Genomic DNA, 60,948 nt, shown 5'->3' with positions numbered 1-60,948 from the left:
AGACCTACTAGCTGTCACTCTCTTCAAATTACCAATATTGATCACATACGGTGGTTGATACTTTCCTACTCTTCATATTTTTCTTCAGTCTTGTTCATCTCATGTTTAGGCCCAAACTTCTGCTTTTCTTACATTTAGTTGTGCAACCTGTTTTTTAGCTGTCCTATCAAAGCTCTATGCAACATTAAGCTTTTCTCCTTTTCTCTCCTAATTGTGTCTATAGGAGCCAATTTTTTATCTTTTCATACGTCAATGGCATATCTGAGCTACAGTGATAAGATTTTCATTCTCATTCTCATTTAAGAAGACAACTTAAATTTCTTTATTGATTTCCACCACAACTTCAACCATCATCTATCCATGTCCCTAGAAAACTCCCAAACCAGCATCAACTTCCTAGATGCCATGATCTGCTTCAGCAGTGAAAACCTACAGACAATTATGTACAAGAAACTCAAATGACCAGACTTATCTCCACAGATACAGTAACCACACCGTAATAGGCTGTTACTCACCACCATGGCACCTCCAGCTGGCTGTCCTAGGAATTAGCTCTGGTTCATTGGTGTGCCTTCATCTAGTGGCTTCATTTTGCTATCATCATTTCTGTCATCGGGACTCATGTTAATCTCAGGACTGCAGTGTCCTCTTCTGGAAACAGCCTTCTGGCTGTACCTCGTTCCATTCTCTCCCCCCTTCTGGAGTGCTGGCATGCCTCTGGCCAGCTAGTTGCCTGAGTATCAGGCTGCAGTTCAGTGTCTAGCCATTCCCCTCAGTGGCAAGTGAGGACAAAAGGGGGAGGAGAGAACTGGGTCCTGGCCCAGAGACCATCTAGCTTGCAGCCACACTCAGCATCACCTACCACTCTCACTGTCTGCTTCTTTGGGCCATTTCTCTGCGGCTCTAGCACCTTCTCTGCCCTTATATTGGGGCCTTAGTCTGGCAGCAGTCAGCGGGGAGGTCACTCATGTGCCTGTTACCTGATCCAGCACTATTCTGTCTATGGGGCTGTTTCTTCTCCCTCCTTAAGGGCAGCCAGTTCTCTCTCCTCAAACTCAAGGGAGTGACTAAAGCTGCTCTGCTCAGAACCCTTTCTTATATAGAACACTAGAACTGGAAGGCACCTTGAGAGGTCATCAAGTCCAGTCTCCTGCCTCATGGCAGGACCAAGCACTGTCTAGATTATCCCTGACAGTTGTCTGTCTAACCTGCTCTTAAATATCTTCAGTGATGGAGATTCCACAACCTCCTTAGGCAATTTATTCTAGTGTTTAACCACCCTGACACTTAGGAAGTTTTTCCTAATGTCCCAACCTGGCCCTGACTGTTTGTCTCTCTAAACTGTTTCCTCATTGGCTGTCTCTACAAGCCCTTTCCTAATTGGCTGGCTCCCACACAGCCTCTCCAGTATTGTTATAATCCTTCTGCCAGGGTGTGACAGACACTGCACAATGCACACGAAACATACCAAGAAATCTGTTATCTACAGCCAGGCAAGAAGGTACCACAAACTATGCTCTGAAGAAAGAGTCTGAGAGACACACCTGAACACACACAAAATTGCCTTCATTAGATTGCATCGTTGAATGGGCCACCTAAATACAGCAAGAGGACCTGCTTCCATACAAAAATACCACCTGTCACGGGGCAGGCTCACCGCCACGGTGCCTCCTGCGGTAGCCCGGGGAATTAGCTTTTGTTTGCTCGCTAAATGCATCCCTCTGGGTGGTGTCTCTCCATATCCTCACTTCAGTCTCCAGTCTGAACCTGCATCACTCTTGGACTGCGGTGTCTTCTTCAGGACACTGCCCTCCGGCAGTGCCCACTCCAGTGTCTCTCGACCCCCTTCTAAGTATGTGTATTTATCAGTCTCTGTACTCCAGGATCCTCCCATCTCAGGGAACACCCTGTTCTCCTCCCAGGTAACACCTAGCTCCCCTCTAGGGAACCCCCAATCTCCCATATCCTCCTTGCCTCAGTGATCCACTGCCAGATTTTCATCTAGCCCCTTACCTCAGGGGCGAACTGCAGTCTGAAATTGACAAGGGGATGTGGAGCAGCTGCCTTTGCCTACTCTGGATGCCTCTCTAAAGCCTTAGTAGCCTCAGGTCTTGCTTCAGGCCCTGCAGCCTGGGAGCTTGCCTGGCAAGAGGTTCCCCAGTACTGCCTTGCTTCCCCAGCACTGCTCCTACTCCACGAAACCTCCTGCTTCCCAGGCAGCCAGCTCACTTTGGCTCTCCAGCCAGAGTAAGTCTTCCTATATCCCTCCAGGAGCCCTTCTTTATATAGCCCCCAGCTGGGCCCTAATTAGCAATACCTGCCTCAGAAGGGGCTTTGTTTTCAGCCCTCACTCAGGGCTGTGTTTTGCCCTAAAAGAGGCAATGCAGGGCAGACGCCTTGTCACACCACCCTTCTGATGACAGAGGCCTAATTGTCACCCCACATTATAACCCGTACAAGAGAGTTTTGGCCAATTACAACCCATGTTTGATGGGGGAACTGGGAAAGATGTTATTCCAGGATGTGGTCTCCTTATGATCTTCAAACAACAGCCCAGGCCTTCCAAGTGCATGATCAGAAGCAAATGTAATGCTAGTAGATGGAACTAAACCTGGGACATCTGGAGCTTAGTGGATGAACCTCTATAGCTTGAGCTAAAAGCCAGCTGAGTCTGTAGAGCAGACTTATTCTTTCTCTCTATATGTGATCTAAATGCCATTAGAAGGGACAATACACCACATCCAGCAAGTGTGTGGTTTACACAAGCACCTCACAGACCAGGACACACTAACTCATAGTAGCACCAGACCCTGTCAGAACAACACATGCAAAACCAGTAGACATATTTTCTTTATTACAATGATCTATACCCCTACAACAAACATTGAATATCCATGGGGCTTACACATTCCTATCACATGTGATGTACTTCACCCAGTCCAACAAATGTCACAACAACTTCTATCTACATGGGTGAAATCAGACAATCACTATGCACTCCAATGAACTCACATAAAAATGATAAAAAGAAAAAAAAAACTATCACCCATGATGAACACTTTTTACCTATCAGTCTTTGTTCTCATAGGAAATTGGTACAACTCCTTCAAAGACAAACAAGATCACTTAAATTCATACGTCTGCTAAACACTAGGGGTATGTCTACATTACCACCCTAGTTCGAACTAGGGTGGTAATGTAGACAACCGGAGTTGCAAATTAAGCCCGGGATTTGAATTTCCCGGGCTTCATTTGCATCTCGCCGGGCGCCGCCATTTTTAAATGTCCACTAGTGCGGACTCCGTGCCGCGCGGCTACACGCGGCACGGACTAGGTAGTTTGGACTAGGCTTTCTAGTCCGAACTACCGTTACTCCTCGTTTCACAGAGTCCGAACTAGTCCGAACTACCTAGTCCGTGCCGCGTGTAGCCGTGCGGCACGGAGTCCGCACTAGCAGACATTTAAAAATGGCGGCGCCCGGCGAGATGCAAATGAAGCCCGGGAAATTCAAATCCCGGGCTTCATTTGCAACTCCGGTTGCCTACATTACCACCCTAGTTCGAACTAGGGTGGTAGTGTAGACATACCCTAGGAGGCTTGTCTACAATACAGGATAAAGTCAATTTAAGATACACAACTTCAGCTATGTTACTTGCATAGCTGAAGTCGAAGTACCTTAACTTGACTTTTGTCGCCGTTCAGGCTGTGGGTCGTCAAAGGGAGCACACTCTCCCTTTAATTTCCCTTACTCCTCATGGAAGCAGTGTTACTGGCATCAACTGGAGTGCCCCTCTCAGTTCAAATTAGCATGTCTTCACTAAACCACTAATTCAAACCCTGGAAGATCAACAGTAGCATCTTCAATCTTCTCTATAATGTAGACATACCCTAGGAGTCATGAGACATTGGTTCTATGACTCATTATAGCAATTTGTAACATACTAAGCATCTTTTGTTCTGTCACTGCAAAGAGGCCACGTCCTTTTAAGTTGTTTTTTGAAACATATATTAATGCCTCATGCTTCGCAATCTGTCCCATCTTCTATTTAGCTGTGACAAACTAGTTACCTTTCCCAGAACTGAAGAAGAGCTCTGTGAAGGTTGAAAACTTGTCTTTATTATCTGCAGAAATTGGTCCAATAAAAAATGCCACCTCAGCCACCTTGTCTCTCTTGTCTCTAAACAGTTGGCAAAACTTTAATATACTACCAAACGCCCAATGCCTTTATTGGGGTTAAATTCTATGTGATCTATTATAGACGATAAAGATGATGGGTATGGGTTTCACTTTCTAAATAAATTGTCCCAAGTTTCTATTATTGCTTTCATAAGCAACAACAGATAGGTCCATTGATTTTGGCCTATAGGATTTATTTTATCCTGGGATCATGTGGAGTTTATTAGAAGAAGCCCACAGATGTGCAGTCTTCACCTAGTGATGATTAGGTTTTGATGTACAAGCCATGGCACAAGGTACAAGCAGTACAAGTTTCTGAATTGACTAGCTGTATAATAGTGCTTAATATTTGGTAAAGTAAATCCTCCATTTTGCCATAGCTTTGTAATATAGATTGCTTAACCCTCCCCGAGTTTCTTATTTTCCCAAGTGAATCTGTTTGTCATGGACTTCCTAGGACTAGAATTGAGAGTGTTTGGAAAAGGAAATAATTTTGTGACAATTTCCTCAGCTATCTTGAGCTTTTTCTGGTCATATTGAAAGGGGATGTTTAATTTTTTAGTTTTAGGTGTGTCTCCCAAGTTTCAGGTAAGAAGGATACTGGTGCATGATCTCACAACGAGATGCAGCCATGCTAACCTGACATTGCTATATTAAGCAAAGATTTGGACATTAGAATCATATTAATCCTTGGCTGTGTCTAGACTGCATCCCTTTTACGAAAAAGGGATGCAGTCTAGACACAGCCCTTGTATATATTCTATGGGGGAATTGAAAAGAAGTAGTCTTTTTTCTTTTAGAGTAGAACACCTTCAAGAGTCTCTGAAAACATGCCTGTTCATTAGGGAGATTAATTCTGTGCCTGATTTTCTAATCTTTATTATTCTGCTGCTTGACTTATCCAACCTCTGGTCTAGAACACAGTTATAATTGCCTCCAATGATATTTCCTTCTCTAAAATCTTCTAATATCTGAGAGAATTTTCTAAAAAAAGGCACTTGACCTTGATTAGGGACATAAACATTTCCTAACATTATTATTAAAGGTACAATTGGTGATAGATTGCTAGACATTTGCATTCATTATCTATAGGTTTATCTTTTAATGAGAAAGGTACATGTTTGGGAATAAAACTGCTACTCCTCTTTTATCAGATGCTCCAGCTAGAGAAATGTAAGGGCTGTGTCTAGACTGGCAAGTTTTTCCACAAAAGCAGTTGCTTTTGCGGAAAAACTTGTTAGCTGTCTACACTGGCCACTTGAATTTCCGCAAGAACACTGACGATCTCATGTAAGAAATCAGTGCTTCTTGCAGAAATACTATGCTGCTCCCGTTCGGGCAAAAGTCCTTTTGTGCAAAAGCTTTTGCGCAAAAGGGCCAGTGTAGACAGCTCAGATTTGTTTTGCGCAAAAAAGCCCCAATCGTGAAAATAGAGATCGGAGCTTTTTTGCGCAAAAGCGCGTCTAGATTGGCACGGACGCTTTTCCGCAAAAGCACTTTTTGCAGAAAAGTGTCCGTGCCAATCTAGACACTCTTTTCTGCAAATGCTTTTAATGGAAAACTTTTCCGTTAAAAGCATTTGCGGAAAATCATGCCAGTCTAGATGTAGCCAAGGAGTGTGGAATCAGTTACCATTGATGCATTAATCATGGTCCTTCTTAAGATGCATTGTAGGAAGTATAAAACTGAGGTTTCTATTTGGACAGTATAAAAAGCTTTTTTTTTTTTCTTTTTAAACTACTGTTAAGGCCATTGATATTTGAGGTATAGAATTAAACAGTATTAGCCACAATCAAAGAGATGTAAATTGTTTCCTGGTTGATATGTCTGCCTTTAATGTTTCTTTATACAAATTTCTAAAGCACTAATTTTAATTACTGGATTCTTTTAACTGTCTGATTTTTTAGAGTTATTTTTTTAATTGAAAGTGCATTTATGCCATTGGTAGGAACTCCACTCACTTAAAGCTAAAGTATTTTTCATCATGAAATATCCATTTGCGTTCTGTAAACTAAAAGTGTATTTGGCTCTGGAATGGGGTAACGCTTATCTCTCATGAGTGTTTGTCCTCTCCTTCCCCACCCACTTTGCTTTGCAGTAAGCTTTCTTGCGAATCACAATGCTCAGTATGTGAATCAGCAAACAGATAAATCTTCCAAGGTGCAAGTCTAATAGCGGACCTATCCTAGTACACCTGGGTTGGTCAATGTCTTCCCGTAGTCCTCCCCAGGCTCATTCATTAAATAGTCCCACAACCTTTTCTGAGCTAGCGTTCAAGTAGTCCTTCAGTTTTCATCCAGTCTTAGCCATTGGGGTGTGGGGCCATGACCTGAGGTCTCTTTCCTTAGCAGAGATGAAAGTAAGCTGGTATAGTGTACCATTAAGAAAGTGGCCAAAGCAGTGTAAGTAAACTGATCCACTCCAATAAGCCATACCAGTAAAATATTTATAGATCTCCTAACAGTCTTCAGGTATGTTAAGACCTGTTATCAAGAGGAGTGTGATCTCTTTGTCTACTGAAGGTAAGAGAAGAAATAATGGTCTTAATTTGCAGCAAGAGAGATTTAGGTTAGTGTGGACGAGTCGTGGGGTGCGATCGCCCCCTGCCGACCGGGCAGGGGAGTTCAGCGAACTCCTTCGTCTGTCAGTCTGACCCCGGGCGGAATTCCCGACCCGTGGGGCCAGTAGGTTGGGTGCAATCACCCCCTCTCCGCCAAGCAGGGGGGATTCAGAGGACCTGCCGTCTATACCCCGGCTTGGGGTGTGGGCCTTAGGCTCCAGGTTTGGCCCCTCCATGGGGGCTAATCCCGCTGGCTTGTGCCTGGTTGGCCCACTGGCACAGGTGCGCGTTTGCATAGTTGGCTGAGTTGCGGGGGTTGTGGGGAAGAGGAATAGGGAGAGGGGAACCCGGGCCCGCCCTCTCCACCGGGTCCCAGCCCGGGGCCCTAAGTGCAGGGGCTCGCTGTCACCCCTGCAGGACAGACGGGGGTTTACTCCCAAAACGCGTCTGTCCACGGCTACCAGAAGGGTCCCGCCCCGGCCTGCTTCCTCCCCTCCCCCCTGGGTCCCTGGGGCCTGCCCTCTGGCCCCCCTGTGCCTACCGGGGTTCCGAGGTTCTGCGTTGGCACCAGTCCATGGTTGTGCTGTCCCGGGGTCCACTCCTCCCAAGTCGTTCCTCGAGGTGCCTGTCCCGTCGTTGGGGCCGGGGCCGCTCTGGCTCGGTGCCTGAGCCTGGGCTCGCCATCAGCCATCTGCGAAGGCTGTCTGCGGCCAGCTGGGGGCGGTGCCCAGCTGTCGGCGGGTCGTGGGGGCTGCACCGGTTCGCACTAGGGCCAGTGCTCCTTGACCAGCGGCAGCAGAGGTTGCCCCCGACCTCGCTGCCAGTGGGCGCTTTTGAATCGGCCCACCGGTTGTGACAGGGCTCGGAGCCCCCGCCCCCCTCATGATGTGGTGGTTTCTCCCGCCTTGCCCGGGCCATCACTCCCAGCACCCGCCTCCCATGGCTGCATGCCGGAGGTGGAGCCGGCCATTTGCTGGCCATGCAGGCGCGGGGACAGGTTCCGGCTCTGCCGACCTGATGCAGTGCTGCTGGGCTGTCCGTGCTCTCTGCCCGCGGCCCCGTTCTCCTCCCACCTCCCTCTGTGGTACGGAGTGTGGGCTGCTAGCGGCCCGTCACAGTTAGATATTAGAAATAACTTTCTAGCTGTATAGATACTTTAAGTTCTGGAACAGGCTTCCAAGGGAGGTGGTAAAATCCCCATCATTGGCAGTTTTAAAGAACAGATTGAAGAAAGAGTTGTCAGTAATGATCAGGTATCCTAGTTTTCCATGATAATCCCCTCCCTCAATTCTTTGATTAAAAACAAATCTGATTAAAATGAAATTCTGAACTTTAGTTTCCCAGCCACAATATATAGGTACCAGTTGAACATAATGTTTTGTTGCTATATTTACAATTTTAAAGCAAGTTTGAAGTCTACCAGTACCACAAGTGTTATAATAAAATAAAATGAATAGAAGGATCCAATCACAGTGCATTATTTTTTTACTGTTGTAGATGGCCCTGCTGTATCAGTCTCTTGTTTTTTGTTTCTTTTCATTCAGTTTATATTTAGCAATTTGCATGTGGTCTACAATTGTCTGTCTTTTGAATATAATCTGCAGCCTTTCTCCATATGCTACAGACAGCACATTATGATCAACGTGTTCTTGCCAAATTCAGTGACGTGGTCCTTAGGGGTGATTTTTAAAGATTTTGGCATCTTTTTATAACTTTAATTACACGTCTGGAGGATGATGTGAAATTTGAAATGCATTAAAACATGAACCCCTACGTGCTATGGAATAACTTCTATAAGCTGGAAGCAGTTGACTGGAGTATGTTTAGCTACATAAATTTAAAATACATTCAAAATCAACCACAACAGAGTGAAGCTGTGGACACTGAATAAGTAACACTCATAATTTCACTAACATGTAGTTAATCTACTATATAGCTCAGAGAATTTGTGAATCTGTTGGTCTATGTGTCTGTCCATCCATCTGTGTGTCTGTTTGTTCAAGAACTCCTCCTAAATGTTAAGAGCTAGGACCACCAAATTTTGATATGCAGCTTCCTCTTATCATAACTTAAAGCAAGGTCAGGGGTTGGTTGTGCCAGGACAATGGAATGTGATTGTTTCCCTTCAAACAGAGAGGGAGGGGTGTGATAGCAGGGACAGTTATACTCATGAATGACCACAGGGGAGCAGCAAGTGCCCCAGCCTCATAGAACAGACATCGGCTAGCAGCACAGTCCTTACCACACTGACCTGCCTCAGGTCACAGCTGCTGGTGGCCACATAGCCCAGGTGGGTGCCCGCCTCTTGCGGTCCCGGGCAAGCTCCCGGGAGCCGCCAGCCTGGTCCCGGGAAGAGGGGGAGGGCTGGGGGACATCGGGTGGCTGGCTCGAGCCGTGCCAGGTGCAGGGTCTGCTGGTTGGGTGCTGGCAGGCTTGCACCTGGCACGGGCACCTTTAAGGGGTCCGGGGCCAGGAGGGGGGCAATAGAGTTTCCCTGGTGTTGGCCAGAGTGGCCACCAGGGAAACCTGGGGAGGGCTAGCCTCCCACTAGTTCGAATTAAGGGGCTACACACCCCTTAATTCGAACTAGCTAGTTCGAACTAGGCTTAATCCTCGTAAAATGAGGTTTTCCTAGTTCGAACTAAGCGCTCCGCTAGTTCGAATTAAGTTCGAACTAGCGGAGCGCTAGTGTAGCGCCTATCAAAGTTAGTTCGAACTAACGTCCGTTAGTTTGAACTAACTCTGTAGTGTAGACATACCCAAAGGGAGGAAGAGTTGTACTGTAGAACGACCACGGGAGAAGGGAGGGAAGGGGCCAGAGATGGGGACTGGGACAGTTATAACCCAATTGGGACAGTGGGGGATAGGGACGGAGAAAGGGACAGGTATTTATTATATATTTGAAAGAGTTTTTGTTTGTGTGTCTGTCTGTCTGTCTCTCCCCCAGCTGGGGGACATGCACCCTCCCCCAGGTGCTTCTCACCTGCCCCAGCCTGCTGCAGTGAGAGGTTGTCCTCTCTCCCTGGGGCAGCCTGCATACTGAACCCCTCATTACCTGCCCTATGCCAGTACAATGCTTTAAATGAAGAGAAACAAGAATTATTTCAGTTAAGGATCCGAGCAATGCCAGGTAAATCCTCTAGTACAGTGTTTCTCAAAGTGGTCTGTGAAACCACTTTGAGAAACCTGTTAACTGGCTAAGTCAGTTTGTTTATTAACCAGCGCCATGGCCAAGGAGGCTCGTAGCTCCTATTGGCTCCGTTTTGCCATTTGCAGCAAAGGGGAACCATGGGAAGTGGTGTCCTGATCCACGCCCCTTCCTGCAGCTCCTCTTGGCTGCAAACAGTAAAACTGAGCTAACAGGAGCTGCAGAGCTGGTAAATAAACAAACCGGTGCGGCCAGTTAACAGGTTTCTCAAAGTGGTTTCCCTGACCACTTTGAGAAACAGAGCTTTAGTAGTTAATATATTTTTATTTTTATTACAAAATGTAAAAACTAAAGATTCTCTGAAAAATGCAAATTCTGCATTTTTCCATGGCAAACAGATTTTGAGGCTCCCTAGGTTTACTTAATTTTGCTTCATTACAAAGGGCTGGACTTGATGGTCTCTCGAGGTTCCTTCCAGCCCTTCATTTCTATGAGAATCTGGACTCCCTTTTATTAGGTTTAATCTTTTAAGGTTCCTAATCCTCTCTTTTTTCTCTTGTATCATATCTGTCCCCTGTGGATGAACAGATGCTTAAAAGTGAAATCCCATCTATATCTTATCTTATCTTAGACCTTAGTCCGTCCTATGCTTTGCTGCACATTAGGCTACCCATATTTACCATCCTTGCCTGCTAACTGCCCTTCTCTCCAAATCTTCTTATTTCATGCTGAGGTGCTTGCTGGCAGCCACAACGGTTAATTCACAGTCTTCCTCTTTTCTTTTTTCTGGCTTCCTTTCAAGGGCGGTATGTAAGCATTCTTTTTCCATTCTCAACACATGCCCCAGTAACCAATGTCTTCTTTTGTCAATTATTTGTGAGAGAATGCCTTGCTAAGTAATTTTGCTAACTTCTTCATTTGTTTTCCTATCTCTATAAAATATTCCCAATATTCTTCTCAGACATTTGTGATGAAATGTATCCAGCTTTTGTGTATCTTTTTTGTGTGTAAGTTGCCATGTCTCACTGCTATATGCCTTTCAAATTCTTCTTATTTCCTTGGAATTGGTATTGTCTTGACTAATGGTACTTCCAGTATATGTAAAGTTGTTCATCTTCTCCCATTTCTCTTCTTCAATTTTGATTTCTGTCCCTATAATCCCTATTAGCATGGCTTTACGTTTTTTGCATTGAATCTCAGACATATCTTCTCCATTATTTCTTTTTCTTGATTTGCGCATTTTTATAGTCCATTGGCATCTTCAATTATAGGAATGTTCAGATTGCCATAAGGCAGTGGATAATCAAATTCATTGGGAAATGCCCACTTGATTCAAATTCTGATGTCTAAAAAAGTATATCCATAGCTACCTGGAATGTACCTTATTTGATCTTCCCTTAATGTGGCTCTAATTTCAGCTAGCTGTTTTCTTTTGGTGGCTTCCATTTTCTGGAAGATCAATTTTTTTATGCTCCCCAATCCAGTGGTACTACGGGGTGCTCTATTTCTCTTCTTCAGATTTGCTCTTTTTGCACAGAATGGTGAAGTTTTGAAATCACATCTCTTGAAATTTAAGGGAGGGAGCACACTCTGTGAGTTCTGTCTATTTCTATTGTTTGGTCTGCTTCTAGATCCAGGAAGGTATAAATAGTCTGCTTTAGAAATGACATTAGATCCTCTCTCTGCATTTGTTCAGAAAGATTTCTGATCCTCAGGTTATTTATTCTCTCACCATTCTCCACATCTACCACCTTCTCTCTGCCTGGTCTCTTTTTTCCCCTACATTTCATGTCTATCCTGTAGCACAACTTTTGTCTCTATTCTCTCCCTCGGGCCAGTTTCCAGACTAGCAACTCTCACTTCCATTCCACTGAGATTAGCCTTGATTTATTTTGTCCAATTAATTTGGACTATATTAGGAAACATTCCCACTGGCAGTGCCAAGTGGTTAAGTCATGGTGTTTAATTAGGTGCTAAATAGATATATAATTCTAAGGAATGTTTCTTTAACACAGAGGGACCTAAATATAGGCTTAAAAGAAGATTAAGTAAAAATGATATACAGTGAATAACATTTTTACTTCTGTACTTTCATTCAATACCATATATAATTTCTTATAAATTTTTCAGACAAGTTTTTATGACATGTTTTTTAAAAGCTTGATCCATTGCCCAAGAATTCCCATAGATCCATTGGAATTTGCATCAACCCTTCCTGCCAATGAATAGGTTGTTTACTGGGCTGTTCCAGTTGATAGATTCTACAGTGTGTCTGTTCCTTCCAAACGGAAACAAATACTAAAATAACAGTTTATAATCATAGGGTATGTCTACACTACTACACTAAGATAATTCGAATTAACGCGTCTACACACAAAATGTAGTTCGAATTAGCTTTTTGCTAATTAAAAATACTGCATCCACACTGACTGGACACAGAATCAGATTTAAGGCCAGCCAGAACCAGGTCAGGTAGGGCATCAGGTCAGGAGTGTCTGTGTGTGGCTGCTGCCTGAGGCTATCTGACGCCTGTGCTTAAAGGGACACCCCCCCACACCTCCCAGGCAGCCAGTTCTCAGGTGTCCCTGCTTGCTTGCCTGCCTCAATGAGGGATAGCAAAGCTTTTGTGTCTCTGCGTGCTCAGTTGCCCTCACTTGGGACACCAAAGTGCTCTGCAACACAGAGCCGGAGCTGCCTCTAGGCACTCTGGTGCTTCTCATGGATGCGTTGCTGCGAGTCTGCTTGCATTTTCTGCAGGCTGCCATCCCAGAGGTTCATCGGGGGGCTGTCAGTGTCCAGGAGGCCCTGCGGGAGAGCTTCCACCCTGAGGAGCACTAAGAGTCTCCCTGGTGTGCCCCACTGGGGGCTTGTGCCTCATTCCTCCCTCCTTCTACTTACCCCTCCCTAACCCCCCTTCCTGATGTCAAATAAAAACACATTTCTTGCCAAAAACAAACTCTCTTTATTGACTGAAACTGGGGAGGGAATGAGGGTGGGAGAGGGGAGGGGGAAACCTGGGAGGAAGGAGCTTGAAGGGGGAGGCAAGGGGAGGAAGGGGGAGGAGAAACTCAGGGTTGGGGGTCTTGCCGGACCAACTTGATTTTCATGCAAACCTGCTCCTGGGTTCGCATGTGGCCTTTGGTGGACAAGCTGGCAGCTTTCCTGCTATAGACAGCTGTGTTCCTCTGTCTAGTGTGGAGATCATGGACGTTGGGGGCCTGAGTATGGTCCACCCTGATCTCAGCTCTGGACTAGGAAGGCGCCTGCCTTCTCTGGGCCCTGGTAGGCTCCTGGGAGCTGGCAGACTGCTCCTGGGGGTGCAGTAGAGGGCTGGCTGCCGGGGGCTTGTTTTGGGGCCACTGGGTCAGGGGCCCTGGTGGCCACTTCTGGCTTTGGGCTGGCAGGCTTGGAGCTGGCACAGGCACTGTGGCCAGAGTCTGCCCCTTTAAGGGCTCCAGGGCTGAGGGGAAGGAGAAGAGTTTTCCTGGTTTGGCCCAGAGTGGCCACCAGGGGAAACTGGGAAGGTTGGAGGCCCCCTATTTCAGAATAAGCATCTACGCTTATTCCGAATAGCTAATTTGAGTTAGGCATTATTCCTCGTAGAATGAGGTTTAACTAACTCGAATTAAGCACCCCACTATTTCGAATTTAATTCAAAATAGCGGTTTGCTTGTGTAGACGCTATGGAAGTTAATTTGGAATAACAGCTGTTATTCCGAATTAAATTTGATGTGTAGACATACCCATATAGAATAAAATACCATGAAATCTGAATACCGGGTTCACATAGAACAAATCCTGTTAGATACTTGACTTCTTTTTAGCACTTTTTTACCACTAGTAAGTCATGTGGCTATCCCAAACTCATGCCAAAGACATGTTTATGCCACCCCACAATAGCCTGTTGCCTATGTGTAATGTGTATGTAATTTTATGTACAAGAGTCACAAATACATACACACATGGATCTGCATGTGGGAACTTCCTAGAGATGGGGCTATACACCATGAGGAGTGTCACATGGTAGCTGTCTATTAGACATTGCGGAATAGGAATTTATGGGATCTTAGGCACAAGAAAGAGTAACTGATGACAGACCTTCAGTTCACCCAGCAAGACAGAAGGGCTGCTGTCTACACTGACCGCTTGAATTTCCGCAAGAACACTGACGATCTCATGTAAGATTGTCAGTGTTCTTGCGGAAATACTATGCTGCTCCCATTTGGGCAAAAGCCCTCTTGCACAAATGCTTTTGCGCAAGAGGGCCAGTGTAGACAACGCGGTATTGTTTTGTGCAAAAAAGCCCCGATGGCAAAAATGGCAATCGGGGCTTTCTTGCGCAAAACCGCATCTAGATTGGCATGGACGCTTTTCCGCAAAAGGTGCTTTTGCGGAAAAGCGTCCGTGCCAATCTAGACGCTCTTTTCCGCAAATGCTTTTAACGGAAAAACTTTTCCGTTAAAAGCATTTGTGGAAAATCATGCCAGTCTAGATGTAGCCAAGATGTTTAATCTTCATGGTGAATGATTTTGAGACTGATTTAGGTGGAGAGAATGAAAAGCCTTGAGATGCAGGCACCCAGAAATCTCAGCAGAAAAGATGAAATTGTAAACTGACTGTTCCCAGTGTGTGACGCTGACCCCACTGCATAGGACTCAGAAGGACTGGATTTAGGGGTTTGTTCACTGTGCTTTGTGTTATGTTGCAGTCCTAAGACCCAATGTAAAATGTTTTATGGAATACTCATGCTATGTTAAATGAATGCAAGGAATATTTTGGTTGGATTGGGAAAATGTGGGGGTCTGCCCCTGGAGTATTTATATGGCTTGTTTGTGAAAAATGTATGTGGGAAATGGATTTTTCCATGGCAGCAGATGAGAAGACTTGGAAGTGTCCTTCAGGTTAAAAGGGGCAAAAAAAATTAAGATTTTGCCTTAAAAAGGATGAGGTATGTCATAGGGTAGCTGTCCGTATGAGTAGATGAGGCCCAGTCCCTCTAGATCAGAGCAGGTGAGCCTAATTGAGCCAAATTAAAGGGGTCAAGGATACAAATGGGACCCTAAAGTGGCTAACTCCTGTGGTAGAGCCCTGGAATGAGAAACAGGGTGCATGGGAAGGTAGCACTGGGGCTTGTGTGCCAGAAGGAGACGGGAGCTGGTTGAGAAGGGTGAGCTGAGGAACCGTCTGTTGTTGGAAACCTATTAGACGACTTGGGGGTGGGGTGTGTTTGGAAGCTGGGGAGAGCCCTTCCGAGTGACAAGGAATCTTCGCAGTGGATGAAAATTGATGTAAAAAAGCTGATTCCTCCCTTCATCCTCCCCTTATTGGTACCAATGGATTCTCTAGTATACAAAGCAGGCAGGAAGATTTGCATGAATTTCTAAAGCTTTATGAGCCCTGATCATCACCCAGTTTTCTGGGTCTGGTCTGTTTAATCTATTGTTATACTTTTTATTATGGAGTGCTTTACATAAAACAAGCGATCACCCACTGCTAGGAGTAATTTAAATGGAAATGGACTCTTGTGTGCAATCAGGCTAAACTGTATTGAAAGAATTCAAGCAAATCTGTTGTACAAGAAATTTCTATTATGAATATATGCTACCTGATGCTGCTCCATATTTCCAATACCTTTGGCATCTCTGCTTTCTTCTTCCCCGGGGCTTTTCCCTGGCTCTGTTGACCTGCTCATGGAAATTAGAAATGAAAGAGAGCATTATGAGGTTATACACTCCTGTCAATGTATGCCACAGCTTATGACAGTCTGGCGTCTAGTGCGTCCTCCATATCTGTGAATAATTCCCATGCTCTATTAGACACTAGAAATCTATAGGTGGAAAGTGTTACATAAGTGTTCCCTAAATAGAAGAACTAGAGGACACCAAATGAAATTAATGGCCAGCAGGTTTAAAACTAATAAAAGAAAGTTCTTCTTCACCCAGCGTGTAGTAAATCTGTGGAACTCCTTGCCAGAGGAGGCTGTGAAGACTAAGACTATAACAGAGTTTAAAGAGAAGCTAGATAATGTCATGGAGGTTACATCCATAAAAGGCTATTAGCCAGGGGATAAAATGGTGTCCTTGGCCTTTGATTTTCAGAGGCTGGAGAGGGATGGCAGGAGACAAATCGCTTGATCATTGTCTTCGGTACACCCTCTCTGGGGCACCTGGTGCTGGCCACTGTTGGCAGACAGGCTACTGCACTAGATGGACCTTTGGTCTGACCCAGTACGGCCGTTCTTATGTTCTTATGTTCTTAAGTACTAAGCATTGTCATTGTTACCTTATAATGGCCACAATACCAGCTAAGGAATGGAAGGGTTACCCTTCAGAAATCATCAGTTCCATGCCATCATTTGCCAGAGACCATGCTATTAACAAGGTGAAGGAGAGGTTCTTGTCATACTTCAGACTTGCACAATCTCTCACCTGCTGCCTTGTGGAGGCTGCACATTCTAATGAATATAAGAACATAAGAATGGCCATACTGCGTCAGACAAAAGGTCCGGCTAACCTAGTGGTTCTCAAACTTTTTGGCCTGTGGACCACCTGGCTTAATGTAAACCTTTCCGTGTACCACCAGTTGCTAATGGAAACTCATAGTTAATTAAATAATTATGCCCAAGCCATTTTCCTAGTGCTGCAGCTAGGGAGAATGGTTTAATTTAAACAGATTAAGTGTTTTAACTTTCTCATGTTAGTTTATCAAACTTCATTTTAAAGAAAATAAAATATTAATTTATGCCCAACACAAAAGATTTTCTGTACAGTATTAATGGCAGGGGTGGGGAACCTTTTTTGAGTCAGGACCACTGACCCACAGAAAAATCAGTTGGTGGCCACACAAGTGAGAAGCGAAAAAAAACCCTCCAAGATCCCCCAACCCTCACTGATGTGGCTTCCAAATGAGACACCTCACTCATATGAGGGCTCCAGCCCCACAGAAGAAGGGAAGGGACAGGGAGGACTGAGGTTCATGGCTTCTTGTAGGCCTGATTTACTTTTCTGGGGTTCTGGAGTTGGTGGATTTTGTGGACCCTTTTAGGCTCTGTGGTGGGCAAAAAATGAGGGGTTCAGTGTGCAAGGCAGGGCTTCCAGTGAATGGGATAGGAATAGGGGTGCAGGATCTGCATGGGAGATGAGGTGGAGGAGGGGGTGAGGGTGCAAAGTCTGGGTGGGAGATAGTGTACAGAAGCAGGCAGGGAGTAGAGTCTGGTTAGGAGGGAGGGTGTCAGAGCAAGCTGGGGTTGCAAGGTCTCAGCAGGAGTAGATGAGTGAGGGGGGATTGGGGCACAGGGGGTTAGGTATGAGGGGGGCACTTACCTGGCTTTGCACCCCCATTGCTCCAAAGCACCACCTCCCACTGCTCCCATTGCCTCCTGACAGCTTGTCACTGCGCTGCCATTCCTTGGCCGGGAGGCAGGGGGAACTCAGCCTCTCTCCTTCCTCACACATCAGGGAGTCTGCGCAGCTGCTCCAGCCTCAAGGACATAGAACCATAGAAGAGGAGGGTTGGAAGAGACCCTAGGAAGCCTTCTGGTCCCACCCCCTGCTCCAAGCAGAACCAACCCCAAGTAAATCAGGCATCTTGCTGCCTCCTCTCCCCTCCCCTCCCTTTCCTTCCCCTTCCTCCTTTGGGCATTGCAGCCTCAGAGCGGCTAGAAGGGGCCCTTTCTTAAGGGTCAGGCTCAGCTCTGGTGCTATGCTGAGCTCACCTGGCTAAAAGGCGCAGTGCTGTCCCCAGAGTAACCCAGCTGGGGAAAGCCCAGGGCCCTGCAGCTCAACCAGCGTGGGCCAATTCACAGTGCAGCAGCCAGTTCCTTTCCACCCGCTCCAACTGCAAGGCTTGCTCCCTTGCATCGCTGCAGACTCCCTGATCCTGGATGAGCCTGCTGCTTTGAGACCCGCTCCTCCCAAACGCACCAGATTTTGCAAATAATCCCTCGCTGAATTTTTGCAAGAAGGATGCTCCCCCCACCCGCCAGGTTTAGCCCCACCAGCTAGCATGTGCGAAGGAATCTGAACTGCAAAGCAAAGGGAGTGGAAACTTTCCAAGCCCCTGCTGAGCACTGTTTGCAAGCCTGGGTTGCAGCCCATTCACTGTGCCTGCCGGAGAAAGGTGGAAGGGCAGCAAGAGCCAGTCTGAGGTGCACACGCAGTGCTCCTGCCCCCAACTTTTGTGTTCTGCATGGCCCAGTCAGCGCTATAGCCCTTTTACATTCTCCACCCCATGCTGCATCCCTTAATAAGCTGATGGGAAGAATCTAAGCTGAGCCCTGCACTGCCAGAGTGAAACCCACAGAGCATGTCAGATCTGCTTGCCTGTGCAGCTGGAAAACCCCCCTACTAGTTTCCACTTGCAGCCTCTCCCTGTCTGAGCCTCTTCCTCCCCCACCCTGCTAGGAGAGGGGGGGACCTTTGCACCTCCTCCCCTCTGCTCATGAAGCTGGAGTGAGTTCCCCAATGCATAGGGGAGGAGGAGAGGGCTGAGATCGAGCTGCAGACCACCTGTAAGGTGGTCGCGGACCACTAGTTGTCCTTAGATCATGCTTTGAGAACAACTGATCTAGCCCAGTATCTTGGCTTCTGACACCCCAGAGGGTGTGAACAGAACAGGTAATCATCAAGTGATCCCTCTCCTGTTGTCCATTTCCTACACCATTCCTACCCATTCTGCTAATAAGTATTGATGGACCTAACCTCAATGAATTTATCTAGTTCTTTTTTAACCCTGTTGAAGTCCTGGTCTTCACAACATCCTCTGGCAAGGAGTTCCACAGGTTGACTGTATGCTGCATGAAGAAAAACTTCCTTTTATTTGTTTTAAAACTGCTACCTATTAATTTCATTTGGTGACCCCTGGTTCTTATGTTATAATTTTATAGACCTCTATAATCCCCCTTCGTCTCCTCTTTTTTAAGATGAAAAGTCCCAGTTTTTCTAATCTATTTTCACATGGCATGCATTCCAAACTCCCAATCATTTTTATTGCCCTTTTCTGAACCTTTTCCAGTTGTTGGGAATAAGTCTGGACACTCTGGATGCGGTGAAAACAAGTCAGAGGATTTATTACACACACAAAGCTAGTGGAGTGTCAACCAGGGTTTAAGATGGAGCACATTGGTTAAATGAAACATTACAATACATTATATGGGGGGGGGGACTGATGGACAGAGGGGAAGCAATTCAATAGGTTCTAGCAGCAAGATGAAATAAGCATGTAAGCCAATAAACTATGAAGGTTACACAGCATCTCCGCCCATTGCCAATTAAACATCTTATCAATAATACAGGTAGTTGTTCCTAACAAGTCAACACAAACAGACAATTCAATGGCAACTTTTGTCTATATAAGTTATGATGCGTCTACGGGAGGATGATGCCGCCTCGAGCTGGCGTGATCCTTGGGTCCTGGGCCCATTATCTAGGATCAAAGGAAAACAGTAAGAACAGATCACACTCACTAACATTAACAAGGTTGCTTTGGTACCAGACAGCCTTATCTGGTGAAGCCCCTTCGAATGTGGTTGCCAGGGCGACCAGGGTCATATTAACTGCCTGTGCTGTGCTGTTCACAGGCTTGTCTCAAATTTTAGGACTGAATAGGGGTTCTTAGTGAAATACCATGAACTGCCTCAGTTTATCCTACACCAATGCCAATAGATATTTTTTGAGATGAAGCAACCACATTTATATGCAGTATTCAAGATGTGGGTGTACCATGGTTTTATATAGAGGCAATAAGATGGTCTCTGTCTTAGGCTATGTCTACACTACAGAGTTTTTTCAGAAAAACCTGTTTTTCAAAAATAACTCCAGTTATGTCCACACTGCAATTGCCTTCTTATAAAAAAAAAAAATCAAAAGAACAGAGGGGTTTTCCAGACATTGCTAAACCTCTTTCTACGAGGAAGAAGCCTTTTTCCAAAAGAGCTCTTTCAGAAAAAGGCATGTGTGAACGGGGAAGAAGGAGCTCTTTCGAAAGAATAGGAAAGAGGAAAAAGCAAAGGTGCCCTGGTGGCTACTCCGTCCATAGTAATCACAGCTTAAATGCAAGATAGAGTCCAGTGTGGACGCTATCTTTGAAAAAGCAGATCACTTTCTTGATGCGCTTTGTCAGTGTGGATGCTCCCTTTCAGAAGACATTTTTTCTGAAGATCTCTTCCAGAAAAGTTTCTTCCAAAAGAAGCCTGCAGTCTAGACATAGCCTTATTTTCTATCCCTTTATTCTCTATACCTAACATTCTGTTTGCTTTTTTGACTTCTGCTGCACATTGAGTGGCTGTTTTCAGAGAACTATCCACAATGACTCCAAGATCTCCAATGTGCATTACTTTAAATTTATCAACATTAAAATTCATTTGCCATTTGGTTGCCCAATCACCTAATTTTGTGAGATCTTTTTGAAGCTCTTCACAGTCTGCTTTGGTCTTAACTATCTTGAGCAGTTTAGTATCATCTGCAAATTTTGCAACCTCACTATTTACCCCTGCAGAGGGGTAACCTATGCTTGGAGGCCCCTCGAGTCAAATCCCCTTCACTAGGGGTAATACGGCCTAGTGGCCGAAATCTACCCGCAAGTCCTGTTACTAGGAGTAATATGGCCCAACAGCCTAGTCCATATGCAAGTTCCCTTTACTAGGGGTAATACGACCTAGTGGCCAGAGTCCATACCCAGCCCCAGAGGCGTAGTGAGGGTGGGGTTGGGGGAGCAGTTGCCCCTGGGTGCCATGCTAGGGGGGGCGCAGGGAGAACGGTTCTCATTGGACCATATATTACAGTTTAAAAAACACTGTTCTAGGAAATCTGGAATATTTAATCATGTTGATCTCCCATGAGACTAGATAGGTTGGGTCATATGAATTACCCACTCTCGCTGCAGCAGGCAGGTGATGGATGGATAAACAGAGATTGAGGAGCTTAATTTGAGACTAAACATTTTTTCCACTGACACGTAAACAGAGCATTGTATTTAACATAGCAGACTCTGATCATAATACTGACTGATTAAATTTTATTTTCACTTCTGAGATCCAGATAAGATTTATGATGTGGCGTAAAGCATAGTGGCCAATTTTTTCCTTTGACATTTCATCAGCATTTTGGCTGACAGCCCTTTAAACATTTTGCAGAGTTCATTTGTATAATCTGCATATTAAATATCTTACTTTTAGATAAGGGATGCTGCATCACACCCTATCTTGTGGCTCTGCTCTTTCCTTAAGATAGGGATGTTGCTTCATTTCCTTATTAGTATCCTGTTAGTTGGCTTCAGCTATGCACAGGAATTTAGGCATCAGCAAGAAGGTGACTATATAAATTGTAGGCAGCACCAGTAGTGGAACTTGTTAATATGATCTGACACGTCTCATTATCTGTTCCTGTATTCACTTGCTTAGAACTTTGCCAATCTTTAACCGTTTAGGCTGAAACTTTCTATCCTGGGTATCTGCCTCATTTTGAATGTTTTGGAAAAGTTTAGCCCAAATGCTTCTAAGGACGAGCATTAAAATTCATTCTGCCCATGTTAATTCTGGTGACATTTTCTTGAGAAGCTCTAGCTTGCTCCATGTTGTGGATCAAGGACTTGAAATTTGGCAGCTAGGCAGGCTGGAAATGTACCCTTTTCTGTTCTTGTGAAAATCCACCCAAATTTGGTTAAGTTGCACGCCTTTGAAAAATTGCAGTTTGCATGTGGCTCAATAGAATGTTAGCAGCCAAAGTCCTGAAAGAGTCTGTCATACTGAGCATACTCCAGCCTGGGGATGAATGAGACCTTCCCTGAAATTGCCAATCTGGCTGTTGTGAGCCATACTGAGTCTGGGCAGCTGAAAGCAGAGACCCTGTGCTTCCTCTGACCTCCTTGCTGGGCCCAGATCGCATGGAGGAGGAAGGAAGATTAAAAAACAGAGGGGACAAGAGCCAGATCTAGAGGTAAGTGGGAGGGTGTGTGCGTGTGGGAGGGAGCAGGCTAGCATCTGGCAGCGAGGGGGCAGGAAACTGGGACTGGAAGTTGAGCTGGGCAAGGAGCTTGGGACTTGGAGAAGAAGTCTGACCGTCTGCCATCAAGACATCTATCTTATCTTTCTGGACCCCTGTGCAGCATTCAACACTGTTGATCATGAGATATTGCTGCCTTACCTGAGAGAGATGCCAGAATTACAGGGGAATGCCCTAAAATAGTTCGGGTCCTTCCTGGAGGGATGCACGCAAAACAGTGATGAGAAAATACATCTTCACCACTAGACCTCTCAGCTGTGGGGTTCCACAGGATCAAGTATCTCTGCAGTCCTCATCAACATCTACCTGCAACCACTATGTGAACTGGTCAGATGATATGGACTCAAATGATATCAATATGCAGATAACACATTGTTCTATGTTTCTTTCACCACATACAACCACACCACCACCACCAAGACTGGTTGATGTAATAAGAACAAGTGACTGATAGACAAAGGTGATGCTAGTAGGTAGAGTAAAATATTTGGAGGTGTCTGCAGCCATATACAGGATGCATTTCTTAACCTTGCTTTCTCTAATATAAACATACTGAAAAAAGTGTATCTAACAAATAAAACTCATAACCCCTTACCGAAACAAGACTGTACACTACACATGCTTCTCCTTTTGGGGAGAATAAAAGAACAAACATGAAACTGATGTGTAGTCACACTGCTTAACAAAGTACTTATAGATGCTTAAACACTACAGAGATTAGCATGGAGTAAAAGTTTCTACAGAATAGAGACTGCAATTGGCTAAGTAAGGAGAATGAAACTGGGATGAGGAGCCAAAGGTGGGAAGAGACAGTACTGGGATAGGTTGGAGGGGACATAGAAGTATCTGTGCCCACTAAAGAATGATCCCAGCCCAAACTTGGACGAGAACCCAAGATTTCTGAGACTCACCATTCTCCCACTGTCAGCAAATACCTATAGTAGAGATCTGAGGCATGGATCTAAAGGTTCCAACCTGCTGATGACCCATGTGGATATCAATAGGAAGCCATAGAATGGAGTTTGTTTTTTCGGTTTGCTTTCTTAAAAGCCTAGGAAGAGACACACACACAGCTGGGCTAAAAGAACACTATTACAGTTGCAAAGTCAAACTCTAAGAAGCGAGGACTAGTCCTGTTTGCAACAGCATGATAAATCTCTTGTTTCTAATATTCCTTTTCATGGCTGATTTATTATTTGACATTTAAAAGAGCAAGTTCAACTTCTCTAGCTGTGGCATTGATGTATGAAAGTAGTCATTAACAACAGCTTAACCCTCTCTTTGAGAATCTGCATGTGACTGTTTTTTTACAGTAGGGAGAATGGCAATTCTTGTTGGTGTTGTTATAAATATAGATGTTAAAATTAAACAAATCAGAGTTTTTAAGAAAACATAGATAAATTGTTAGTACTTATCACAGAGTAAAAAGGGCATCTGCATGGATGTGCAGTGCTCCAGGATAGCCAGTGGAACTGCACATTGGTTTAGGGGTCACATGTGCAGGTTCCATTATGCAGGGCAGGAGCCTAAAAAGCTGCTATTAGAAAAACTAATTTTTTCAATGACTGTGAAGGTAAAGAGAAGAAGCAAAAGGAGAGACAGAGATTAATACAAAAAGAAAAATAAAGAGTTCAAGAATAAGCAGTATAGGAAGTATGAGTTAAAACACCTCTCTGAAGTGTGATCTTTCCAGCCCTCCATGCATGGAGCTCCCATTAAAGTCAATGACAGTTCCCTAGGAGGAAGGCTTGCAGGAACAAGCCCGTCCCAATTAACAAAAGATAGAAAGAATCCCCATAAACAAGGCATTTTATACCCATTTAATGTACATCCTTTTCTCATATGAATGTTTCAGTTATTAATCATGGAATACATTCTTTTACATAACAGGATTGGGACAGATTTTCAAAATCTACATATTTTTCAAGAATAATAATCACATTTATACTCCTTACACATTCTTTAGATACTACTTGCAGCTTTCATAACATGCAACAGAACATCACATGAATAAAAAGGTGTATGCAATTGTGTGGAAAAGTTCTCTAATAGCATAGATTGCTTCATTTTAAAAAATGGAATTCTCCAAACACATTTATCTGGATTAAATTAAGATCACCAATTTAGTCCTGAATGTCTCAAGTTGGAATGTAGCAATATACTTAAAGGTGGTTACAATAAATTATTTTCACAGTATCTATACCAATTTTATAATTTTAGCAAAAATTAATATTTATTAAAATTGTTAGCTGCAAACAAATGGAATGGAAATACTGTACTATAGAGTACTTTGTGTTCCCAAAAAGAAAAAAAGCAGAGCACTGTAGTTTATTTTAAAATGTCATTTAATCTACTACTATATATTTTAGGAAGTATGTCTGTCTGTAAGGGTATGTCTACACTAGCCCCCTAGTTCGATCTAGGGAGACTAATGAGGGCGACCGAAATTGCAAATGAAGCACAGGATTTAAATATCTCGCGCTTCATTAGCACGTTCCCGGCTGGTCGCCATTTTAGAAATTGACTAGCCCGAAGTAACTGCCTGCGTCTACATGCGACAGTGAAACAGGATTCTGAATTAAAGCCCTAAATCGAATTAGCTATTATTCCTCCTGCAATGAAGCTTACCAGCTAATTCGATTTAGGGCTTTAATTTGGAATCCCGTTTCACTGCCGCGTGTAGACGTAGGCAGTTACTTGGGCTAGTCAATTTCTAAAATGGCGACCAGCCGGGAACATGCTAATGAAGCGTGGGATATTTAAATCCCGCGTTTAATTTGCAATTTCAGTCGCCCTCATTAGCCTCCCTAGATCGAACTAGGGGGCTAGTATAGACATACCCTAAGTGTAAGAGCTAGGAAATTTGGTATACAGCTTCCTCTTACCATAACTAAAACAAGGAAAGGGTTTGGTTGTGCCAGAAAAATGGGATGTGCTTACTTCTCATAAACCCACAGAGAAAAGAGACAGAATAACCAGGCTGATGAAAAAGATCTAACTGGGGGGAAGCCTCCACCCTTGGTCCAAGACTGACCCAACCCTGAACCTCATTCCCCGATGACCTTAGGGAAGGTGAGAGAGGGGGGCCTGAAGCTTCTTCCTCCTGATTCATACAGGGACATTGTTGGTTGTTCCCCTTCATGAGGGAGCAAGGGGAAAGTGCACAGTTTGTTGCATTCCTCACTTTGGCTGGGGAGCACAGTGGACAGACAAATCTGGATCTGCCCCAACCGGGGGACATGCACCCTTCCCCTGGCAGTGCCTGTTGGAGCTGCAGCAGCCTTGGAGAAGCGTTTCTCACCTGGTCCCAAGCTGCTGTGATGAGAGAGGGCTGGGGTTATCCTCTCTCCCCAGGTAAGCCTGCATACTGAGCGCCTCATCCCCATCCCTATACCCATCCCAGAACAATGATTTAAATGAAGAAAAACAAAAATGACTTGAGTTAAGGACCTGAGCAACACTGGGTAAATGTTCTAATGTATTATAAACTCAGTCGTTACTATACTGGCCTTCCTGTAAGGAACAGACGGGTACTGTAAACAAGATACTAAATCCATGGCAACATGCAGAGTTTCTTTTTCATGCTTCTATTTTCACAGTTTATAACTGTATTAATGAACCCTAGATCTGGCATTTCTTGGTAGCTAGGGAGCTAGTGAGGTATAAGTAGAAAAGTGAAGTCCAATGTGTGGTCATAATTAGTAAAGCATGGTTGCAATCCTCAGCTAGCGTAAACTGATGCAGATCTATTGACATTAATGAGTCTTTTAATTTACACTAGCTGAGAAATGGTGATTTTATAACTTGGCAAGAAGAGGCCTAATTTTCCTCTCTCTGTTACCAATGTAGCTCAGGAAAAGGGCTCCAGAATATTAATATGTAATTTTTGGATAAGTGTTTAGAAAACAGTAATGTTAAACAGATTTGACAGTGGACGGCAAATTATATAGCACCATGAGCTGAATTGCAGAGGGGTAAAAAAGTGGGGGAGTGGTGCAGTGTTTGCTGCATCAGTGGAGGCATCGCACCATGGAGCTCTGAGACTATAGTTTCTGGACTCATACACTCCTTGGATTGCATTATTGGCAGTCGTATTGATAGTAATGCTGGCAGGAGCAAGGGCACAACTGTATTACCTGGGTCCTCCCAGCTTGAGATAAGCAGTTGGACATGTGTGAGGCCTCATTTCTTGGGAAACAGTATTAGGGAGGCAATTGATTCACAAGCTGGATGCAAAATGTCTGTACTAGCTAAGAGAAGGGGAACACCCAGAGAACCATTTGTAGTGGACAAGATAACATTAGGTAAAGTACATTTGGAATATAAATTTGAGGTAAAGAGTAAACTATACATGGGCAGTGTGTGGATTGATTGTACTGTACAGGTATTGGTTCCTACAACATAACCAAGCCAACCCCAAAACAATGTGTTGCAATCTATAGTCAATTAAATGGAATGTGTAAATGTGAATAAAGGGAAAGGTGTTCTATATAACTGTGGGGTTATGGAATGCCCAAATTCACCCCCTATGCCTGAGCCCAATCAACTAGTATAGCTTTGCTGTATGCCAGATAAAGTTTCCTGAATGATGAGACAGGAGTCAAGCTGAGTTTTTGGGGAACTAACTGGAAGAGGTCTTGGGAGACATCAACATGGGGCAGGTAGAGGCACAGCCAGAAAGTAGAAAGTACCAGCCTGGGAAGGAACAGGCCAATTCACCTGTGAAAAGGACGGAAGCATCCTTCTATACAGCATTGTCTAAAATAAAGCTGCCCTGCTTGGGAAGAGGAGGAACACCAGTATTGTCATCTGTCTCCACTTTGTGGTAAATGCCTCAGCCAATAAAGCAGGCACACAGGAGCGTAATCCAGCCAAGATTAAATTAGTCCCCTTTCTGTAGGATTGTGATAGCTCCTAAAATACAGCATTCAATTTTGTGCAATTACTAGACAGATAACGAGAAATAGGATGGAGTTCGGGAAAAAAAACAATAAAAATTAAAGGTTTGAATTAATTGATGGGAAGATAGATGAAAAAGACTAAAGAGGTCTTACAGCTAGGATAACTGAGGATAAAGACGTACAGTTTCATACACTAAAGAGTGCAAAATTATTTAAGGTGAGTGAACAGTAATGAGTGAGAGGGTACGTCTATACTGCGGTGCTATTTCGGGATACCAGAGGTATCCCAAAATAGCTATTCCTCGTCTTTTGAACCAGCCTGTTATTTTGAAATAGATTTTGAAATAATGGGCTCACTTTTCCAATGTCCCTGTAAGCATCATTCCACGAGGGCTAAGGGACGTTTTGGAATAGCGGTTTATTTCAAAATTATATCAAAATAAGATACGTAATTTGTGTAGCTCAATCTTATTTTGACTTACAAGTGCAGCATAGATGCACCCAGAGAGAGCTAAAGGAAATTTAGGTTAGAAATCAGAAATATTTTCTAGCAATGAGAACCTCTAGTCTTGAATCATCTCCCCTGGCAAGTGGTTCCTTTGCTCTGAATGTTTAAATTTAGACTGAACAAACTAAACAAGAATATATCATAGGGAGAAAACTTATATTGACAGGAACGAAATAGAAAATATATCTGTCCCCTTAGCCTCTTTCTGAAAGTACCAGTTTGTCTTTCTCTGCTGTCATCTTTTATTTCCTCATCTATTATAATACATAACTTTGATTTCATGAACAAGAGGAAGACTGTAGAAATGTCTTTAGCCTCTTCTAGTGAATTCTCTGAGTGCTCAGTGGAGGAGGCAAGGAGACTTCATTGCAATCTGATTCCCATGGACCAAAGAAATGCTTCCAATGATCTCTATTACAAACTTTCCATTTATTTTAATATATTTTTCAAAGTACTTTCAGCTAAGAGATGGGACTCTCAGAAGCAGAAGCTTAGGACTAAATTTTTGGCAATACCATCTTTGACTGAATGCAGGGGAGTTCCTTTACTGCCATAGTTAGCAGTAGCATCATGATATTGGGGTCCGTTTTTTTGTGGTCAATGTGCAAGCCCACCATGAAAGACAGTTTCTGTCCTGAAGAACATTCAACCTCATTTAACTGAACATTCCATAATGGATGTGGGAAATAATTGTCAGGGATTGGGGGAGGGAGGATGAGTGGGGGAACAAGTCATATGAATATGTTTACATAGGGCAACTAGATACAAGGTGGGATTGTTAATTTACACATACACACACAGATATAAATGAATAGTTGATAGCTATTATCACTGTACATTTAGCTGGTATAACTGAGTTCAGAAACTGAACATAAATAATTTTATAGTTGTAATAATTATATATCAGTTGTATAGTTTAACACAGGTTAGAACATTTTTAAAAATAACTTACAAAACCAGAACTTTCAGAATACTTTCCCTTTATTGCGGTGATAGGGCATCTGCCCACTCCCTGGAAACTAAGGGGTTAATAGAGTCCAAAGAAGCAGCCAATCAGAGAAGGGCTGAGGGAACAGGCAGCTCCCTATATGAACAGCAATAGGGCAGATAAGCTTAAGTCACTCCCTGGAGCTTGAAGAGGTAGAAAGGCTGTCTACCTTGCAGGCTGAAGGCAACTAGCACCCTAGACAGAGGAGTGGTATAGGAAGAGACCTGGAGAGCTGAAGGCATCTTTGGCAGGCTACAGGGATCTGCAGTCTGAAGCTCTGAGGCAAGGGTAAAGAGGGTGCTGAGGCTGTGAGGAAGTGGCCAGGGAAGTCCACTGATGTATCAGAGGGGATGCCCCACACAGTGGTTCCCTGCATGATCCCTAAGCTATCCCTAGAGTAGCTGATGGAAGCCTTCCCATTTCACTTGCCACTGGGCAAGTGGTTAGACCATAGACTGCAGTTGACGCTGGGAGAAGTAGCTAGACAGGGGGAGCACAGAGTGAAGCACGGCTGGAGGGCTATTTCACTGAAGAGGACACTGATCCTTGGAGGTATGTGGGTCCAGGAACAGAAGGGGTGACAGGCAGAGCACTACCAGAGTAGGGCACACTGGCTATCAGAATTAATTCATTTATGGGCCACAAGGAGGCACCAGAGTGGTGAGTGAACCCTGGTACAATTGCCCATCAGTTGAATATATCCTGTAGTGACTTTTCCTCCCACTAGGTAGTGTTGTGGTAGTTGGCTAGAGAGTGGCATGAGAAGATTGTCAGCAAAGTGAGGGGTTTCCTTTTCTCCAGGCTTTCAGCATGCCAGCTGGAGTATCAGCTCTTGCTCTTTGGGGGTAAGGAAGTAGTGCCAGGTTCCACTCTCGTGTGCCCACATGTGTATGTGTTGCAGATCTTGTTTTGGAGATTGCATCTGGAATCAGAGGGCAGAGCAGCATGTGACCATCCCATATTTCCCCTCCCATGCCTGTTGTGAGGAATGTGTGTAAGCACTGCAAAGGGGAAAAGTGGTGACAAGAAGGAATGTACCCTGAAGTGAGGTACATGCTTAGGGGAATAATGGAAAGAGATTTCCTTTAAAACAGGAGGAGAAGGAAACCAGGGCTGAGATCAATGAAAAGGGGAGATTATCTCTGCTTCCCAGGCAGCTCAAAGTATTGATTCCAAAGAGCTTATACTTCAACGTATTCAGCAGTTTATATCTCACAGGCACTGGAGCATGCACAATAAACATCATGCTAGTGCTGTAACCCTGTTGTTAGTGGGCTGCGCCCCACCTGCCGACTCCTCGTGGCTACAAGTTTGGAAGCTAATCAGCAAAAACCAGCCTTGGAACTCTGACTCAGCAAACTTTCAGTGCTCTAGAAGGACATTTTTTATTTCACATGCCCAGACTTTGGTAATTAAACCACTTGTGTGTGTAATTGCATTTCCCTGCGTGGATAGGCAAATCATGGAGATAAATGCCCACCTTCCCAATATATTTTTGTGTAACTTTTAGACTTTCACGTGCACATTTTATGGCTAGATGGGCAAAATTAAAGGCCATATATTTATGGAAATATACCCCTCAGGGCCAATTAAAAAAAAAACCCTGGACTCCCAAATTTGCTTGCAAACAATTGTGGGTACATTTATGTATAATTACAGTTAATCTCATGTCCGTCTGTCTGATTCTGTCCTTGTATTGGGTATATTATGTAGTGGTCGAAGTGTTCTCAATTGCAGCTCCTTGGTCTGGCACCCTTGGGACCCAACTAGACCCAGATGAAGAATTTTGCCAGACCAGGGGAGGTCATTTCTGCCCCCCCCCCCCCCCCGCTACTTCCCCCAGCACTGGCCTGGCCCACCAGCCTCCTGGATGGCTTCCTACCTGGTGTCAGCCCTGCTGCCCTGCCAATCCTGCTTAACAGCTACCTCTGCCATGGCTCCTGGACCCGCTAGGAATCCGCAAACCAAGGCTCCCAGCTCAGCCAGGCAGCCCACACACCAGGTTTCCCAGCCTCACTGGGCGGTCCTGCTGCACCTGCAGCTCCCTGCAGGCAGCCTGCTGCCCTGCCAGCCCCACAGAGCTTCCTGCTGCTGGCCCTCCACCAGGACTCTCTAGCCCTGCAACGTCCATGCCAAATCATGCACGTTGCTAGACCAGAGAGTCCCAGTTTAGAGAGTTTCAACTTGTACAATTTGTGAGTGAAAAAAAGTTTATAAAGCAAATCTCTATGAAACATTTTGCAGATGCCTTAGCAGAGAAAAAAGTTGGCATTTTTAGCATCTTTTCAGAGGTAAATCAAAATACACATATACCTATTATTTTTCAAATCTAGTGTGTGTTTAGAATACTCCTAAGGCAAAGCCTTTCCACTTAATTTTAGTTTTAAAAGGCTTTCTATTGCTCATGGCTACCTTGCTTGAACAATATTTCCACCAACTACAAGGAGTTTCTCTGACTGATCACTCATGATCAGATCATGTAAACAATTCTACTCTGCTCCCTTACTGAGTCAGTGCTTGTCAGCAAGAGCCCTGTCAGAGAAGGAGGGAAATTGTACGTCTACTTTAATGTGATGTCTCCAAAGTGCGTTTGGTGCTCGGATCATTTAATAGCTATGGTTACAGGCAGAACAGCCATCTCTCTACTCATTAGTATCAATGTGCTGCTTGGCTATATTCTCCCAGTAAAATGACAGCTTGCATCTGGAGGGTCTAGCTGAGTGGGAGAAATCGGCCAAGTTTTTTTATTAAACAGGAGGCACAAGGAGGAGGGGAAAAAAAATCCCAAAACGTTAGTTCACAATGTTTTCCCTTGGTAAAAGTGTGTATTTGGCATCTACATTGCTAAATGGCACTAACATGGCCTCCAGTGGTTTTATGCTGCATTATCCCCTATCTGCTGTTAAATAATGAGAAGTGTCTCTTCAGGTTTCCCCTTTGTTGTGACAGCATTTAATCTTTGTACCTGTGGTGCTAGCCTCTAGTAATGGAAAATAATCTTAATTGGTTTGTTACCAGAGACCAGTGTGTAATAAAATGTAGAATTGGGCTTTGGCTATAGTCACTGTGATGATACAACGCAGGAGAAAACTCAGATTTTCTTTGCCGTTTCGGTTCTCAGCAGATACCCTGAATTTTCAAGCAATCTTTGGCTCTAGGAGTATCTCTAAACAATCTTCTGGAGCATGTGGGAGCAAGCATCCCAGCCCAGATCTACAGGGTCTAAAGCCTAGCTCTATGTGCTACATAGTTAACGCATGTCAAGGGAGCATTACGGAACAGAGACCATATCATTTATGTCTTATTAAAACAAATCTATAACCTACTATAAACATTCCTCCCAACTTTTTTCATCCTATGGCTGGACTGGTATTGACAGGCCACCTCACATTGAATTGTCTCTTGTTTAGCATAAGTAGTTAACACACAATACAATCTGTTTTACCTTGTATTTAGCTGTGACAAAAGAGTATCTTTCCTAGAGCTGAAGAAGAGGTCCATATGGACTTAAAATCTTGTATCATCAAGAATTTGGTCCAATAAAAGCTATTACGTCACCCACCTTGTCCTTCTTACAGCATTTGGCATAACAGGGCCCCAATTTCAGTTGGGGACTCTAACAGCAGATAGTACAAATTAAGAACAAACTACAAGATTTTGGCTGTGGATGGAAAGGCAGAGAGGTGATAGCGACATGAGACTTAGGCTCTTTAAGTTGCAATTTTCTTTGTTGTGAAAAATAAGCACATAAAAGGCTAATGATACAAGAAAAACATGTACACACAAGATAAAACTAACTGGAGCACAGCCACAGCAAGTTAAATGGCTAATGCAAAAGGGTTTTTTTAATGCAAAAGAAATTTACAATAACATTTCAATTTTTAAAAAGCTGCAGTTGAATTCTTCTTCAATGTTCAATGTAAATATAGTATCAGAGGGGTAGCCGTGTTAGTCTGAATCTGCAAAAGCGACGAGGAGTCCTATGGCACCTTATAGACTAACTGAAGTGTAGGAGCATAAGCTTTCGTGGGCAAAGACCCACTTCGTCAGACGAAGTGGGTCTTTGCCCACGAAAGCTTATGCTCCTACACTTCAGTTAGTCTATAAGGTCTATAAGGTGCCACAGGACTCCTCGTCGCTAATGTAAATATAGTTTGCTAAACTCTTTCAAATATATAAACAGGCAAAGACAAAATGTCAAGTTCTAATTAATTCCAGATGATTACTAAGAATTTATAAATCTATGATAAACTACAATCTATTTATATAAGAAATGCTGATAGATTTTAGTTGTAGCAATGCCAGTGATGCCACTGTAATTAGAATTTGTCAATGGGAATATTCAGATTTCAATCAAAATATTCTTGCCTGTATTTCTAACTGCTGGTTGCATTCAGTTTTGTGGACCAAAAATTAATTATTTCCACGGGAGCTTAAAATTCCATCAATACACGGATAATCAAAAGGCTCTTCTAGAAATAGTTAAATTAATTATTCTGATCTACTTGGTTTGTTATGATCTAGTCCAGTTCAGGAGTTAGAAAGTATAAAAGAATACTAATAAATAATACTTAGCAAACTCATGCAAAGCACTGGCTGTTAAAATGGCAAGACAACTTGGATGCAATGAGGTGATCTTAAAATTCTCAATACGAGGAGTGATTTAGTTAGCGTATGTTATTTATCGTCATAACATGCAAAAAGATAACATGCATCCACAAAATAAATGGAAGCGGAGAAAAACACATTCTCTGTCTATTAGGAAGATATGTCTAAGTTAAGGAATTAGCAGCTGCATTATGTTGCCAGGCATTGCTAAGTGCTGCCAAGCAGGAAAGGAAGAGATGTGGGCCATGCTGTGAATAGTCATTCGGCTGGAGGAAAATGGAGGAAAAGCTAAAGAAAGGACTCAGGGTACAATTTTCAAAAGCACCTGTGACTTAGAAGCATAAGTGCCTGAGACCCATTTGAAAGTTGGATTTACGAACCTAAAGTCAGTGTGACTGAGGGTTTGCCCACATATTTAGCTGTGTTGCTGTAGCATTTAAGTGAAGATGTGTCTATGCCAATGGGAGAGCAATGCAGTTTATTCTGATTTGAAGTGTAGACCTGGTGTTAGGCTCTTACAGGCTACATTTTAAAAGGTATTTAGGTGTCTGGAGGAATTTTCAAAAGTGCTTGGGTGCAGTTTTGAAAATTCACTTAGGCCATTTTTGCATTATCAAATCCACACCCCTCCGCAATGCAATTATACCGACCTAACCCCTAGTGTTGACAATGCTATGCTGAAGGGAGAGCTTCTCCTGTTTATGCAGCTACTATCTCTTAGGGAGATGCTTATTTACGCTAATGGGAGAAACTCTCTTGCTGAAATAGCTGCATTGTCACTAAAATGCTATCAGTGCAGCTACGCAGATTCAGCATTTAATGTGCAGACAAGCTTGAAGTGTGCCTTTCTAAAGTGTCTGTCTGCATCTCTAGGATCATACCTTTAAAATGTTGTCCCTGCTTGCTTACATCACTTTTGAAAATGGAACTTAGTCTCCCAAGCTCCTTCGGTACTTTGAAAATATTGGTGTTGGAGGACACCAGGAGGGGGGAAATGAAAGCAAGCTGCACTAGTTCTGTACCCCAGCCAAAACACATCTCTGTGGCTGCTGTGACTTGTTTTTAACTCTGTTGCTGTGCTACAGCTACAGCCCTCACATATCAGTGTGAGAATATTCACATGAACCTGTTTAGCCACACAGGTTGGCAGTCAGTGCAGGGAGTTTAGTCTTTTGCACTGTTACAATTGTGAAATATTGTTTAGCGGCTGAATTTGCCTAAAACACATAGGCTCCATAAAAGAAAAATGAAATAATCGCAAGCATCATGTTAATGAAGAAATGATTAAAAATCAGGGAGCTAAATATTTAATATTACCATTAGTACAAGGTTTAAGCTTGCACAGTGGAGTAAACTGTATAATTGCAGGGGTGAAAATGATAAGCATGGTAGAAAACGCCAGTCCTGCATTACAGAAATATGTAAACACAAAGTTACTATTTTTGCACAGAAGGCCTAAGAAGGGCACACAGATAAGTCTTTTATTAGCCTGATGATTACAGTTAAGCACCTGTCTCCTCTCATATGCCCGTTCTACATCTTACTTGTGTCGAATAATAGCCTTTGCTTACCCCTAAGTTGGAGTGAAACTAACTCTCTGCTCTCTGTACAGAGGAACAAAGATATAATTCAAACTTTAACATTTTTTCTTTCATATTTCCACTCACTGTTTCCTTGTCTTGATGCCACCTTTCTCTGCAGTTTAATTTGTCTTTTCACTGCTTTGTCTTTCTTTTTGTTTGGTGTTAGCTTGTAGAGTAACAGGAGATTAGATACTAACTGAGGAGTTAGAGAAAACAGCCTCCGTCATCACCTGTCATCATCTTGGATCCCGCTGTCAGGTTTTAGGCCGCAGCATGGTTCAAAGACAGGCCTTTCTACTGCAGTGGCTGACCTCCTTTTGCCCATACACATGAAAAGTGTATTCATCCTCCTCCTGCTGGGCCTCTCTGTGGCACCTGGCACCAGAAGCAAAGGGGGGTGACAATAATTGAGATCATTCTTGAACAGTGGGAGGAGAAATTTCTCTGAACTTAGATCTCAGTCAGATTTCATTCTGGAGGAAGGGGAAAAGGGGAAACGGAAGCTAAATCAGGGTCAGTTTTCTTTTTATTCTGTTTGGTTCATCCCAGTGAGTCTCCTGATACTTGTATATGGATGATAGGTCCAGCAACAGCTATTAACCAACATAGTCAGAGGAGCAACTCTCTGCTCTGACTGTCCCTAGCCTCTGACTTCCAGAAGTTGGGAGTGGATGACAGACTTGATAATTGCCTGTTCTGTTCATTCTCTCTTCAACACCTGGTATTGACCACTGTTGAAAGACAGGATACTGAACTAGATGGACTATTGGCCTGTCCCAGTGTGATTGTTCTTATGCTCTTCTAATTATTAAAGCTGGTCAAAAAATTCTGATGAAACATCTTGCTGTCAGAAAATGATTTAATCTAAACAGATTAGTTGGGGGCATGTGTTGATTTTAGATAAAATAAGATGTTTTGTTTTGACTGTTTTAATATGTCAAAATGAGAATTAATATTTAATATAGTATATTTATACATATATTTACCATGTTTTATTGTATTTAATGTATTTGATATTGGTTTGATATTATTAAAACCAAGTGTTTTTGCCTTAGCATGAGACATTTCAGTAATCATGAATAAAAAATGTTCAGAATCTTTCATTCTATGGAAATTTTTGAATTTCTTTTTTGGTTTGGTTCAGAACAAAACATAATTAAAAATGTCAGAATTTGACATGGAATGGAATTTTTATTTTTGATCAATTAATGATACTTGATATTTGCACTATTTCTCTGTAAGCTTCAAAATGAAGTCAGAAAATGGCAGGTTTATCTTCAATATAAATAAGGGAGAAAGGGTAAATCCAAATAATTCAGTTTCTCTAAGTATCATGTCAGCTTTGGCTACTGCTAACAGATAGCCTCTCTGTGTGTGTTAGGTTTAACATTCTGGCAGTTTTTCAAATTTTCCTGCCATGTCTCCTACCATTGATAATACTGATATCAAAGCTAAGGCAAAACATCACTTGCTTTTTGTAATTCACTGTTGTGTGCATTTCTAGCTGTTCTGAAAAAGAGTAAGTTTTTTTTGTATTAATTTCCTATCCTTCAGACACAAAATTGTATCTTCCAAATCATTAACTGTGTAGCCCTTAAAGATCCCCGTAAGGCTTAAAAAGTGGGAAAATAGCTGCAGGAAATCATTAAATGCAAACCGTTTTAGCAAGAATTGTATTTCAAATACTTCTGAAGAACTTGATGTAGCAGTGCAGTAGGCAATAATCCTTTGATCTTGCAGAATGGAAGTCAATGGGAGATTTGACATTGATTTTAATGGGCACAGAATCAGACCATAAAGAAAACCAAGATATGAAGTTAGAGGTGGGGATAAGACTGTTTGTGGAGTGGATGATTTTCCAGAAATGTCATGCACCAGGAAAGTGTACTGAAAACTTTATTTCTTACAATAGGCACCAATATACCTTTAAAAACTAACTAAAAATGTCAGACAATACAAATGTTATCTACACTTCCTTTCACCCTCACACACAACAGAAAGGGGTTTAAAAGTGTCTTTCTGACACAGATCAATGTGCTTTACTATTCCCATTAAATGTTCCTCACACATTAGGGTTCCTGTTGTGTTTTCCTTTCCTCTTGAAAGCCGGTTGTCATAAAACCATTCAAGCTCTCCTTTCTGGACGTTCACAGGGTTGCTGTATTTGGATGTAATACTGGATCCTGTGTGCTTCTAAGCCCATTCAGTCTGAGCAGAATACAGGCAATGTCTCTTGCTGCTCAGGCTCCCTGTTCACTTCAACTCTCTCCAGTAGCTTAAGCACACTGGCGTATTGAAAACTATTAAAATTGCAAGCTATGACTTTAATTGGAAGGGATTTCCTGGATTGCATGTTAGGAGGCTTAGCAGAGCAGCATGCAATCTGGGTCTTGAGCAGCCAATCTGAAAAAAGCCAAGGTACAGTAAGGTGAGGGGAATTGTACCTCTCTGCTTTAGGGTGCAGCCTGCTCTCTCTCTCTTTCTCTCTTTCTTTGCTTCTTGTGTATGTTAAGGTTTTGGATTTTAAGAAATTAAGTAACAATTATTTAAGACTCTACACTCTTCCTGAAAGAGCACCTTGGGTTTTTATTTAATTTTTCTATTTGTATGCTGTAAACATACCAATTCCTTTTCCCAGTGTTCTGCCCTCATGAATAATATTGGTCACATGGCCGATACAACAAGGAACACAGACTTTGCAAAGTAGTTTCCTAAACTTACCTACATTTGGTTCATGGAGAACCCTAGAGAATCAGAGATCCATACAAAAATGGCACAACCTGCACACAAATCCTTCTCTCTAGCCTCCTTACCTCTTTGAGAGCACATTTAGTTTTTTGTCAGTACTTTCAGGGTCACCAAATCCTTCTCCTGCTCAGTCTTTGGTTTTACTGTAACTTTAAAAACAACAAGAGGTCCTGTGGCATGTTAGAAACTAATCAAAATATATAGAATCATGAACTTTTGTGGGCAAAACCCACTTCATCAGATGAATTGTAGGAGAATGGCTGCATTTAAATCCATAATTGAGTGACCAGAGAGGTTAAAATATTCCCATACAGGTTTATATGCGTTACTATTTCTGATGTCTGAATTGTGCCCATTTATCCTTTGTCATAGAGACTGTCTAGTTTGGCCAATATGCATGGCAGAGGAGCAATGCTGGCAATTGATGTCATATATCACATAGATAATGTGCAGTTGTATGTGCCCCTGATGTTGTGGCTTATATGCTTAGGTCCTGTGATGGTGTTGCTTGTATAGATGTGTGGGCAGAGTTGACAAAGGGGTTTGTTGCAGGAGTAGGTTCCTGGGTAAGTGTGTCTGAGGTGTTATGTGTGGCTGCTGGAATGTATTTGATTCAGGTTGTGGTTTGTCTAAAGGCGAGGATTGCCTCGTCTCCCAGGCCTGTGAAAGTGAGGGATCGTGTTCTAGGATAGTGCACATTTGTAAAATATTTTTTTCCATGAGCTAAACCTACTTTCAAAGCAAAAATACTTTTCAATTGGCTTAGTTTTGCATTTACCAAACCATTAAATTCATCCATCCATTTCACCCACAGTCCATCTGAAAAGAATTGTCAGTGTTATTTATTTTGTATTCTCACATTAAAAATGATGTGCAGTGTTTGAAAACTTTTGTTGCATGACACATTCTATAACTGTTCATTTATTCTCATAAACAAAATATATTCTCTCAAACAATATTTTAGTTATAGTAACATCGTTATTTCTTTTGCCTTTGTTTATACTACCAGTCCTTAAAACAACATCTCTTGTATTTTTTAAAACTAGCTTTCAGTAAAAATAATTTCCATTACTTTTTTTTTCAGTCGCTTTTCACCTGTTTGTATTGAGAACTGGTACTGAAAATCTACATCTGACAAAATAATGCAAGAAGCAGATTTTCTTTTTCACCCCTGCATGTTGTTGCAGCTAGAGTGCTGGGGGTTGCTAGAGAATATGGTTCATTTTACCCCGTGTTCCCCAACTTCACTAGGGACTTGACAGTGCAAAGTTCTAATCACTCCTATAGAAGTTACTTTAGCACCTTACAGGAGTGCAGGACTGAGACAATGGAGAGCAAAAGTGGAAGAAAGGTTTTCGATATAACACTTAACAGCACTTTCATTTAGCAACTATACTTTAGTGCTATTTTCCTAGAGTTGCTGCTGCGTATCTTTTGGTAATGGTCCCTAAGGGATGATGTGATCAGAATGGTGGGAGAGAAAGAAAACTTTAAGGATTGCATTTTGAACAAACTGAGGGAGGGAGAAGTGAGAAGTAAAAAGGCTATATAGGACAAAGTTGCAGGAATCAACATAAGATTTGCCATTAGAGTTGAGCAATTGTTTTTAAATTTGGAGGATGAACTGAAAACTCCTCCCTAGAAAGAAAACAAAGTTCAATGAGTTTTGAAACAAAACTATTTTTGTTCTTCATCTGGAGTGAATATCATTTTGAAATGACATACTCTAAATAGAAATGTCATTTTGAAAATGATGCAATGAAACATGACATTGAATATTTGTTACTTTTTAACCACAACTAACTTAAAAAAAATTGTGTAGAAAAACCCTGTGTAAAAATTTTGTATCACATTGCCTTTTAAAATTCTTAGCATAAATTAACAACATTAAATTTTAAAATTAGAAAGGCAGAAAAGGCATCTGTCCATTTCAGTGCAAAAATGTAGTCTGTGTGGGCTACACATACACCAGCTATGGTTCTCACAGGCGTGTATATGTGAAGCTATGGATTCCTTTGCTGTCCTTCTGTGTGGTGTGGTAGGGGTAAGCATGCTGCCTATGATGTCATGTGGATTGTTGGAGGTGATGTTATATGGTGTGGCTACCATGGAGTTCTGCAAGGACTGCAAAGAGCAGTGAATCCATGATTGTTAGACATGTAGGTCAACCAGGGGCTGAAACATTTGTGTTTACTGTGTGACAAGCCCTGTTTATACGCTGATCAATCTTCCTGTTCTTTCTCCTGTTTGCTCTTTGGCCTGAAAGATCTCATTCAATATGTCCTCCCTAGTACTCTTCTTTCTCCTCATCTGGGTCAGGTGTTTTAAGGGTGTAGAACAGGTGCCCCTCAAAGCCACAACAACCACAGCTGCTGATAAAATCAAGCAGAGGTTCCATGGCTTTAATGCAGTGACTCATGCTTTGGACAGGCTATGCTACTGTGAGGAGAGGGCTATGCTACTGTGAGGAGAGGCAGAGGCAAACCAAGGATGGATGATCACCTTAAATGCTAAACTTTATAAAGGAAAAATCTAGAAATGTAGCAGGGTCAGTAATCTGAGTAGGAGAATATAATATACAGAAACATTAAATACTTAATGAAATAATAAACTGTAAACTGCTATCAGAATAAAAGAAGTTTTTTCAACAACACTGTCAGTCTAAGAAGGACTCAGCTCTTCCTTTCCATTGCTGCAAAATCCAGCTTCACCCCACTTGTCTTGTCTCCTAAGGCTCTTTCAGTTTGATGCTATGATCACCATACCTCTTTCCAACAGGTCTGCTTCCAGATGACAGCTTCTCAGCTGGAGACCCACAGCCATTCTCCTGTATCTCCTCTGTCAATGTTCTAACAGTCAACCTCACTGGTCAGGTGCACTATGCCTCTCGTGGCTGGATTCCTTGCACATGGCTTGTCAAGGTCCGGCTTCCTAAGCACATTTCCTTTTCACCCCAGCTCATTCTCTTTTCACCGCCTTCTTTTCTAATGCCATTCACCTGCCCCTTTGGAAGAACTGAGCCCCCCACACACCAATTCAAGCTGCTTTCCCGTTGACTATCTCGCTCCCCAGGAAAGCATCCTATGCTGCTCCATCACAGCTACAGGCCCTAGCATTACCCTTTGGGTGAAACCACAGCAGTTGCTAGTGCCAGGGTTACTACGTAACTGTCACAATTAATAGGGACAGACAAGTTAGGGTACCTCTACATTGCATGGCTATGTCAGGATACCAGAGGCAGCCCAAAATAGCTGCCCCGCATCTACAAAAGCTGCCAATTACTTCGAAATATTTTTTGAAACAATGGACACGCTATTTCACCATCCCAGTAAACCTTGTTACATGATGCTTAAAGGATGGCTTGAAATAGCACATTTCAAAATAGATTTGAGATAAGATATGCAATTTGCATAGCACAAATTGCAAATCTTATTTTGAGATTAGGGTGCTGTGTAGATGCACCCTTACTCTCATAAAAATTTGAATTGAAATATAGAATCATAGAACACTAGAACTGAAAGGGACCTTGGGAAGTCATCAGGTCCAGTCCTCTTCACTCATCACAGAACCAAGCACCATTTAGAATCATAGAGCTGGAAGAGACCTCAGGAGGTCATCAAGTCTAGCCCCCTGCCCAACGCAGGACCAGTCCAACTAAATCAACCCAGCCAGGGCTTTGTCAAGCCAAGACTTATGGTATGTCTAGACTATATCCCTCTGTTGGCAGAGGGATGCAGATTAGGCAGGTCAACATTGCAAATGAAGCAGGGATTTAAATATCCCATGCCTAATTTGCATTAAAATGGCCACCATGTTTGCCGACTCAGCACTTTGTCCGCAAAAAGCGGCAGTCTAGAGGGGGATCTGTCGAGAAAGAAAGCCTTTTTCGACAGATCCCTTATGCCTCCTGCAAGGCTTTCTTTCTCAACAGATCCCCCTGTAGACTGCTGCTTTTTTCCGACAAAGTGCTGAGTCGGCAAAAATGGCAGCTATGTTTATGCACATTAGGTGCGAGATATTTAAATCTCTGCTTCATTTGCAATGTCAACCTGCCTAAGCTTCATCCCTCTGCTGACATAGGGATGCAGTCTACGCATACCCTTAAACAGGGCTCGACAAATTATGGAAAACTTTACTCGCCAGACTAAAAAGGGACTAGCCACCCCCCCAAGTGTTTTTTTAATGGCATAAATGCCTAATAAGAATAAGAACAGTAATTACTAATAAGTTATTAATAAATATCTTATAAACCTGTACCTTTTCTCTCTGCTGCCATGTCTCCTCCCCTTGCTCCATCAGCTCTACTGGTGCCTGCTGACCCCCAACCCCTAACCCTCCTCTGCTGTCCTGACTCCTGTCCTTCTCACTGCCCTCAGCCTTCCTGAGACCTGCCTCCCTCCACCAGCCCTTCTCTCCCCCCTGTGCACACTCCTCCAGTAGCCCCACTCTGATCATGTGAGCTACCCCTCCTCATCCCTTCTTCTAAGACCTCCCTTTACACACCTGCCCTGCCTCTCTCCTCTGGTGCTGGTCCCTCCCCTGCAGGTATCTGCCCTTCTGCTTCACCCCCCGAATCCCCTGGCACCTGCACCCTCCTGGTGCCTCCCCCTTTCTTTATTGCCCCTTCCCCATTTTTCCCTGATATCCACCCCCTCACCACCTTCTGCCCCTGTTCCCCTCATGCCCCTGTGCCCTCACACATGCCTTGCTCCATCCTTGCCTTCTTCATGCTCACCCCTCCTTTCAAGCCTTCTCCCAGCACCTCCCACTCCCCACCTAACCACCAATCCCCAATGCACTTACCCTCTCCTCTCCCAGCATCACCCTGTCCCCCCTCCTACTGACACCTCCCTTCCTGCCCTTTTCCTCATTGTCTCCACTTGGCCCCCTGGCATTTGTCTCTCCTGCCCCCCTGTCCCTTGGTGCCTTCCCCTTTCTTCTTCTTCTTCTCCTGACCTCCTCCTCTCTCTTCCCCTCAGCACAAACCCCTTCTCCCCATATTTTTCCTCTCCCGTCCGCTCTGCTCCACTCAGCTCAGCTCGGCCCAGGCCCCTACCTGGCTTCTGCCTTCTGCCTTCCACTTTGCGGGGTTGCCGGAGCCTTTTTGAATCCAGCAGTTGCCGGCCGTGACGTCAGGATGCCACGTGTCGCCAGCATCCTGGCGTCTGCCGGCATCCCATCCTCTGGCTCGCGCCCCACCTCCTTGTACCGGAGCTGCACACAGGCAGCCAGGCACTGACAGTCACTGCACTTCTCCCTTCCTGGCGGTGCTCAAGTCCTCCATCGGCCAGCGGATCACATGGGGCTGCGCCGCCTGTAGTGCAGGCTTCGGCCAGCCCGTCAAAACGGCCCACCGGGTCAGTACACCCCTGCACTCGCCAGCTGCTAAAATCTACTCATCACGGGTGAGCGGGCAAGTGCATTTGTCGAGCCCTGCCCTTAAACATTTCTAGAGATGGAGATTCCACCACCTCCCTAGGTAACCCATTCCAGTGCTTCACCACCCTCCTAGTGAAATAGTTTTCCTAATATCCAACCTAGACCTCCCCCACTGTAACTTGAGACCATTGCCCCTTGTTCTGCCATCCGTCACAACTGAGAACAGCCTTTCTCCATCCTCTTTGGAACTTCCCTTCAGGAAGTTGAAGGCTGCTATCAAATCCCCCCTCACTCTTCTCTTCTGCAGACTAAATAAGCCCAAATCCCTCAGTCTCTCCTCGTAGGTCATGCGCTTCAACCCCCTAATCATTTTGGTTGCCCTCCGCTGGACCCTCTCCAATGCATCCACATCCTTTCTATGGGGCGGGGGCTGTAATGTTTGTCACCCAGTGTTTTTATTTATCCACCCTAACCACCACCCATTTCGTGAGTCCCGAAGTTCAACCTGCATCGTGTCTGTCCAGTACGAGTCTTTCTCAATCGTGATTTGAACTAGTTTAAATCAGGTTGGGACGTAGTCCAGTAATACAGCTTTGGGCAGCAGGGAGAGGGGGGTCCGGGTCCACCCTCACTCACGGATCCCAGCCCAGGGCCCTAAGGACTCAGACCTGATGCAGTTCTGGCTGGCTGCTGGGGCTTCCCACTGAACCACACCAGCCCGCAGGCAATATGCAAATGCCCTGCCCTGGGCTGCTTCCTCTCCCCTTACCTGCCTCTCTTGTTCTCCCTTCTACCGCCTCCTCCTACCTCCCTTTTAAATTGCCCGCACTCCAGCTCGGCATCCTCCCCAGCGGACGCCGCCCTCATCTGCCCTCCACCAGATCCCGCCCCCTCTCCCAAGTCACTCTCCTGCCGCCCGCCTGCGCTGTTTCCCCAGGCACTGCCCCGTACAGCTGTTTGGTGGCGCGAGAGCACGCTGTGCATACGCCAACCCTGGCTCGCCGCATCCAATACATGGCTGGCGCGGGAGGGGAGGGGGAACAGTAGCACCCCATCACAGGGGCCCAGAACTGGACACAGTATATTCCAGATGTGGCCTCACCAGAGCCGAATAAAGGGGAATAATCACTTCTCTGGATCTGCTGGCAATGCTCCTCCTAATGCACTCTGGTATGCCATTAGCCTTCTTGGCTACAAGGGCACACTGTTGACTCATATCCAGCTTCTCATCCACTGTAATCCCCAGGTCCTTTTCTGCAGAACTGCTACTTAGCCATTCAGTCCCCAGCCTGTAACAATGCTTGGGATTTTTCCTCCCCAAGTGCAGGACTCTGCATTTGTCCTTGTTGAACCTCATCAGATTTCTTTTTGCCCAATCCTCTAATCTGTCCAGGTCACTCTGGACCCTATCCCTGCCCTCCAGTATATCTACCTCTCCCCCCTAGCTTAGTGTCATCTGCAAAATTACTGAGGGTGCAATCCATCCCCTCATCCAGGTCATTAATAAAGATGTTGAAGAAAACCGGTCCAAGAACAGATCCTTGGGGCACTCCGCTGGAAACCGACTGCCAACCTGACATCGAGCCATTGATTTCAGGTTGGGCCTGACAGTCTAGCCAGCTTTCTATCTATCTTACAGTCCATGTATCAATCCATATTCCCTTAACTTGCTGGCAAGAATATTGTGGGAGACCATATCAAAAGCTTTGCTAAAGTCAAGGTATATCACGTCCACTGACTTTCCCATATCCCAGAACCAGTTACCTCATAATAAAAGCTAATCAGATTGGTCAGGCACGACTAGCCCTTCATGGATCCATGTTGACTATTCCTGATCACTTTCCCCTCTTCCAAGTGCTTCAAAATGGATTCCTTGAGGATCCCCTTCATGGTTTTTCTGGGGACTGAGGTAAGGCTGACTGGTCTGTAGTTTCTGGATTGTCCTTCTTCCCTTTTTTAAAGATGGGCACTACACTTGCCTTTTTCCAATCATCCAGGATCTCTCCCGACCTCCACGAGTTTTCAAAGATAATTGCCAAAGGCTCCGCAATGACATTTGCCAGCTCCCTCAGTACCCTCAGATGCATTAAATCCAGGCCCATGGATTTGTGTATGTTTAGCTTTTCTAAATAGTTCCTAACTTGTTCTTTCCCCACCAAGGGTTGTCCACCTCCTTCCCATACTGCGTTGCCTAGTGCATTTGTCTGGGAGATGACCTTGTCCACAAAGACAGAGGCAAAGAAAGCATTGAGTACTTCAGCTTTTCCTACATCATCTGTCACTAGGTTACCTCCCTCATCCAGTAAGGGCCCCACACCCTCTGTGATCACTCTGTTATTGCTAACATGCCTGTAGAAACCTTTCTTGTTATCCTTGACATCCCTTGCCACCAGCTGCAATTCCAATTGCACTTTTGCCTTCCTGATAACTCTGCAGCATTCTTGAGCAATATATTTATACTCCTCCCTAGTCATCAGTCCAAGTTTCCACTTCTTGTAAGCTTCCTTTTTGTGTTTAAGCTCACCATGGATGCCCGGTAAGCCAATCTGGTTGCCTACCATATGTGGTTTTCTTGCTGCGCATTGGGATGGTTTCTTTCTGTGCCTTTAATATGGCTTCTTTAAAATACTGCCAGTTCTCCTGGATTCCTTTCCCCTTCATGTTAGCATCCCAGGGGATCCTGCCCATCAGTTCTCTGGGGGAGTCAAAGTCTGCTGTTCTGAAGTCCAGGGTGTGTATTTTGCTCGTTCCACGAGGTGTACAGCTAGTTCGGAATAGGAAGCCTAATCCGAACTAGCTAGTCCATGCCACGTGTAGCCGCGCGGCATGGGATCCGAAGGAGCCGGTATTTAAAAATGGCGCCGGCCGGCATCATGCAAATGAAGCCCGGGAAATTCAAATCCCGGGCTTCATTTGCAACTCCGAATGACTACATTACCCCCCTAGTTCGAACTAGGGTGGTAGTGTAGACATACCCATATAGATGTTTATCTAACCAGTCCTTAAATATCTCTGGTGATAGAGCTTACACAACCTCTCTAGGCAATTTAACCACCTGACAGTTAGGAAGTTTTTCCTAATGTCCAACCCAAACCTCCCTTGCTGCAATTTAAGCCTATTGCTTCTTGTCTTATCCTCAGAGGTTAAAGAGAATATTTTTTCTCCCTCCTCCTTGTAACACCCTTTTAAGTACTTGAAAGCTGCTATCATGTCCCCTCTCAGTCTTCTCTTTTACAGACTAAAATATGTTTATTGACACTCTGCTTTGAAAGCTCTCTGCATGGCCAAACACTGCAGCTCCATCCTGGGGAGCCTGGCCTTCCAGGGTCTAGGCGGGCGGGGAATGGGGAGAAGGAATTTGCATATTCTGAAACAGTACTATTTTGGTTCCTGTTCTATCGGTATGAGCATAGGGCAACAACACCAAATGTTGGCAGAATTTTCTGCATGTGATTGTAGGTGATATTTCACTCCTGAGGGTAACATAGACACAGAGGGCCCAGCTGCTACTGACATCCCAATGTTGTCTATTTGCTGCTAGGCTGTTTAGTGTGATGGTACCAGCTGAGCTCCTGGCAGAGTGGCATGGGTATACATCCTACCACAGAAGAAGGCTGCCATCCCTAGAAACTTTTGGAAGAGGACTGCAGAGTATCTCCATAAAAGTTTTATCAAGATCTTGCAGAAGGATACCAGGGACATCCCTATGTAAGTAAAAAAACTGCTCCATGTGCTCCCAACGCCACCTAACCCTACAAGAGATTGCAAATCATATACTGATTCTACTTCTGTTAGTTGCACTACCTTTTCTTATTAAACAATGAGCAAATGATAGCTATGTCTTGTTAACTTGGGGATGGGCTGGGTGCTATCTTTAAATGTAAACACTGTAAGAGGAAAAGCATTCACACACATACCTGAGCCTCTTCTCTTTCATTGGGCTTATCCATGCTCTGCTGGTGAGACTGGCTAGATTGTGGTGAAGTCTCAACAGGTTCTGGCTGTTCCACACCACCACACCTTCCCCCTCCTTGCTGTTCATGGTAGGTGTCTTTGTCTTGGACTCTTCTGAGGCATCCATGGTGTCTGGTGGGATGGTGGCAGGGTCTCTGCCACATCTCTCATTGCAAAAGCACCAGGTGTGAGGTTGAGCCCCAGATAGTTTGTTGCAGGGCTTGGCTTTTGGTATGCCTGGTGCTGTTCTTTCATTTTCATATGGGACTGCTGCTGACCTTGTCATATACCCCTTCACCTGCATCCCTTTTTGTAGATGTCCATGGCTATATGGCTTTAACAGCATCTTCTCCCCACAGGCCCAGGAGATGTAATATTTCCTCTCTACTCCAGACAGAAGCATGTCAAGGGCATGGAGTTGGCATAATTAGTGGAGCAGCTGCACATAAGGGAAAGCAATTAGGTGGGCTTCCAACCTGGGCATTCAGGAAAATGTATTTCAAAAATAAGCAGTGTGTTTTTTAAAGGGGATGGTGGTATCCGGTTTCTGTGACCCTTGGGCAGCCATTGACAATGGTAATCAGAGCAGTCACTGTTGAAAGGAGCAGGACATTGTGGGACAGCCATTGGAAGACTGTTAGGGTCTGCACAGGTCATGGAGCATCTACTTTCTCACTGCATCAGTCTCACTTGGTTGACCACTGCTCAATACTGTTTGAAACCATGGTCAACCTAGTGATCATGCCAGAGATATTTCTTTTAGAAACAAGGAAAGTCGTAAGTCCTGCTCTGAAGTGCTTATGATGAGTCCAAAGCCCTAATCCTGGAAAGACTTAGTTTTGCACATAACTTTAACTATGCCCCTCCCTATGCTCCTCCCTTGGCTGTCTGAAATTGGCACCTTAACTTTGTGAAATTTAAGCATGTGCCTAACTATGGTGCAGGCATACCCCAGGAATCAGGATCATCAACAGACAAAAACTGGGCTGTTAAAAATGGAAGGCTGAGGGATGCAATGCTAAGATGACAGAATTATTCACTAAGGCATGTATACATCTTAAACATTCCATTACATTAATGATTTCTGTTTATTTATTACTAGAAGATTTACCTGACGTTGCTCAGGACCTTCAGGACAGAGGTCTGAGGGGACATGGGTGTCAGGGCAGGGGCTTGAGGATGTGGGGGGCTCAGGGCAGCGGGCTAGGGGTGTGGGAGTCGGGGTTGGGGTGAGGAGGGGCTCAAGGCAGGGGTGCAGGGTGCAGGGGTCAGGGCAGGAGATTAGGAGTGTGGAGGTCTCAGGACAGGGGGTGGGGAGTTTCAGGGCAGAGGGTGAAAATGTTGGGGGTGCAGGACTAAGGGTGCGGATTTGGGAGGTCTGAGGAACTTAGGGCAAAGGGTTGAGAGGTACACGGGTGATCTGGAAAGGGGGTGTGGGATGCAGGGTGGAGGGCTCAGGACAGGGGGTGAAGGCAGCTGGCAGCTGTTCCCAGGGGTTGGCCCAGGGCAGCGGGGGCCCTGCTGGCCAGCTGTGGGCTATTCCCCATGGCCAACCCAGGGAAGTGGGGGCAGCATTGACAAGCTGGTGGCTGCTTTCTGGGCTGGGGCACTTGTTGTCCCCTGTAGTCATTCTGTCCTGCTATCAGAGCACTCCCTTTCCATCTGATGGGAATCCCATTCTCCTGGCAGAGCCATACCCTGACCTTGCTTTAAGTTAGGATAAGAGGAAGCTGCATGCCAAATTTGGTGATCCTAGCTCTTACCGTTTAAGAGGAGTTCTTGAACAAACAGACTCAAAGACAGACACACAGAAATTCTCTCAAATATATAGTAGGTTAAGCATCTAATTCCTCATTTGTGATGTTATAGCAGAATGCAGTGGTTTTGGTCCCATGTCAGTCCCAGATATTAGAGGGACAAAGCATGTGGGGTAATATTATTTATTGGATCTCATCCACCTTGTCTCTGTAAATATAGCAGTGAGTTGTTTTTCGTGAGACCCGAATGATGTATATTTCTTTAATCTGCTTGAAGTAAGCCATACATTATATTTGCTTCGAGGAGTGCTGAAGGAAATCCAATCTAATGCTTTTGCTTGCCAAAATCATTTTTTTCTTTACAACTAACCCCTCCATCACTCACCATCCAAGCTTTTGATGTCTATCCACTCACGAGAAGCCTTCTTTAATCAAGCCAGCTTGGACTAGCCTGTCACACAAATTGTACTTTGTCTACATGAAGACATTTTGCATTAATCTCTTAAGAGAAGAGGTTGCCTAATAAGTGTCCTGTTGAGCAAGTTTCACTGTATATGAAAATGAACATATTTGCCAAAGTAAATTTTGGTTTACTGAATCAAATGTTTTTGCTACGTGATGTACAAACAGATGACTTCACATCTTTTTTTTTGGGGGGGGGGTTACACATGAAGGTAATTTGTCTACATGAGAAATGCTGAATTAGTTGAATGACATTATGTTAATCTAAGTTAATGTATTATAAGTTTGTTTTCAACTGCCTGGTAATTTACAGGACACATCTTTCATTCTTTTGAGTGGCAAACTTACTGACTGGGATATTTTATTGGATTAAAGATGTAGTATTTTACTTTCTGATTGACTTATCAAGGGTATCATAATTTCACTACAACAAACATCTAAACAGATGTTAAGAGCTGGCATTCATTGCTTATTACATCATTTATCCAGTTTGAGCCACAAGAATTTCAATTGTACCTGAATGAAATCTGATACATGGAACTTAACCCACTGCATGAAATGTGACTGCTCTCTGTAGTCTGTCGCATTTTAACATCAGGTAAACTTCCACCAGGAGTGATGATGAAGATGTCATGTATCCTTGGCAACAAACTCATTTAATATGAAGTTTGCATATCAAATTGATGGTCAATATTCTCATCTTAAAAATTCCACTATTAAATGCTTACAAAGTCTATAATAGAGCACAGGGAATACAACAAAACTATGTGAATGCTCTTAGGAAGAATAGCTACTGATTTTCTTCACTGGTATTCACGAGCCTATCTAATTGCTTATTGGCATACATTCAGGTGAGGAATACAACTCCCTCTCAAAACTCCCTGTTAGCACTCACCTGTTCGCAAGCTCCGTGGGCAAGCGACCAAGGAGCTTGCCCACTGCCTTATAAAGCCCCTCCCCCTACCAAGGCTCAGCCAATCAGCAGAGTTTTCTAGAATTCAAACTTTAATTAGAAGCCAACAGTTTTCACCTGCCAATCACAGCACAAACTCCATCAAGGGAAGGGGGAAGGCAGAGGGGAGGTGGTGGTGGGGGGTAAGTCTCACTCTCAAACACAGGGGAAAATAAATAAATAAATAAACAAAAAACAAAAAAGAACACACACCAACCCTCACTCACAAACACAAGCTCAGCACACAACAAGAAAGCCCCAAACACAACACCCACTTCCCCCAACACTCCTGTATCTGTTTCTCCTCTACCTGGAGAACTCCCTCTCTAACGCCTCACTCAAACAGGAAAAAACAAAACAAAAAAAACCCCACCACCACCACACACCAAACAAACACAAGCTCAGCACACAGTAAGAAAGCCCCAATAACAAAACACAAGAGTCCTGTATCAGCCTAATCTACATGCGTTTGTTGCTAGAGACATGTAGTCTAGACATACCCTAAGTATTGGAATATCCGTCACCTTTGGGGATTGTCTGCCCCATTCTTTGTAGTTCACCATAAATAGGTAACTCTAATGTGGCTCCCTGGGACCCAAGTCACACCTCTATTATCACATTTTTGTTCCCAAGCTAGGTACTTATAGACTGTAATCAAGTCATTTCTTAACCTTCTCTCTGTTAAGCTAAACCAATTGAGTTAATTGAATCTATCACTATAAGGACTGTTTTCTAATCCTTTAATCATTCAAATAGCTCTTCTTTGTACCTTCTCCAGTTTATTAATATCCTTTTTGAATAGTTGGATCCAGAACTGAACATAGTGTTCCAGTGATGGTTGCATCAGTGCCAAATGCAGAGATCAAGTAACCTCTCTGCTCCTACTTCAAGAGTCCCCTTGTTACATAAAGTAGGATCAGATTGCCCATTATAGCCTCAGTGCCCCAGTGTCAGCTCATGTTCCAGCTGATTATCCACCATGACTCCCAAATCTTTGTCAGAGTTATATTCATAAGTTCTCCTTGCACATACATCCCTCACTTTGTGCATATTTGAACTATCAGCTATGGCTTCCCTCCAAAGACTATTGGCTTGATCACAGAAGTAAATACTCAGCACTTTTGAAAATGAAGCTATGTGAAAAGTAAGGCTCCCCCACTGAATCTACAGGGATAACTCAACATCTGAGGTAAAAACTGCCACTTTAGCTTCCCAAATGCACATGCTCACTTTCCTCTCCCCACTGGCTTCTCCTAGTCCCACCTTCCAAGCCTGAGTGGAGTACCTGTGCTTGAGATCCATGTGTATACAAACTATGCTGATACCCCCACTGTAAGCCTAGGAAGGAGTGAAACTCCTGAGGCTCTCCTCCCCTTCACTGCACCGCTTGGTCCCTATCCAGGACAATTTTCTTTTGAAACATACAAGCAAAGGAAGAGATTTTCTGGTAAAAATGCCAGAAGATTAGATTTTCACATTCTATTCTCAATCATATATTGAGGAAACATCTTGTTACCACAATATTTTACATGCTGGCCAGCCAAGGGGATAAATTAATGCAGGAACAGGCAGGGAGTGAAGAGAACAAAACTGGAAGGAAAATGAAAGGAGAAGAGAGAAGGGAAGTAAGACAGAGAAAATGGCAGATCTGAAAAAGGACAGAAACCCAACATTCAAACTGGAGAAAAGTTAATGCCTGGGAAAAATACAAAATGAGCAAAGTGCACGCTCAACACACAGTCCTATCTCCCCATACAGGGAGGAGTATGGACATATTCTTTTCGGCTTTAATATACAAAGCACAAATGTGGTTATTAGTACATAACACTTCTATGAATTTTTAGATGCATTATATTTTCTACATTATCATGAACACTTCAATCTCTTCTTCCTGAAACCGGACTACAGTCAGTCGAATGCTGCACAAGCATTAGATGGGAATGCTTGTTGACATTCCAACTGGCTATTCAAACACTATATCATATGCTGGCAAAACTAAACACCCTTCAACCTTTTCATATTCTAAGTGTAACCCTTCTGGATGTCATGCACTGTCCCAGCTAGTGGCACTGACACCACTTGCAGAGAGAATAATGAGTCTGCTCTACAGCGTTAACTGATCAACAGGTGGTTTTTAGCTCATGCAGTAGAAGCTCATGTAGTAAGCTCCACAGGTCCCAGGTTTGGTGCCATCTGTCAGTGTTACATAAGCACTTTACAATGTAGCTTATTAGGCTTGACAATATCCTTGTCATTTAAGCATTCATTCCCCATTTTACAGTTGGGGAAATGAAAGGAGATAAAATTCCTTGCTGAACGTCATATAGGAAGTCACCGGAAGATCAGGATTAGATACCAGGCTGCCAACCTACCTAGTTTTTTGCTTTATCTATTAGACAATCCTGCCTGTTTGTTTTTTGCAATTTTCTAATTGCTGGTTTAATGCCAGCTCTGCTCCACACATTCAAACAATGATGGAAGCATTAGTATAGAGTAGGAATAGACACGTTTACCCATCATCAGACACTACTCATGACTAGGTGATACAGAGAAAAAACACCCATTCCCAGACTATACTAGCTATTCCACCATTGCTAGCCCAAGCACAGCTGCACTGATTTCACGCCAACAGTAGGAGAGAGGCACTTATCCAGGGCATCTGCTACATACTCAGTCCAAGGTACAGTCAGGTCTGAATCAGATTTACAAATGTCTTCATAACTGTCTGAATAAGCTTTAAAAAAAGCTTCAAAACAACATTACTAAAGCTTCTCTCTCCACTTGTCCGAGGTACACACACTCAACAGGAAAAAGTTCCAAAGTATGGCCAGAGCCTTCAGATGCAATGGGGGTGGTAAGCAAAAGCGATCAAAATAGAGGCAAATAAATGATCTGCCAAACTCGTGTCTAACAGAGCTTGAAAAATCTGTGATGTTTATTTGGCTGTGCTAGGCTACTTAATGATGGACCTAAATATAATTCTAGGTGACTAAACATTAAAGATATTGCACTGCTTTGAATGCTCATAAATGATACATTCTTTTCAGGTACAAGAATGGGAAAGTTAGTGTGCAGAGATGAACAAAATGTGTGTGAGGGGGTGAACTTCCTTGGGTGACATTCTGTGAAAATTCCAGGATTTTTTTCATTTTTCCTTTTCTTGCTGTTTTTGTTAATCCAAATTTTACCAGCCTGGTTTCAGGTATCTCCAGAGCTTGGAGTATATCTAAAATGGGTCTATACAGTATAGTGCCACTCTACAAATGGATTTTGTAAAAAATATATTGATGGTTCCCATTTGATCTCATGGGCTTGTACGTACATCTGTGTAGAGCGTAAAATTCAGGGGAGAGGAGATTCAGTTCCTGTGTTCAATTTTGTCCCATCTCTAGTTATAGATATTTGAGATGTAATTAATTACAGTAGCTTAAGAATAACAACAAATGTGATTAAAATAAACAGATGTAAGGCAGGGTATATAGCTCTGCAGGCGTGCAAAACAGGGGAAATGGGGAAGTTGACTATCTTGAGTGACTTAGATACAACACTCAGGTAGATCAGTTTGGGTGGGTAGCACCACCTGCTATTATGTTGAGTGATAACTTGGCCTAGTGAAGCTGGTTGTGTATAAGCAGCGCAATGGTCCCGCTATTGAGGGGAGCTTCCCTGACTTCTACATTACCTCAATTGAAAACAAACAAAAGGAATTTTTTCTTCACATAACTAACAGTCAACCAGTGGAACTCATTGCCAGAGGATGACTAGGACTTTAATACAGTTCAAAAAAGAGCTAGATAAATTGATGGATGTTAGGTCCATCAATGGCTATTAGCCAGGATGGGTAGGAATGGTGTCCTTAGCCTCTGTTTGTCTGGAAATGGATGACAGGAGAGGGATCACGTGATGATTACCTGTTGTGTTCACTCTCTCTGGGGCATCTGGTATTGCCCACTGTCAGCAGACAGGATAATGGGCTAGATGGACCTTTGGTCTGACCCAGTATGGCCACTCTTATGTTCTTATGTAATGGGCTAGTGAAAAGATGAGTCCCTGCTCCCATTTCCTTTATCCACAGGCTTCCTTGACCTCAAGGGCTCCCTTTCCTGTCTCCTGTGTGGCAGAGTCCTTGTAACCCCAACAAGGCTGACCCCAGGATTCCTAAGGCCTCAACCCCTAATCTTGTTGTGGTCATCTAGGGCAGGGACTAGGCTGTCCTCCCTCCAGGGTGCTCTCTTCACACTAAATGCTTCCCTGATCCACTGATGATTACATACAGTTCAAAGCAAATGCAATGTATTAAACAGCAATTAATTAAAAAAAAAGAATAAGGAAAAATGAAAAAGTGAATGGAAAACACATCACTCCACTCTATGCATGGAGACTTCACAGATAGTGTCTCTGGAATATAAGGACAGTTCACAATCTGTTCCTTGTTGATACCAGGGCCCTGTTCCCCAGTGTCAACCCCCCCAGTCAGGGTTACAATCCCCTTGTAAAGCCTCTTGACTGGCAGCATCTCCCAGCAATTGGCCCCCTGTCCAGAGTTTCCTGTGCTACTTACCATACCCAGCTCTAGGCTGCTCCAGCCCCAGCTCCACTCTCGGCTGTGCTGTCTCCATCTCCTGGGCTGCTTCTCTGGCCCCTCTGCCTCTGTGGTTGCAACCCTCCTCCCAGCATACATCTGCATCTAGGCTGTCAGGATCTGCTCTCTTTGCTGTTTCTCTGTGGTTGCAACTCCTCCTTCCAGCATAGATCTGCTTCTGAGCTGTCTTCTGTCTCTCTCTGGCTGCCATGGCTCTCTTCCCCAGCTCAGCTTGGGCACATGTTGTCTCATTAGCTCTGTCCCACTCAGTCTGACCTAGGCATATCCAGCTCCTATGGAGGATGGGACTCCCCTGGCCTGCTGATTGCCTCAGTAGCCTGCCCACCCTGTCAATCAGGATGACCTAGAAAATTGGCCTCTTCCCATTGTTCCTGGGCACTTCCAGTCTCAGGGTCCTGATTTCTCAGTGACCCTCCCCTTTCTTTTGGTAGTGGGGCTAGCCAGACAAAAAACCCCACTGAGTTTTAGTAAAGAGCTAACATTTCCCTTACATGTGTCTCCAACCAAGCAGATCTATAGGGCTACGTCTACACTGGCATGAATTTCCGGAAATGCTTAAAACGGAATACATTCCGTTTTCAGCTTTTCCGGAAAAGGAGCGTCTACATTGGCCACGGAGTTTCCGCGATAACGATGCGCTTTTCCGGAAAAGCGCGTCTACATTGGCGGTGCGCTTTTCCGGAAAAGCAGAAAGCCCGGAGCCATTTTGAAGAGGGCAAAGGCCACCAGCCCTTTCCGGGGGCGGGGCCAGAGCGCCGTTCAGACACGTGCTTAAAGGGGTCTCGCCGGGCAGCCGTTGGTCTCCTGCTCCCGTGCCTTGGGGCCTCTTCCAGGGACTGACACCCTTCGCAGGTCTGTGGGTGCCCTTTGACTTTTGGGGACACCCCCCCCTTTGGCCCCCAACTGCTTTTCTCTGCGGTTTATTTTTTTGCCCAGCTCTGTGTACTATGGAGCCACGGGTGGCCATGTGCCTGGTCGGGCCCCTCTTGGTGCTGTTCCGCTGGCTGCAGCTCGTGCTGCAGGCCGGTGCCATGCTGTTCATGGACCAGGAGGCAGAGATCGCCTTGGACGCCCTCACCAGGGAGGCTCTGGCAACTCTGTCTCATCAGCACCCCACTGTATACCGGCCACTCTGGAGTTTGGACATCAGCACCGACTGGTGGGACCGTGTGGTCCTCGGACTATGGGACGACCAGCAGTGGGTCCGGAATTTCCGGATGAGAAAACAGACCTTCTTGACCCTGTGCACCTGGCTCACCCCCGCGCTACAGAGAACCGCCACCCGGCTGCGGGCACCCATCCCCGTCAACAAGAGGGTTGCCATCGCGCTGTGGAAGCTGGCCACACCGGACAGCTACCGCTCGGTGGCACACCAGTTCGGGGTGGGAAGATCCACCGTTGGCGTGATCGTCATCCAGGTAAGTCCCAGGGGGAGTGGGATGGGGGGAGGGTGCTCCACTCCAGGCCCAGGGACAGCCAAGACTCCAGGCTGGGTCGCCCAGGGGTTTTGGCCATCCCTCCCTTGCACACGCCCACTGGTGGGGGGGGACATGGGGGGCCCTGGTGTGTGTGTGTGTGTGTGTGTGTGTGTGTGTCTGTGTGGACAGAGGGAATCGGGGGGGGGGACCCAAGGGAGCGCACACTCACCCCTGGCTGTATGTAATGTGTTCCCTTGTGTTTCTCTGCACCCTTCTGCAGGTTGTCCACGCCATCAATGACGTCCTGCTGCCAAGAATCATCCGCCTGCGCGACGTCGATGAGACCATGGCCGGCTTCACTGCCCTCGGGTTCCCCAACTGTGGGGGAGCCCTGGACGCCACCCACATCGCCATCCGGGCCCCAGAGCATCGAGCAGCCCACTTTATGAACAGAAAGGGGTACTGCTCCATCGTCCTGCAGGCCCTCGTGGATCACCGGGGCCGCTTCCTGGACATCTACGGCGGCTGGTCCGGCCGGGCACACGACGCCCGCATCCTCCGGAACTCTGGACTGTTTCAGAGGTTGGAGGCGGGCACCTACTTCCCCCGGCGGGACTTGACTGTTGGGGATGTACCGATGCCCATCTGCATCATCGGGGACGCGGCCTACCCCCTGATGCCCTGGCTCATGCGGCCCTACACGGGGCAGCCGGACCAGAACCGGGCCCGGTTCAACGACCGCCTCAACCGGGCCCGAAACCCAGTGGAGCTGGCATTTGGTCGCTTAAAAGGCCGCTTCCGTTGTTTGCTCACCCGTCTCGACATGGGTGAGCAGAATGCAACGGAAGTGCTGGCCGCGTGCTGCGTGCTCCACAATATTGTGGAGCGCAGTGGGGAGGCCTTCCTCCCTGCATGGGTGGCAGCTGAGGCACAGACCTTGGACCAGCCCGCCACAGCTGCCATCCGCCAGGCGCGCCAGGAGGCGGTGCGCATTAGAGAGGCCCTGGTGGAGATGTTTGCCCAAGCCCCCTAGCAGGGTCGCTTGGGTCACCCCAGAGTACTCTGTCCCAGCTCCTACCCTTCCCCACCTCCTCCCCTTACCTCCCCCCCGCCAATAGTATAGTAAAGCGTCGGGTCACAGCATATCGCGGCCGTCATCGAGTCTGTTCGTCGGGTGCGTCGGGCGTAGTTAGGGTTTGTCTTTTAAGTTAGGCTAGGGTTTAGGCCACCATCGCCGTCCTGAGGAACAGCCAACAGGATTTGGGACTTGTGTGGAAGGCTTACATCAGTGCCATCTTCAATGGATCTCCTGGCTGTTCCTCTCCTGAGGCCCGGAAGGACCAAAGGATCGAGGTGGCCAGCAACAGCACGATCATCCGTCGAGGGATCTCCTGGCTGTTCCTCTCCTGAGGCCCGGAAGGACCAAAGGATCGAGGTGGCCAGCAACACCACAATCGTCCTCCCTGTGCCTAGAGTTTGTTTAATAATCTCTGTTGTGTGCATCTTGTAACTGTTCTTGCTAGTTTGTAATCTATGTTAATAATATTTTGTGGTTTACCTGTTACTGAAAAGTGTCATCATTTATTTCTGCGCCACAAACTACTGACCACTTACGAAGGCCCCCCCCCCCCAGTGAATAGAGTACAGATTTCGTTCTCCACAGTTTGCCACCATGTTACATTTAAGTGGCTACTTGGCATCTCACATCATTTTGTACACTACCCAAGAGTTACACAATACCCAACACACGAATGAACAGCAAAGTAGAGATCTGTTTATTTACAAGGGGGGGGGGAGACCTTCAACTGGGACAGGAGAGGGGGAGACCTTCAACTGGGACAGGAGAGGGGGGAGACCTTCAACTGGGACAGGAGAGGGGGAGACCTTCAACTGGGACAGGAGAGGGGGGAGACCTTCAACTGGGACAGGAGAGGGGGAGACCTTCAACTGGGACAGGAGAGGGGGGAGACCTTCAACTGGGACAGGAGAGGGGGAGACCTTCAACTGGGACGGGGGGAGGCAGTTACTGGGGTGGGCGGCCCCTGCGAACGCTCCTCCGGGGGCCAGCCTGCCCACGCTGGGCAGACCGCGTCGGGGCAGGCTGCACGCGGAGGTGGCCAGGAGCATGGACACGGCCAGGAACAGGGGCATGGCCAGGAACAGGGGCAGGAACAGGGGCAGGAACAGGGGCAGGAACAGGGTCAGGAGGAGGGGCAGGAACAGGGCCAGGAGCTGGGATAGGAGGAGGGGCAGGAACAGGGCCAGGAGCTGGGATAGGAGGAGGGGCAGGAACAGGGCCAGGAGCTGGGATGGGAGGGGGCATGACCTGTGCTACAGGAGGGATGGCGGGGGCCTGGGCTCCGCCCATGCCATAGTGAATGGCATGCACAATATGTGCTGTGAGAGTGTCCATGGTGGTGCGCATCCCTCTGCATTCGGCCAGGAAGGCAGCCCAGGCATCCTGCCGCCACTGCAGGTCCCCCTGCACCCGCTCCTCGATGGAGGCCTGGATTGCCTCCACAGCATGGACGTGGCGCCGAAGCAGCTGGTCCCTCTGGCGGAGCCTGTGCCTCCGGGGTTGGCCTGCTGGGGGTGGCGCTGCTGCCGCAATGGAGGGTCTGGTGCTGGGTCCCGCTGCAAGGAAGAGAAGAAAGGATGGGTCAGTCAGGCAGGCCGTCCACTGTCCCCACACCGCATGCCCTCCACCCCGAACCCAGGTGACCCCACAGTTGTGTGGCTTGGGCCCACTCGGTTCCCCTCCTGCCTGCCCCTGGAGTAGGGTCCTCCCTCCAGGGTATTGTAAGCACCGCTCTGTATCCTGGCCCCATGCAGGGCAGGAGGGTGCTAGTGCAGCGTTCACCTGTGGAACTCCCTGCCGGTGGAGACTGTGAAAAGCTTTTGGGTTAATCACTGCTGTTTGACAGGGAGCGAGATGCATCCCCATGCAGTGCCTGGGAGCACATCTGGCAGAGGCGGTCTGGGCTCTCAGATCCCCTCGTGTGGGATATCTTCTGGACGGAACCAGAAGGGTGACTGGGGGGTGGGGGGATGTCCCATCCTTGCAGCACAACTCAGGGGCCCTTCTCCCTCCCACGATCCCTCCCGCAAGCCCGGTAGCCCAGGAACATGTGTGGCCCCAGTGGGGACTTCCCTTGGGGAACCAGCCAAGGCACCGGGAGCAGGTGAGGGGCTCGGTGGGGGCCACGGTCACAGGACCGTGACGCTGCGGTCTACCCAATTAGAAGCTGGCTGTGCCTCACAGCCAGGCATGGGACAGTGTGCCGTTCTCTGGTCTGCACCCTTGCTGGAGCTGCGGGCTCTGGGCTGAGTCCCTGGGGCCCTGGCCAGTTCCGTCCGGCATCCACCCTTCCCCCTGGTCCCGCCAAATGTGTGTGAGCAGCAGGGTCCCAGGCGTGGCCTGCAGCTGCCTGCCGTGGTCACGTGCCACTCGGTCACCAGGTTGCACGTGGTTGCACCTGCTGCTTGCTGTCCTCATGCTATGCAGCGTGCAGCTCACGTGGCCTGAGTGACATGCTCTCCCCCTCCCCCCTCCGGGCACCTGGCTCCCCACCGCCCGCCCTCCGCCCCCCACCCTTGGGAGTGCAAACTGCACAGACTCACCAGTGGGTTCCTCCCCGTCCTCGGAGGAGTTGCTGGAGGGGGCCTGCTGGGTGGCAACGCTGGCCTCCTCACCAGATGCACTGCCGCTGTCGTCTGCCTCCTCCGGCTCGGTGGGACGGTTAATAGGTGGCCGCTGGCAGGTGTCCACGGGGACCGGTGGGGCTTGAGGGGCGGGCTCTCCCAGAAAGGAGTGGAGCTCCGCAAAATATGGGCAGGCGTCTGGTCCTGCCCCCCTGCCCTCAGTGGCCCTGACATACCCCAGCCGCAGCTCCTTGACTTTGGAGCGGACCTGCTCACAGTTGCGGCTGGGGTGTCCCTGCTGGGCCAGGTTCTGCGCAAGCCGAGTGTACAGATCAGCGTTCCGGCGCCGGGAATGGAGGTCGTGGAGACCCTCCTCCTCCTTCCATAATTCGATGAGGGCCTCCAGCTCCCTGGGGCTCCAGGATGGGGCCCGCCTTTTGCGGCCCCTGGGGGCCTCCTCCGCTGGGGGTCCAGGGGGCTCTCCAGCAGGAGCTGCCATGGTGCGGTGAGCCGAAAGGAAAAAAGTGTTGGGCAGCACAGCAGGCGGCAGAGCTGACCCAGACAGGCTCCTGGCACGTGCGCCCAGCAGCCTGAGAGCCCTTTAACAGCTCGGGCTTACCAGGAAGTCCGCGGCTCCTACGGGGTCTCCCAGCGTCCAAACCGCTTTTTTTCGTTTTTTCTGCTTTTCCGGAAAAGCTGTCTATACTGGCCCTTTTCCGGAAAAGCTTTTCCGGAAAATGGACTTATGCCCGAGCGGGAGCATCGTACGGTTTCCGGAATAGCGGCTGATTTTGTACAGTACAGCATCGTTGCTTTTCCGGAAATTCAAGGGCCAGTGTAGACAGCTCGCGGCTTATTCCGGAAAAGCGGCTGATTTTCCGGAATAAGTGGCCCAGTGTAGACGCACCCTAGATGTGTAGAATATAAAACCAGAAAGGACCATTGTGATCATCTTGTCTGACATCCTGACATAAGACATCCCTGAATTAACTCCTGTTTGAACTAAAGTATATTTTTTAGAGTCAGTGGATAATTGGCTGAAGATCAGCTTCTGATTCAAAGCTGAGTTCAAAAGGGCTAATGTCATCCTTGAATGAATAAATAGGGGAATCTTCAGTAGGAGTACAGATGTCATTTTTGTCTCTCTGTTTAGCACTGGTGCTCAGTACTGGTGTTCACAATTCAAGAAGGATGTTGATAAATTGGAGGGGATTCAGATAAACACAAGGAGCTCAATGTGTTTAGTTTGTCAACAAGAAGGCAAAGTGGCAACCAGAAATACCTACATGGAGAAACCTATTTGATAATGGGCTGTTAGATTCAAAAGATAAAAGGTATAACCAGATCTGAAAGCTAGAAGTTGAAGCTAGACAAAGTTAAATTAGAAACAAGATTCAAGTTTTTAACACTGAGGGTATGTCTAGACTACATGGCTCCATCAACGGAGCCATGTAGACGAGTTTACTAGACATAGCAAAATGAAGCAGCGATTTAAATAATTGACGCTTCATTTACATCAAAACGTCTGCCGTGCTGTGCCGATCAGCTGTTTGGCGGCATA

The 60,948-nt window shown here is 45.4% G+C and overlaps 1 long non-coding RNA gene across 1 annotated transcript; it reads right to left on the bottom strand.

Annotated features, from left to right (window-relative positions):
- Positions 1 to 18,958: 18,958 nt before the first annotated feature.
- On the bottom strand, positions 18,959 to 46,989 carry LOC142827603 (uncharacterized). The gene is made up of 3 exons (XR_012902291.2): positions 46,517 to 46,989; positions 34,703 to 34,847; positions 18,959 to 19,308 (listed from the first exon to the last, which is right to left on the bottom strand). It is a non-coding gene; the product is annotated as an uncharacterized LOC142827603 (long non-coding RNA).
- Between the last annotated feature and the right edge of the window lie 13,959 nt (positions 46,990 to 60,948).

This window comes from Pelodiscus sinensis, chromosome 3, assembly GCF_052426305.1.
Source record: "Pelodiscus sinensis isolate ZL-2025 chromosome 3, ASM5242630v1, whole genome shotgun sequence".
Classification (NCBI taxonomy): Eukaryota; Metazoa; Chordata; order Testudines; family Trionychidae; genus Pelodiscus; species Pelodiscus sinensis.
Note: the sequence above shows the minus strand (reverse complement) of the source record. Positions and strands in the feature narration are given on the sequence as shown.